At 37.1% G+C, this 72,089-nt stretch overlaps 1 protein-coding gene across 1 annotated transcript; it reads right to left on the bottom strand.

Moving 5' to 3' along the window:
• Positions 1–37,428: 37,428 nt before the first annotated feature.
• On the bottom strand, positions 37,429–67,541 carry LOC129732152 (homeotic protein caudal). The gene is made up of 2 exons (XM_055692714.1): positions 66,657–67,541; positions 37,429–39,754 (listed from the first exon to the last, which is right to left on the bottom strand). The coding sequence occupies exons 1-2, from the start codon at positions 67,165–67,167 to the stop codon at positions 39,264–39,266; spliced, it is 1,002 nt and encodes a 333-aa protein (XP_055548689.1). The 5' UTR covers positions 67,168–67,541; the 3' UTR covers positions 37,429–39,263.
• Positions 67,542–72,089: the final 4,548 nt, after the last annotated feature.

The raw sequence follows: 72,089 nt of genomic DNA, 5'->3' as shown, positions 1-72,089 counted from the left end.
TTTTCCGTTCATTAGAATTCTTTCGAGAATATCTATAAAGTACTGAAAGGGAGCGAAATAAAAAAAACAACGATGAAACAGTGTTCTGCAGCAGCGAGCGGAACTTTTTAGTTATCCCGTTTATGGCCCAATAAAACCGAAGCAGAGTGTCTAGTTTTTTACGTCGATATTTTCTCGTCTATTTTTCCCCATCTCTTCGCTTCGTTCCTTTTTAATCGGATTTTTTCCATTTAATTGGAATGATGAAAAGGAAATAATAAGAAACCAGTTCTGTCTACTTCTGTTCGATTTCCACTCACCAATCTCGCAGATACACTACAGCCAGTGTCCATTTTGTAGGTAACTCGAAAAGCAAATGTTCTTCCTGTGTATCGCCGTAGCTTGCACCCGAAGGGTATGCCATATTTGGGAAGGCTCTGTGGCATTTAGCCACAACTTGCTTGTTTCGTATGTTGTAGGGAAGAAGTGTTTTAGTTTTCAGTACATCTCTCTTCGATTACCATTCTTACTTTTTTAATTTAAAGTTATATAAAGAATTAATTTTCATAATGTACACTACATCTTAAACAAATAAATGTTCTATCCCTCAAGCGGCACCTACCCAAGTTTGATTACGATGGTAGCTTTCACTTACGTTGAATGGTACAAAATATAAACTAAAAGCTTGATTTCCGAACTGCATTCCGGTTATTTGTCCACCAATAGTGTTATTTACAGCTCCATTGTTTGCAATCCTATGGCAACGACTACATTCTTGCAACACAGCGGGATGCACGGTTGGACTGGTCATTTCTATAATATGTTGAAAAAGTAAAGAAAAGAAGAAAAACGAAACGTTTATCCGTGGGAATGATGTGACTCGAGAGATATCGAAACTTATTGTTGGATGCATGGTTTCTTTGGTCGGTTTCGATTTGTTCCTCATACTTCTCATACCAGCAGTAGGCGTTACTAAGGCAACCAATAGGCACACCGGTCGATGAGTTGCACCAGTAGGTGAAATTTTGATCATTTGTAGCACGTACGGTATGCTACAAGAGTTTTGGACTGCCAGTTTGTTGACTAGTTGACTTGTAGTTTCTTGTTATTGAATTGTATCTAAATTCTGTTTGACTTTCAGTACTGCAATATTGATCACGAAATCTTAAAATAATTTCATAGGTAATTTCATAACAACGTTCGATATTGAAATAAAATACGGCATTTGCTGATTGTCAGGCACAGTTACCGCCTGCTTACTTTGTAAACAAAGTCAGTTAGTTACTCATCTAGCTCGGTTTACAAGGGTTAAAATTTGTCAATTGTCTCATGCTACAGTGACATGCGTTTGTTTAGACGCACCCTTTTTCCATAGTTTTTTTTTTTTTTAAACAAATTTGGTTTTGAATGTCATCACTTATTTTTACTTGTTTTCATAAACTAAAACAAACAGCATCATTTCTTCAAAAAAAGTGCACTTGATAGAATAAAAGAATGCGAAAAATTAAAAATAAGGTGATGCATTCGTTTAGACGCACCTCAAGTCAACGTAGTAAAAGCTCAAATTTCTAAGTCAATCGGTTAGCTAATACTTTGTAGCTCCTCCCTTATTCTTAAAAACTTCAACTACTCTTCTGGGCATTGAATTGACAAGGTTATGGACATTATTTACAAAGATTTGTTGTCAGCGTGATTTTCTACAGCATCCAAATGGTGACAGTTTAAGTTGATTTTTTTCGATTGATGTTCATTCAAAGATTTTTCTGTGATGAACCGAACGGTATTTTATATACTCGTGAGACAGTTAGATAATCATAGCTCCCTCTTCCGTCATTGTAATTATCGATATTGATAAAAATTCAAGAGTTTGAGACTCGTTTTCATCGACTGATTAAAATAGGCGCTACTGATTAGGCTGTTCCTTGTCCTATCACAAGTAGTTTGCATTTCATGTACGACAAAACATGAGTTTTTGCCTTTCTCCTAGAAAGGTATAGCAATCACTTGCTAAACCGAAAGTATAAAAGTGCTCCAAAGGGCCGAATGGCATATATCACTCGACTCAGCTCGACGAACTGAGCATTTTCTGTATGTGTGTGTGTGTATGTGCAGATTTTTATTCTCACTCACTTTTCTCAGAGATGGCTGGACCGATTTTCATGAAATTAAGTTCAAATGAAAGGTCTTGTTGCCCCATAAGCCCCTATTGAATTTTATTGTAATCGGATTTTTAGTTTAGAGGTTATGTTTAAAAATGTGAAAATCATGAAACATCAATATCTCAGAAACTACACAACCGATTTGAACGAAATCGGTCTCAAAAGAACTGGCTACCTAGAAAACCTCGAAGTTTTGAATTTCATAAAGATTGAACTTGTGGTTCAAAAGTTATGAAAAGAAACGTGTTCTGAAGACTGTTTAATCTCACTCATGTTTCTCAGAGATCAGTGTTAAATGGAATTGATTTGTTTTGCAATCGGACTTGTTTTGCAATCGGACTATTACTTTGCCTCTTATGTTTAAAAATGTGAAATCCAGCTATGCAAAGGAACATATTCCGAAGACTACTTGGACTCACTCACTTTTCTCAGAGATGGCCGACCCAAATTCCACAAAATTAGTGTCAAATAAATGGTCTAGCTGCCTCAGAAGACCCTATTGAAGTTTACTGTAAACGAACTGTAACTTCATTTGTAACGTGCCGACTTGTGAAAATCACGAAATTTCATTATCTCAGAAACTACACAACCGATTTGATTATTATTAACAGATGAGCGTGCTAGTTAAGCGTTAACTGATGAATTATGATTGAACACGTGGTTTCAAAGTTTGGCTGCCCTACACGTTCCCATTTCATTTGATTATAATCGAACTTAAGCAACCGTTTTGTATTAAATTGTTAATAAAACAACGAAAGTCTATTATCTCAAAGATTACATGACTTATTTGAACATAACTAGTGTCATACGAACGAGTCATCTCTCAAACTGACAAATAACAAACTTCATAACAATTTGATATGTGGCTCAAAAGTTATGGAAAGAAGAGAAATTCGAAGACTATTTAAAACTATACCTGCTTTGATCGATATATGTGGCCTCAACATAATTTAAATGTGGTGTCGTACTATTTGAACGTTCTAAGTTCATTGATTCCTTGCGGTTTGTTCGAAGCCTGCAAATGCACGACGAATCGGCCATAGGATATGATCAAAGTCAAATAACAAATCGTTTGAAATGATTGGTTTTATCGAAATGACAACATCCTCGTCTTTTGGCTTCTGTACATCGCCTTAATTCTGAATATATTCATATTGAGTGGTATTCTGTCATTATCAGCAGACTTTCTGGCATCAATCTGACATCGGAAATACTCACATTGGGAGGTATTTTCGGTTGTTTTCCAGAAACTAAAAGTGGTCGTCTTCAAATTCAAAATAGTGTCCAGGGTCAATGTTTGGTTTCTATGCATCATCACGTTTACGGAAATATCCATATTGAGTATTATTCGGTCATTTCCGACTGTTGCCTATAAGTTGCCATTTAGCAATTCAAAATGGTGCCTAAGGTCAATTGTTAGCTCCTTGCATCATTCTGGTTCCAGAGACACTCATATTGGCCATCTTGGATTTCAAAATGGTATTTAGGATACTGGTTAGAGAAAAACTCATATTGGGTGATATTTGGTCACTTTGGACTGTTTTTCAGTAGCCGAAAGTCGTCATTTTGGACTTTAAAATTGCCTGTGAAATCAATTTCTGTCATCTGGGCGTAAATCTGGTTCTGAAAACATTCATATTGAATGGTATTCGGTCATTTCCGGCTGTTTGTCAGACACCGGAAGTCACCATATTAAAACTCAAGATTGTGTCATTGATCAATTTTTAGCTTCTGTGCATCTTTCTGGTTCCAGAAATACTAATATTTAATAGGAATCGTCCATTTCAGGCTGTTTTCCAGAAACCGGAAGTTGCCATCTTACAATTAAAAATGTTGTCTGAAGTCGATTTGTGGCTCCAGTGCATAATTACGGTTCCGGAAATACCCATATTGGGTGGTATTTGGTCATTTGCCGCTGTTTTTCCGACACCGGAAGTCGCCATTTTGGATTTCCTAATGGCATTTGGAGACAATTTCTCGATTTTGAACGGCATACTGGTTTTTTTTTTTTTTTATTTTCGCAAATTTACCGTCGGTCTAGTCCCGCCACTGTTGTTGTGCCAATCACCGACGCCCGGGGAGGCGACTCCACCCAGGACCCTAACTCACGACCCGTTGATCAACGGACCGGAACCAACGGCTTTACTTCCTCATGCGATGGAATGCGTGATCCCAGAGATTTTTCGCCTCAGAAAATCTCCCGGTGTCGGCTAGGATTGAATCTAGACCAGTAGTTAGAACCTAAAGAGTGAATTTACATTTATTGGATTGAAGCGTTCATGTAAATTTATTTTAACAAATAAAAAAATGAATGAGAAAGGCTGGGTCTGACCGCTAGGTGGATTAATTTAGGTTTTTTGAATGAAACTTGAAAGACACATGAGTTTTTCGCAGATATTTGGACCATTTTGACTTAAACAATATAATGTAAAAGCGTTAAGAAGCGCTAAAAAACGAAATCATCGAAAAATTGTATCTAAAAAACTTGGACGACTTGTGGCAAATTATTTTAAATTACAATGTAGGCAAATGAAAAAAAAAGTCAGGCAAAAAACAAAAATGGGATTGTTGATTGCTACGATTTTTTGTTGGAACTTGTTAATAATTTTGTTTAACATATCTTCTTATTTTTGCCAATTAATGAACCTCTGTAAGGGCTTCCATATTATTTTGAAAGTAAGATCCATATTATCGATTTGATTTAATCAGAGCTAAATAAGGCAAAACCATTCATTATGATAACGTAAGTATTGTTGGATTTGGTTTTTGAGGATATAGAGTTAATTCTGACTTTGACGCATTACGAGAAATTCTTGGTGCTTCTTCAACAAGCACGATATGCTTGTGCCTTGTCAAATACATGTTGTTTGCACAAAAATATACCACAAGCATAATATCGCCAAATATAAACGATATTCTTTCGAGTGTTGTTGAATATATTTCAGAAATTGATTTCCAGGGAAGGCTGAAAATAACCATACGTACAGTCGCTGAGAAAACACATTGATTCTGTTAGCAGATTCTGTATATTTTATAACAAAAAAAACCTAATTACAGTGTTTAGTCCCACGTCACCATTTCATACAACCCTAGGGCTATATACCGCGTAGTATTTGTAGGACAGAGCAAAAGATATTTAAATTTTCTGACAGAACAATTTGTTCTACATATTTTGTTCATTTTAAGACTGTGTTTGGTTGTGTTGTATACTGATTTTAAAAGGAGCTCTTATTAATAAACGGACTGTAACTTTGCATGTTATGTATCAAAATGTAAAAATTATCAAACTCCTTTATCTCAGAAACTACACAACCGATTTGAACAAAATAGGTACCAAATGAACGAGCTATCTTCAGAACGCCTAACTAACGAATTTTATGATGATTGAACATGTGGTTCAAAGGTTAAGAAAAGAAACATGTTCAGGAATCTTAGTACCGTAAACTGGGGTGACTTTGATCAGCAAACTGACTTTAACACTCTACCTCTCTTTCGAATTTGTGATGTAAAACTCTCGTAGAGCTTGAGATATATCGTAATCTTCACTGATGGTGATATTTATTGTCTAAATTGCCAATATTCATTCATTTCCTGCTATTTAAAGAGTGTTTTCCATGCTAAAATATGGATTGAAAACAAAGTGGATTTTGAGCGATTTTGATTGCATACAAACAATCGGTTCGAACAGATACAAAACAACAAGCTGCGATACGTAAAGTTTGTGCAATTTGTTTCCAGATTAGTTCTTAAGATAAAAAAAAAATTCCTCAAAGGCAATGTTGAGTCTCAATAATCTTGACAGTGTATTATTTGGTTTCTTTTTAAAGACCACCAAAGACTTCAAGTTACACGCAACTTTGAACTATTGGATAAACCATTTTCCACGAGGATTAGTTTTTGGTGATTTTAGACCCCTTTCTCTTTCCATGGACAATCGTTCATACATATTCTAAAAAAATTGTATGAATCCTGGACATTCGTCAACAGAAACTGTTGACGTGGAATGTGAATAGCCCCCAAATTGCTTCTCGTATTTATAAACTCATTCAGGTCATGTTAGATTGTTAAAGTAGCAAAGTTTAACTCCAAATTCATCGAAACAGTAAAGTGATCACAGCCACCCCGGAATAATGATTGATGAAAATTTTTTAGAGCATATTTAAAAACAGCAGAATTGTTACTAAAATTTTAAAGTAGTGATTGAATCTTGCTCAATTCATGCCAGTACTCATTTTAAAAATATCAAATAATTTTGCATTCAGTATGCGATGCGGCACCAACTTTGAAACCCCATATCTTTTGAACAAAAAATATCACCAACTCGAAAACTTCAAGACAGATTCGAAATGTTGTCAAAAATAATCGTGGTTTTTTTTCAGATTTTTTAGTGTTCAAGAACATTGTTTTTCAACATATAGTTACTATTGAAAAAAATATTTTTTTGTCAATTTTTTTTTTTCATAAACTATAACTCAGAATGCATTTACTCAAAAAAAATATTGGCCTAAATTTCAGATGACAATTGACTTTGATTCTTAAAGATATGTTTATTTAAAAAAAAATATTGGCCTAAACTTCAGATGACAATGACTTGAAAACTTACCCAAATTCAGTAAAAATTGGAAAATCAACTTCCCGAGCGAAACTCTTGAAGCTTTTAATATTTATTTGAGAAAATTAGTCATCGCGATTTTTAGTGATCCGTTTCACGAATTCTGATCCATATATTCAAAAAAGTGATCAAAGTCACCCCAGTTTATGGTACCCATTTCATTTGAATATGATACTGGTCGGCGAAATCGAACCTCAAAAAGTTCAAAATAGTTGCTCTAGATAGATTATAGCTTTTTAAGCATTTTTCTGAAATTTGGTAGGGGAACTGCTCTATTATTCAGCTCAGCCCATATATTCATCTCATACAACATGAAAACATAATTAAAAACAGGAAAAACGCATATTTTCTAACTAAATCAATCTGTTAATCCATGGAATGGATTCTTTTTAATTCACTTTAGATTTCTCATAATGTAGAATCCTCAAACACTCACTTAAAAGCTCTAAATTGTATATAATAGTCAGGCATCTGCACTCAAAAACTCATTTATTTCAATCACCTACCTCAGAAAACAAAATCTGCGCATCGTTCTATACGGCTACAACGGGACTCATTCAGCAACCAACCAAAGTTTTTCTAATCACAAGCGAACCATTTTTTATTTTAATCACTAAACAAAATCACTCACTACACTAAGAATACTTTAATTTTTGAAATGTTTACCTCAAATTTCCAAAAACAAGCTTGAATTAGCAGAAATATGAGATGAATTTTTACAATTCCTGAATTTCAACTGTATGTATTTCCATCTGTTTTCACTGCCTTTAAGAAAATCTAAAGTTGCCAAATCGGTTCCTGTTAATACGAACAAATCATACTGAAAATGTTGAATTATTCCGACATAATTGACATAAATAGACAGCACTGCAGTGGTTACCTAGGTTACCATATTTGCACGTAAACAACTACATCGGATATCTAGGTAACCTACTACGACGGACTGCGGCTACGTTCATTCATGATAATGTGATTCATTCATGATTAACAGTGTGATGAATATGGGGGCGTCGTGAGATGAATAATTGAGCAATAATTTAAGTTTTGAGATGGATATGGAAGCGTTGTGAATAATGATTTGTTTTACAAAATTCAGGATAAATCTAGCTAAGTTTACTAAATATACAATGCTGAACGATTCTATAAGAGCACGTAAACGTATTTTGTTTGTTTTGTTCAATGATTTCATGAAAATTTAATGTTCCGTGCATTTTGCGTGAATATCGGCTTAATGAGATGAATAATGGAGCAGTTTCCCTACCTCTTGCCATTGTCAAAACACGTCAATTGACATACGCAGGGCTAGTAGCGAGTTACTTTTTAGTGACTTTGTCACTATTTTGAGCCTAGTCACTAAAAAGTCACTATTTACGCTAAAAAGTCACTAAAGTCACTATTTTACGACAAAATGGTCACTAAAGTTACTTTTTTAGCTTTAAATGTATAAATTAACTATTGTTGTATTGCAACATACTTTGGAAAGCTTGCTTCTCATTTACAGAATATTTGGACAGTTCGGTTTGTAAGGCATTTTTGTTAACTTTTCCATCATAGAAGTTTCATGCCAGGCAATGTTTTCAAATTTCTTATCGAAGTGAACAGTGCAGAATAGTAACGAACGAATTGTCTAAGAGCTGCAAAGGAATGTAAAGGTTTATTCCACAAGCTACTCGCGTCTTAAAACAGTGTTGTGGGTGAAATTACGTTTGTAGTTTGATTTGCTTGTCTCAAATCAACTGTTCCTCCTGGTTGAAGTGGATTCAAACATTTCGAGCTTAATTCAAGCTCAATTCGTAGGATTTTGCTTTCAATCATCCGAACCTACCGGTGTTTACCAGATACCGTTTCGAAATTCCATGATGATAACCCGTTCTACACATATTTGTCCCATGCTCCAGATCAAACATACGAGTGTTTAGTGGGACGAATTTGATTAGAAAATGTCAAGTGGGTTAAATATGCGTGGAAAATCATTGATGGGACAAACAAGCTTAGTATTGTTTTTGTAGATTTTCGGAACGAACAATGCTATTTTTAGTATATTTTGAAAAACCCCTCCCTTAGTTAGCTTAACCAACTTCAAACGCTTTTCGAAGCTGTCACAGGCGGCACGGATTCCCAGATTTTCTGGATGACCGCTTTAACCGCTTTACAAGTTGGAGATTTTGTAAAAAAAAGTTTATTGAGTTGAGATCAGGTGAACTTAACGGCAATTTATTTCTATTCAAAAAGTCCCTCGAATTGTCCCTATACCAACCTTGAGTCAAGTTCGCAGTATGCACTGATGCACCGTCTTTCTAGAACATATAGTAATTAGCTCTGAAGAGTTTTCGAAGACACGGGGTAACGTTTTTTTCCAAAACTACCGTTTTATAATAAACAGCATTAAATTTGGCGTCTTTGTAAATGAAAATCAGAGGAAGTTTACTCGCTTGCAAATTGCTCCCGAGACCATCACTAAAGCTGTATTCTGCAATCGAGGAACACTCCTTTAGAACTGTTTTGTGTAACCAGTCACACCACAGGCCAAATAGTTTCTCATCAGAAACAATGAAAAACCCTCTTCTGTATACTTTTGGTCACTATTTGATCACTATTTAGTCTCTATTTGGTCACTATTTTAATGAAAAAAGTCACTAAAGTCACTATTATTTTGCTCCAAGTTCGCTACTAGCCCTGCATACGTCAAAATGTCGCATAGTAATTGCTCGCCGGGGTCGTTCCTTCAACGTTATGTGTACAAGAATACTCATTTAAGTCTCTACAAAAATTTAGGAGGCTACTCACAGGAATAGTTAAAAAGCTGTATTCTCTCATTTTTCCCAGTTTGGCCTTCAGGCCACACCTGTGTTCACCCGTGTAATCGGACTTTTATTTTAACCATTATGTATTCAATTGTAAAAATAATGAAAGTCTATTCTCTCAAAGATTACACGACTTATTTGAACAAAACAAGTGTCATACGAACAGGTTGTTCCTAAAACTTACAAAAAAGAAAAAACGAAACCCAAAGGCCGTTTCAAGCTAGCTGCTTTGATCAAAGTTTGAAGTTGAGAGTCATTATGATAGAGAGACTATTTATTTAGTAAAAATATTACGTTAAATTTCATATATTATGCTATATACACAGTAAAAAAAATTTACATTACTTTAAATGCACATAAATGGAGCATTGGAAACCACGTAATATTCCGTGTGTCATTATATTCACATGCAAAGTAAATGAATATATTGTGAATTTGCATGCATATTTATATTCGAAGCTTTAAGTTTATATCAATTAACGTACAAATTTACATGGCGAAAACGATTCTGTATTGTACATTATTAACGGTGTGAAAATGTATATGTTTTTCACTTTATGTGCTAGAAATCGTTATGTGCTTTCATTTGTATTAGTTGTAAATTTCATATTTTGGTACTGTGTACGCTTTATGTGAGTATAGTGATGTTTCGATTATACCACGATCAAAAAAAATCGCGTCATTTATTTGAAACATATTTATTTAATGATATTTGCATGTGTATGTGTTAATGTATGTTCATATGTGTGTAAATGTTATGTTTTAAATGTTCGGTATAGTTGTGCTTTTGGCTACCAAAAATTTGTTATTTAGAATAAATAATATTTTCAGCAGGAATTATCAAGGTGTATTTTCTTGAAGTGTTCGAGTAAATTTATTTTAACAATTAATAAGCTCGAATGAGAAAAGCTGGGTCTCACCCTATACCGATCGATAATAGTGTTGTTTTGCAAAAAACTTAAAGTTTGATATATTGCAACAAGGTTTCGCTACCGTTTTTAATGTAGCCTGTGTCTCTGGAAGGGTTCTTACCCCACGGTTCCCCACGATAAATCCGGAACAACGACAAATTTCGAAATGTCCCCTACTGTCCCAAAAACTATGGAAAATTTGCGATCTTTTGAAAAAGGTTCGACCAATTTCGGTTTAGATCTTGCGGAATGGCAGGTAAAAGAATTTTAATTTTTTCGGCTCAGAAGGGGTCAGGTATGCAATTGTTAACCGTGCTATGTGCTCGACCAAAAACATCCTTACGTGCCTGACGAGGTAAATTGTGTAACTTTTGCAGTTTTCATCCGGTTTCAATAGCTTTAGCATCAAAAGATTAAGTAACTATCTGCTTTGAAATCAGCAAAGAATCTTCTCATTTCCGGAAATCCAGTTTTTCGAGAATATGATACGAAACTGAAGAAATTTATGATTATTCGGACAGAATCTTACAACTATAGGTTCAAAGTTCGTAAAATTACTTTCATAGGCTATTTTTATGGTTTTGGAAGTTTTGGTGATGTGCCCTCAGAAAGGTCCTTTCGAAACAGATTTCACCGGGACTTCTAATGACCATAAAAACAATTAAATAAAACAAGGTTCAATAACATACAAATTCTATTGCTCTTTTGTTTATTTTTGTTCATATATATTTTTTTTTTGATTCTCACTTTCTTTGTTGTGAAGAATCAACTTGCTCATATTAAAAAATAGACATAATTGAACGAAACCATTAACAAAATAATAAGAAATCGTGAAAAAGAAAATCAACTTGACAATGATACCTAAACCAATCTACAAACATAACCGTAATTAGGCTGCTCTACAGCATGCTGTGCCACTCAACATCAACTTACAAATAAGCATGTTGTGACATCTTTCCGTTTTGGCAATTTAATTTCGCCTGCTTCTGTGTTTATTTTTCAATCAACCCAATAAGCGGTTGGTGTGAACACTTTCTATGTAGACATACACCCCGCAGCGCTATTTTCTCCGATCCGCCCCTGCAACCACGAATCGACAGAACGACAGTTTCGGGAATTGCACTGTAACCCAACTTTACGACTCTCTGGGCTGTCGGCAAATCATCAAATGACTCATATATTTAGAATGGTTTATATAGAAAAGACGATAACTGATATGAGGCTAGTGTCAGTCCAAACGCCCATTCAGTGCTAAATTTTATAGCATCGAAGGGGAAAAGTGAAATTTGATATCTACGCATGGTCAGTCCGTAATGTCCCAATAAGTTCCCCCGCCTTCACGTGAAGTTTATTTGCACGGGACTAAACGAGGCGCAAGTAAATGCGTATATATTTTTATAATAGAATATGGCCGAAAAGGTGATAAAAATCCGAATCGCTTTACAATGGGGTTCTTTCAATTATTGCCATTACCATAATGATCATAGCCATAGGCTGGTATTATAGATGCAATAGTGTTTAGCGGAGGCTAGCGTTTACGACTGCCGAACACATATATTGTTCTACCGCCGAAAAAGAAGAAACCAACAAAATGGTCCATTGAGAAAAAACTGCCTATGGGTTCAGTTTCTTAAAGACTAGACGCAAGCGTTTTATGTTTCCCTTATGGTTAGGTATTGAAACAGTTCAAAACCATGATTCTTCAAATTGTAGTATATTCACGTGAAATTAAAATAAAACGTTTTTGTGCCACTGAAGAAATTTATCTCGTTGCAACAATAAGTGTTACGAACCATAATGTTTATAACATTTTATTGTCGATACTTAAGAAATCATCTAGGCGCACATCGTTTGGAATTTATTGCTCAATTTAAAGACAATATTCAATTAGTAATTGAAGGTCGAAGCAAGCCATGACCGAAATCGGACGCAAAAAATTTTTCGCTCGCATGTTATATAGGAAGAAAAATTGTTTAATTTAGTTGTGCATGTTCGTTATAGATGTTATCGCGGAGTGAGTTTATTTTCTAAATTTAAAATTGTTTTTTCTTGGAAAAGTTCGCGGATGGTTGTGCGAGGCCGTGATCAAGATTGGCCAGCTGGTTCCTGCTTTGAAATCATCACATTGTTTGGTGATTTTCGGTTATTTTACACCTAAAGAATTGTTAAACATATATACAGGTGTTCTATTGAAATGTGCTGAGTGCGAAAAGTGTGAAGTTCCACAGAAAAAAGTGAGTTTAATTGTGAAAATTGAATATTATCGCGTTGCTTTTTAGATTCACCAAAGTGCTTATTTTTTCTTGTTTTTTTTCTATCGCTGTCTTGGCGACGGTTTGGAAGTGTGGAGTTTGTGGTGTTATTACATACAATAAGGAGAGTGTTTTTCGAGCAGCTGCTCCACATAGTTTTATAGTGATTGAATGCTCATTAGGGATTTATTCATTGGCATAGTGCAAATTATATTTGGCTCGTATCTAATTAAACTTGAAGTGAAAATTTGCCAATAAGATCAAAACCATGCATCGCCCCGTTTACAGTGTTTATGTGCTATCTCTTTTCAACGAATAAAATGTTGTATGGATTAAACGAGTGTGTGAAGGCATACATGCATGTTGCCACTGTACTTCCATTTAAAGAAAAGTCCAAAAACGATGAAAACAACTGGAAAATGAAGAGATGAAAGCCAAGTATACGTTTTGTCTTGTCTGTATTGTAAAGTGATATTTTGATGCTTGTTTCTAGTTTTACTTTATGTGAGAAAACAGATACCGAGAGATTTTGATTTCATCGTTGAAATTGTGTGCGCGGTTTTTTTTTTCGCAGGGTTTCAGTAACAAGTTTTAATTTTTGTCCACAAAGTGTTAGTGTGGTTTGTGGAGTTTGGAGTATGTGTTTCTCAGGAATCATATGCTTTGATTTTTTGATTGTTCTAGCTTTTGACCAGTTGTTTTAAATAATTTGTTATATTTATGACTAGTTCGGCACTTTGTCAATAAATTTAAAAATATATTTAGGCTTATATGTATATTTGCTTTTATTAAATTGTTGAGGCTTTGGATGCATGGAACATTGCCAATTTTCATATTTATTAGGCGTATTAGGCGTACATTGTTAAGAGATAATCGACGTAAACGCCGAGTTCCTGCGCGTATGTGTCGCAATAGTTTTAGGTATAAAGAGCATCACCTTACGAGGAGATATACGGTAATTTTAAGTTGTCTCGGTTTAGTCAAAAATCCTGTATCCTCGCGTACGTTTTATTGTTGCGGTGTTACATTGTCAAACTAAATAAGTTCGAATCACATTATGAATATCGTGGCGGATGTAATAAACTTGTAGACGCGGCACTTGTTCTGAAGAACCCGACATTAGCGCATCGTTTACCAAAACGAACCCTGCTGTATACCTTCCCCTTTATCCAACATTCCAGTGATTTCTCGTGAAAGTGCAGAGGTGTCCTCGGCTTCCAATAAAGCGAGTATCACGTCAACATATTCCTATACAAACTCCTTCTTTGACCTGCATTCGGATGCGGCCGGCGCTGGTATTGCCTAATATAAAGATTTAGGTCACCTGTTTTTACACATTGAGGATGCATGTTGGTCCCAAACATCATCTGTTGGTTCTTTGTGTAATTACAGCTGATCTGGCAATAACGGAGTAGCAACCGCGGGCGGTCAATCATGCTCTTGCTCATGCTCAATATTCAATTAGTAATTATCATCGCTGTTTGACTAACTTTCTTGTTTAATATACTCTTTATGATTTGGAATATACTGACGAACTTTTTTTTTTTTTTTTCTTCACATAACATTTATTTGACACGGCACAAATACAATTTAATGTTTAACGGCGCCAATTATATCTGATGACTTAAAAACTAAAGCAAATTTTTTATCCTCGCTGCCGACTACGAGCTGAAATTAAGTCTAACTTAAAACTAGCATGGGATTTCCAATCAGTGTTTTGTTGTTCAATGGTCGTCTGATAATCGTCGAATGGCATGTATGGATTCGTTCTGCTGAGCCACGATGTCGTGAGTTGGGACAGAGGCTCGTAGTCCTTGGGTCCTGGTTCTATTGTGCGGGGTCTGGTTGCTGGTTTTGTGCTTAAGGTTCAAACGTGTTCTTGTCGTTTTGTTGGGTGTAGACGGAGGGGAACGGGACTAGACTGGGGCATGGATGGATTTCAGGAAAACGTATATAAGGGACATGTAGGATAGGTCACGGCTCGCCAAGACATCACGAACAGGAACAGCCGGCTGTCTACCCTCGGCCTGCAGGGAAGCTATCAATTTAGACCTGGCGTCACGGTGTACAGGGCATGACCAAACCACATGCTCTATGTCGTGATAACCTTCACCACAGGCACAGATACCACTTTCCCCGAGCCCAACACGACGGAGGAGCGCGTCAAATCTATAGTGATTGGACATAAGCCGGGACATCACGCAAATGAAATCCCGACCTACATCCAACCCCTTGAACCACGGGTTCGTCGATACTTTGGGGATTATGGAATGTAACCACCTTCCCAATTCCCCTCTGGTCCAAGCATTTTGCCAACTGATGATCGTATTCTGACGTACAAGTGCGAAAAATTCATTAAAGGCAATTGGTCTTTCATAAATATCACCGTTTGTTGCGCCCACCTTAGCCAAAGAGTTCGCTTTCTCATTACCCGGTATCGAGCAGTGAGAAGGGACCCACGCTAAGGTAATCTGAGTAGATTTTTCGGATAAAGCACTCAGATGTTCCCGTATTTTCCCCAGGAAATACGGAGAGTGCTTAACATCTTTCATCGATCGGAGAGCCTCAATGGAACTGAGACTGTCCGTAAAGATGAAATAATGGTCCGTGGGCATTTTTTCGATAATCCCTAGGGTGTACTGAATTGCAGCTAATTCTGCGACGTAAACAGAAGCAGGATTATCGAGCTTATGGGATACTGACGAACTTACATACAATGTTATAATGATACAAAACAACCATTGTCTCGTCTAAGTGCGTCTTGCAATAATGTTGCAATTCAAAGTTTTAAATTTGCTCTATCGCTAAATCTATAATAAAAGTTCATTTAAAAAAATGCTGGAACTGACGAGTGAAGCTGGATATTACTAAAGGTTTACTAAGAAAATAATACTCTTTACGAGCCTAGTTATCAAAGTTTTTTTTTCTCGAAGATGGAACATCAAAAGAAGTTTGTATGTGTTACATCAAAAGAAGCTTTTTTGGAAAAATGACATGCAATAATTTCTATCATGTTTTGTTAAACATATTTTTTTCCGGAATTTTTTTAATACCTTTAACTATACGCATAAGCGAAAGTTAAAGAACTGCAATTATCTAATTATTTCTGCAATTATCCATATTATTATATTCTTGGATTAAAATTTCTTGACCCAATATTTAGTTTTTCAATTTAAAATTTCATGCAGCAAAAAAGATTTTGCTCGAGTTGTTAATCAGAAAATTATACATCAGATTGTACCTATTTGATTAATTTGAGACTTCAACTAACACACAAACAGAAGCAAAATCTTGCGAGGTAAACTATTTTTAGCCGAAAAAAAAACATCATTTTTTTCACTTTTATTGTAAGGTTACCGACACCAAACCTATTAGACGTTTTAGCTGCGGTTTCCTGCTGCGGAATGTAAATGATAAATTAAACATCGCTTCGATAGGTATTTTTTTCTCCCGTATGTTATTACACGTCTTTAGGATTTCATGTTTTATTTTAGCATAGTACAACGAACATTTGAATATTGCTAATTACTGTATCAACAATTTGCATAGCAACAGCTAGGATAGTTGTTCAGCAGTAGTATCCTCGTCGGTATCAGAACACAACACAAACAGGTAGGTTGAAGTGATTAGCGATGACACGATGGTTCTTTTTTTTATTTATTTCTTCAAATTACCAGCAATAATAGTAAAGTAATGGTACAAAGCACCGCAACGACCCTGAGGCTGTATATTGCACGACGAGCATAACGTCATTATCCAATTTCTAGATGGTGAAACTAATGCCGCCCGTTTTCTTGCCTGTGGCAAAATAAGAATTGCTATTCGATGAACTTTATATCATTTATACCACTGACGGCGCCGGTTTTTTTCGTTTTGTCTTACTCGGAGACCGAGAAACGCAGTCTACACTGATGTACCTGTTCAGATTGCTTCCTTTAGTCAATCTATGGGCCACAATCGGTACTTATTTTCCACCAGCAACATTTTCCATCACCTTGTTCTCCTTATTTAAATATTCAAATTGCCTGTTTTGTTACGCGACAAAGAGCTGTACTGGTCAGAATTGCACATTTCTGCTACTTCAATATTGGTATAGAATCAAAAAGTATAACATTGACATTCGCGTTATTAGTAATTTGAAATAGTTATGCCGCACCTACAAAACAAATCCTTCCATACTGACCGCTGGCTGTATATAATTGCTATACAATATAATAAATCATCTGCCAAATACGAATCGGCACTGGTTTCACATCTAATATTTTATATCTCAGGCTTTAAGGTTCCAAGGCTTTTTTTTTCATGCAAACCAACCATCAACATCCGCAGACTAACCACTCATGATGAATAGATGCACACTGCCCAGTTCCCCTCGTACCGCAGGGACTTGAAAGGTTTATGGCTCCCCTGAGAGGTGGCATCACTTTCAAACTTGCCGAGAGAATCGGAATGCTATAGTGATGTTATAAGGGGAAGGGTGCACTGATAATAAAGTAGATTTTCACGACCGCTGCTTTATCCTGGTTTAGACGGTTGAAGATTCTAGCAGAAATTTACACTTTGCTCTAGTTTATTATTAAAGTGCTGTATATTATTTTCGCCTTTGAAGGGAGGACCCTACTCTGGAAAATTGAAAAATTATGAATTTTCGAGATATTTTTTTTTTTTTTCGGATGTTTATAGAAAGGTGAAATACTCGAGTATTTTGGCTATTGATTGAGGTATATTTGCAGATGTATTTTGCAGGTCGTGGACCATATTTAAGTGAATATTACGCTATTTACAGCGTTTTTTACAAAACCATGTTTTATTCAACTGGTGGTACGTTTTTCTCAGCATCTGCTGAACCGGTTTGACTGAAAAATTTTTTAGCATGTAAAAATATATTATTTAACTTGTTACATAGCCGTTTTTCGATATCTGAATTTTTCAATGTTTTACGAATTTTTGAATAGTGATTTTTTCTGAATTTTTTTTTCCTAAATTGGTCGCTGTTTTGGCAGTTTTTGCAATTTTCAAAAACGGCAACAACAAGTTAAATAATCTATTCTTACAAGCCAAAAAAAATTCCACCGAAATCGGTTCGATAGATACTGAGAAAAACGTACCACCAGTTGCAAAACATGGTTTCGAGGGAAACGCTACCAACAGCGTAATACTCACTATATTTGTATCCAAGACATGCAAAATATATCTCTAAATATACCGCAATCAATCGCCAAAATACTCGAACATATCTGGATGCAACCTGATTTCACTTCGCCATGCAAGTCTATTTACCATACCTACCATGTAAAGAATATTTCACATGTGAAATGTTGACTATCAATTGGAATAAAATATTATTCGAGGTGTGATGCTACACTTTCTTCAAAATGGGTAATTACGTGGTTAACAACTGTGCTCTGGTGGCATATTTTTCTATAAACAAATTTTACCAACGTACAAATTTGGCCGAAAATATTTATCTTTTCTTAAAGTTTACTTGAAGCAAATTTTTCCATTCTATCTTATAAAAACAATATAGGCCAATTGGCAGCCTATTTTTTACTATGTGTAAATTTTGTAAACTGCACAAAATGCAAAGAAATGTTGAAAACTATTTTCAATTTATTTTTTTCAATCAACAATCTTGCGTAGATTTGTTTTTCTTAGACGAAAAATGGAGTTCTATGAACCTAACGAATCAGCGAATGTTTTTAAATAGCATCGGTTATTAGTTTTTGGTAACTTTTGTTATAAATAGACATGGTAACTTTTGTTATAAATAGGCATGACTTGGATTTGTTGTGACAGAAAAATTTTTCGCTCGCATGTTATATCGGAAGAAAAATTGTTTAATTTAGTTGTGCATGTTCGTTATAGATGTTATCGCGGAGTGAGTTTATTTTCTAAATTTAAAATTGTTTTTTCTTGAAAAAGTTCGCGGATGGTTGTGCGAGGCCGTGATCAAGATTGGCCAGCTGGTTCCTGCTTTGAAATCATCACATTGTTTGGTGATTTTCGGTTATTTTACACCTAAAGAATTGTTAAACATATATACAGGTGTTCTATTGAAATGTGCTGAGTGCGAAAAGTGTGAAGTTCCACAGAAAAAAGTGAATTTAAATGTGAAAATTGAATATTATTGCGTTGCTTTTTAGATTCACCAAAGTGTTTATTTTTTCTTGTTTTTTTTTTTTTCTATCGCTTCTTGGCGACGGTTTGAAAGTGTGGAGTGTGTGGTGCTATTACATACAATAAGGAGCGTGTTTTTCGAGCAGCTGCTCCACATAGTTTTATAGTGATTGAATGCTCATTAGGGATTTATTCATTGGCATAGTGCAAATTATATTTGGCTTGTATCTAATTAAACTTGAAGTGAAAATTTGCCAATAAGATCAAAACCATGCATCGCCGTTTACAGTGTTTATGTGCTATCTCTTTTCAACGAATGAAATGATGTATGGATTAAACGAGTGTGTGAAGGCATACATGCATGTTGCCACTGTACTTCCATTTAAAGAAAAGTCCAAAAACGATGAAAACAACTGGAAAATGAAGAGATGAAAGCTGAGTATACGTTTTGTCTTGTCTGTATTGTAAAGTGATATTTTGATGCTTGTTTCTAGTTTTACTTTATGTGAGAAAACAGATACAGAGAGATTTTGATTCCATCGTTAAAATTGTGTGCGCGGTATTTTTTGCCGCAGGGTTTCAGTAACAAGTTTTATTTTTGTTCACAAAGTGTTAGTGTGGTTTGTGGAGTTTGGAGTATGTGTTTCTCAGGAATCATATGCTTTGATTTTTTTATTGTTCTAGCTTTTGACCAGTTTTTTTTTTTTGTTCTCGCTTATTTTCCGTCGGTCTAGTTCCGCCACTGTTGTGGCCAATCACCGACGCCCAGGGAGGCGACTCCACACCCAGGACCCTAACTCACGACTCGTTCATTAACGGACCGGCGCCAACGGCTTTACTTCCTCATGCGATGGAAGGCGTGATCCCAGACATTTTTCGCCTCAGAAAATCTCCCGGTGTCGGCTAGGATTGAATCTAGACCAGTTGGGTTGGTTGTGAGTGGATCACGCCACCTCACAACCATCGACACCTATGTCGGCGGTGGGATTCGAACCCAGGCGTCGAGCGTGGTTGGCGGAGACGTTACCAACCACACTAGGCCCCCGCTCTAGCTTTTGACCAGTTGTTTTACATAATTTGTTATATTTATGACTAGTTCGGCACTTTGTCAATAAATTTAAAAATATATTCAGGCTTATATGTAAATTTGCTTTTATTAAATTGTTGAGGCTTTGGATGCATGGAACATTGCCAATTTTCATATTTATTAGGCGTATTAGGCGTACATTGTTAAGAGATAATCGACGTAAACGCCGAGTTCCTGCGCGTATGTGTCGGCCGGAGGGATTAAAGCGGTTGTTCGTAACGCTTCGGTGTAAACGCGTATTCAGCCCGGGCGAGTTTTGCTGATATATGGACTTCCGGCGTGTGGTGATTTCGCGAAGTGAACCCAGATATTTCATCATATCTTCCTCATCTTCATCAACGTTAAGTCGGAGACTGCTCGCGCGTTGCATCTAAATTATTACATCGGAAATCGAAGTCGATTTCGTTCAGTCGATAAATATCATTTCAACCCCCGCGTCGGTACCTTCCATGAGGTCGTATTATCTACGGATGGATCAACAACGCGCAATAGTTTTAGGTATAAAGAGCATCACCTTACGAGGAGATATACGGTAATTTTAAGTTGTCTCGGTTTAGTCAAAAATCCTGGATCCTCGCGTACGTTTTATTGTTGCGGTGTTACATTGTCAAACTAAATAAGTTCGAATCACATTATGAATATCGTGGCGGATGTAATAAACTTGTAGACGCGGCACTTGTTCTGAAGAACCCGACATTAGCGCATCGTTTACCAAAACGAACCCTGCTGTATCCCCTTTATCCAACATCCCAGTGATTTCTCGTGGAAGTGCAGAGGTGTTCTCGGCTTCCAATAAAGCGAGTATCACGTCAACATATTCCTATACAAACTCCTTCTTTGACCTGCCTTCGGATGCGGCCGGCGCTGGTATTGCCTAATATAAAGATTTAGGTCACCTGTTTTTACACATTGAGGATGCATGTTAGTCCCAAACATCATCTGTTGGTTCATTGTGTAATTACAGCTGATCTGGCAATAACGGAGTAGCAACCGCGGGCCGTCAATCATGCTCATGCTCATGCTCATGCATGACTTGGATTTGTTGTGACAGTCGTCGTATTTTCAGACATTTACTTGGGAACATAATCGTTTATCTTAAAATTATGTCGCTATGAAAAGCAAGACTTGAATAAAGAAGTTATGAAACGCATCAGGGTTTCGACGGTTTGTTTGCGGTTATTCTCTATTATAAAAATTTCTCGTTTAGTGCTTCTGAGAAAAAAACCGTTACCGTAAACTAGGGTTACTTTGGTCGGCTGGGCGACTTTCATTACTCTACCTCTTTTTTAAAATTGTAATAAAAAAGCGCTCGTAGTGCTTGAGACTTGTCGTATTCTCCACTGATTGTGTTTATGTATGTCTACATTGCTACTATTCATGCATTTTTTTTTCCTCATCTATAGTTTATTTGACACGGCACAATAATTCATGCATTTGCTGCTATTTGAAGAGTGCTTATCATGTTGAAATATTAATTGAAAAAAATGTATTTTTGTCGACTTTTATTGCATAAAAACAATTGGTTCAAGAAGATTCTAAACAACAAGCTACAATATGAAAAGTTTTTTTTATTTGGATCTCAGATTAGTTCTTAAGGGATAATATCTACCAGATGCTTAAAAAAAAGCCTTTTTCGTAAATTTTTTTACAGGACATTTGAGATGTAAGGTATATAAATATAAAATCTGCAAAGAGAAAAAATATTTCCTCTCCTAAGCTTCCCAGGAAAGGCCCCAAGGTTTCTCAAGATGGAATTAATAATACGAACAAATCTAAAAGTGCTGCGGAAAAGCCGAAGCAAACTCCTCCTGGACTTGCAAATTTAAAGTCTCAGAAGGAGTTCCCAGCACTTCCTGGAACATCTAAAACCCCAGTTGTTCCTCTTGCACATCCAGTTGATAAATCAAATGCTGGACTGGTCAATTTTTCTGACATTGCACAATGGTCTAGAAACCAAATTTAGGGGGAAATTTGGGTCTAGAGCCCTATAGCAACATTTTAGAGAAAAACTTTCTTGTACAAAGTTGTTACATATAATAAAGCGCTTAGTGAAAAATTATCAAAAATTAGGGTGACCAACATTTTCGATGCAATCAAGTATCTAACTTTTTTATCTTTGTAGATAGAAGAAAAATTTGTTCTACAATGATATAGCTCCAATAATTTTAAGTAACTTTGAAAAAAAAAAAGGTTTTTCTCTATCTTTGAAAACAACCGATTTATATTGAAAAAACACATTTTGCGCTCTAACTTTTTTATTTCAAGTTTTATTTCAAAACTGTTCATGAACGACTTTTAGAGCTTTTTGAGAGAAACAATTTGCAATGCTGACATCATAAATATCTCAATTTTACTCAAAGTTATTAATATTTTTCATGAAAAAATATGCGTTTTTCATTTGTATGTCATTCTTTTTTGGGCAAACATAAAAAATATCTCCTGGTCTCATTTTGAAGGGCATACTTGACTCTATAAATAGAAAATTTTTTAAGAATGTGTTATTTTTTAAATTAGAGTAAATTCAATTTAAAAACAAGACGATAATTTCAATAATATTATACAGTATGCATATAAAAGCACCAAGATTTATTTTTTGGTATTTTTTCTTATAACTAGGAATAATTACGTTGAATTTGATCCAAAAAGATTGAAAATCGATCAACTGGTTCAAAAGCTATGAATTTTTTTAAATTAAATACATCGAATATTGCCGTTTTTTATGGTCACCCTATTTCGGAGATAGTCCCCCTAACATCGCAACGAAACAATACGGGTTTGATTATTTTCAACATAGATCCATCCCTGCGATTTTGAGCACAATTGAAGCACTTTGCGTGACCAACTTCGAAATAGGGTGACCATAAAAAACGACTGTGTTCAATGTATTTAATTTAAAAAAAATCATAACTTTTGAACCAGTTGATCGATTTTCAATCTTTTTGGATCAAATTCAACGTAATTAATCCTAGTTATAAGAAAAAATACCAGAAAATAAATCTGGGTGTTTTTATATGCATAATATATAAAATTATTGAAATTTTTGTCTTGTTTTAAAATTGAATTTACTCTAATTAAAAAAATAACATTTTTTTTAAATTCCTCTTTTTATAGAGTCAAGTATGCCCTTCAAAATGAGACCAAGAGATATTTTTTATGTTTGCCCCAAAAAGAATGAAATACAATTGAAAAACGCATATTTTTTGATGAAAAATATTAACAACTTTGAGTAAAATTGAGATATTTATGATGTCAGCATTGCAAATTGTTTCTCTCAAAAAGCTCACAAAGTCGTTCAAAGACAGTTTTGAGATGAAACTTGAAACAAAAAAGTTAGAGCGCAAAATGTGTTTTTTTTTTCAATATAAATCAGTTGTTTTCAAAGTTTGAGAAAAACTTTTATTTACAAAGTTTCATAAAATTAATGGAGCTATAACATTGTAGAACAAATTTTTCTTCTATCTACAAAGATAAAAAAGTTATATACTTGATTGCATCGAAAATGTTGGTCACCCTAATTTTTGATAATTTTTCAATAAGCGCTTTATCATATGTAACAACTTTGTAGAAGAAAGTTTTTCTCTAAAATGTTGCTATAGACCTCTAGACCCAAATTTCCCCCTAAATTTGGTTTCTGGACCATTGTGCATTGTGGACTGGATTTTTGAAACTTTCAATGTACCCGATCCAATTAAAATTTTTCTCACAGCATTTCTCCCAACAGTTAGAACATTTTTGAAGCAGTTGACTGCCCAATGGCCCCTCCTTGCAGCGATTGTATCCTTCGATGCCTAATTCAACTGCGTATATGAAGGATTCTATCTCTGTTTTACAGTGGAATTGTAGAAGTGTTTTACCAAAAATGGATTCATTTAAAGTTATGATAAATAAAAACAAATGCGATGCATTTTCCCTTTGTGAAACTTGGCTTACTTCAAATATTGATCTCAACTTCCATGATTTTAATATTATTCGCCTTGATCGAGACACCCCATATGGAGGAGTACTTTTAGGGATTAAAAAGTGCTATTCTTTCTATCGTATTAACCTCCCCTCGATTCCAGGCATCGAAGTTGTCGCATGTCAAATGACAATACAAGGCAAAGAGCTTTGTATTGCCTCAATATATATTCCTCCCAGAGCACAGGTTGGGCAACGGCTGCTCTTTGATTTAATATAACTTCTTCCCTCGCCACGTTTGATTTTGGGAGACTTCAACTCTCATGGTGTGGCTTGGGGTTCCCCTTACAATGATAACCGCTTCTCTTTAATCTATAACCTTTGCGATGACTTCGACATGACTATTTTGAACAACGGTGAAATGACACGTATCCCGAAACCTCCAGCGCGCCCAAGCGCTTTGGATCTATCCTCATGTTCGACGTCGCTACGGTTGGATTGCACATGGAAGGTAATCCTCGATCCTCACGGTAGCGACCATTTGCCTATTCTTATTTCAATTACTAACGGGTCAACTCGCATGCGACCAATTGACATTCCGTATGACCTCACACGGAATGTCGATTGGAAGTTATACGAGGAAATGATTTCAAAAGCGGTCGAGTCGATTCAACATCATCCACCACTTGAAGAATACAACCTCCTCGCGGGCTTGATTCTCGACGCCGCGTTGCAAGCCCAAACGAAGAAATATCCCGGCGTAACGATCAAAGAACGGCCTCCCACTCCGTGGTGAGACCAAGAGTGCTCCGATGTCTACACGCAAAGATCCGACGCGTTTTTGGCCTCCCAGAAGGGAGGTATACCTGGCGACTATATACGGTATTCGGAGCTTGATACTAAGCTTAAAAGCTTGGCTAAAGCAAAGAAACGCGGATATTGGCGTCGGTTCGTAAACGAGACGTCGAGGGAGACATTGATGAACACTCTTTGGAACACAGCCCGAAGAATGCGGAATCGCGTAACGGTCAACGAAAGCGAGGAGTTTTCAAGTCGGTGGCTATTTGATTTTGCCAGGAAAGTATGTCCGGACTCTGTTCCTGAGCAAAACATTGTTCGCGATGCGTCTCCGGGCCACGACGCGATAGAATCACCTTTCACGATGGCAGAATTTTCAGTTGCCCTCCTGTCCTGTAACAATAACGCGCCTGGGTTAGATAGAATCAAATTCAACTTGTTGAAGAATCTACCCGGAAATGCCAAGAGGCGCTTGTTGAACTTGTTCAATAAGTTCCTGTAGCAAAACATTGTACCGCAGGATTGGAGGCAAGTGAAGGTGATCGCCATCCAAAAACCAGGGAAACCAGCTTCTGATCACAACTCTTATAGGCCGATTGCAATGCTATCCTGTATCCGGAAATTGATGGAATCAAATCGAATCGAATCGAATCAAATGGTCTGCTATCAGATACTCAATTTGGCTTCCGTCGTGCCAAAGGGACGAATGATTGTCTTGCGTTGCTTTCAACAGATATTCAGCTGGCGTATGCTCGCAAAGAGCAAATGGCGTCTGCGCTCTTGGACATTAAGGGGGCTTTTGATTCCGTTTCTATTGACATTCTTTCGGGTAAACTTCACCGACAAGGATTTTCGCCAATTTTGAACAATTTTTTGCACAATTTGTTGTCCGAAAAGCACATGCATTTTACGCACGGCGATTTGGCAACTTTTCGAATTAGCTACATGGGTCTTCCCCAGGGCTAATCTTTAAGCCCTCTTCTTTACATTTTTTATGTAAATGACATCGACGAATGTCTGGCAAATTCATGCACGATAAGACAACTTGCAGACGACAGCGTGGTCTCTGTTACAGGAGCCAAAGCTGCCGATTTGCAAGGACCATTGCAAGATACCTTGGACAATTTGTCTGCTTGGGCTTTACAGCTAGGTATCGAATTCTCTCCGGAGAAGACTGAGATAGTAGTTTTTTCTAGGAAGCATGAACCTGCTCAGCTTCAAACACAATTAATGGGTAAAACGATTTCTCAGGTTTTGGTACACAAATATCTTGGTGTCTGGTTTTACTCTAAAGGCACCTGGGGTTGTCACGTGAGGTATCTGATGAAAAAATGTCAACAAAGAGTGAATTTTCTTCGTATAATAACCGGACAATGGTGGGGAGCCCATCCAGGAGACCTTATAAGGCTTTACCAAACAACGATATTGTCTGTTATTGAGTACGGGTGTTTCTGCTTCCGCTCCGCAGCAAACACATATTTGATCAAACTGGAGCGAATACAATATCGTTGTTTGCGTATCGCCTTGGGTTGCATGCAATCGACCCATACGATGAGTTTGGAGGTCTTAGCTGGAGTTCTACCATTGAAAAACCGCTTCTGTGATTGAAAATTTTGAGAGGTTAATCGAACTTAATTCTCAAACCCGTTTTATGACATTGTATTTCAATCACATGTCCCAAAATATTAACCCTTCATCGAATATTCCAATTCGTGTCAACTTATCAAATACTTCTGATTCTACTGTGTTTTTCGAAACATCCATGATAGAAGAAACTCGTGGAATCCCGGATCATTTACGCGTGCAGCAGATCCCCAAAATATTTTCCAATAAATATCGAAACATCAACTGCGACAATATGTTCTACACTGACGGATCACTTCTGGATGGGTCCACTGGCTTCGGTATCTTCAATAACAATTTAACCGTCTCCCATAAGCTCGATAATCCTGCTTCTGTTTACGTCGCAGAATTAGCTGCAAAGCAGTATACCCTAGGGATTATCGAAAAACTGCCCATGGACCATTATTTCATCTTTACGGACAGTCTCAGTTCCATTGAGGCTCTCCGATCGATGAAAGATGTTAAGCACTCTCCGTATTTCCTGGGGAAAATACGGGAACATCTGAGTGCTTTATCCGAAAAATCTTTTCAGATTACCTTAGTGTGAGTCCCTTCTCACTGCTCGATACCGGGCAATGAGAAAGCGGACTCTTTGGCTAAAATGGGTGCAACAAACGGTGACATTTATGAAAGACCAATTGCCTATAATGAATTTTTCTCATTTGTACGTCAGAATACGATCATCGGTTGGCAAAATGCTTGGACCAGAGGGGAACTGGGAAGGTGGTTACATTCCATAATCCCCAAGGTGTCGACGAACCCGTGGTTCAAGGGGTTGGATGTAGGTCGAGATTTCATTTGCGTGATGTCTCGACTTATGTCCAATCACTATAGATTTGATGCGCATCTCCGTCGTATTGGGCTCGGGGAAAGTGGTATCTGTGCCTGTGGTGAAGGTTATCACGACATAGAGCACGTTGTTTGGTCATGCCCTGTACACCGTGATGCCAGCTGTTCCTGTTCGTGATGTCTTGGCGAGTCGTGACCTACCCTACATGTCCCTTGTATACATTTTCCTGAAATCCATCCACGCCCCAGTCTAGTCCCATTCTTTTCCATCCACATTCAACAAAACGGCAAGAACACGTCATAGACCGCGATTTTGGAATCAGCAACTGAACCCCACACGAATCCGCTAGGACCTGAGAACCCGAGGCCTTTCGCGATATTTTGGCTTGAACAACAGCGAACAACAACAACGAACCATAACCAGCAACTGAACCCCGCACAATACTTCCAGGACCCGAGGATTACATGCCCCTGTCCCAGCTCATGACATCATGGCTTAGCAGAACAAATCCATACATGCTGCATATCCATGGCCATTCGACGGTCATCAGACGACCATTCAACTACAAAACATTGATTGAAAATTATATGCTAGTTTTAAGATAGACTTAATTTCAGCTCGTAGTCGGCAGCGAGGATAAAAAATTTGCTTAAAGATTTTAAGTCATCAGTTATAATTGGCGCCGTTAAACATTAAATTGTATTTGTGCCGTGTCAAATAAACGATAGGTGAAGAAAAAAAAAACTCTAAAACATTGATATGAGGAAAAAAAACTCTACAACGTCTCTAAAAGGTAGAAATGAAGCATGCTCATGCTCTGACATATCCCTAAAATCCAGGAGAAGTCGAAATTAAAAAAATAATCGTGAACATGATGTAAAGTAACACACTAAATGCGTTTTTATTTTTCTCCTTGATGTGTTTTTACATAAGAGCGTTTCCATGCTGAATGATTTGGAAATTCGCAAAAATTTGATCAACCATTTTTAATTTGAATGGAATTTTGCACGCGTGTTTGGCAAACTGAGCATTTTTAACAAATGGAGAAATTTTTCAGACTCAGACCAATTTCCTTAAGGGGTTATATACCTTCTCAGTTTTCAAAAAACCGAGAAAAATTTTATTGCATTATCTTCAAATACAACATCTTGAGAATATTTTCACAAATTTTCATAAAGATCTGAGCAATAGGAAGAAAGTTAGAGCGATTTGCAGCGCGCCTCGCCACGGCCGCATAAGCTAAACTTGAAACTTTACACGCTATTATTTCGGAATAGTATTTTCCGAAAAATGACTTTGCCGTGATCCTGATTGCGAGAAAACTTCTGAACCGATTTTCTTCATCTTTTTTTTTTGAATTTTCGTTATTAAATTCACCGGTCCTTGAACGATCGCTTTTTGAAACATACAGCTACATTTTGCCGCAAAAAATTTTTTAATGCAATTTTTGGCGCTCAAAACGTGCATTTTTTGGGAAAAACGTTCTCGTTTGCACTGAAAACAAAATACTCATAAAAGCGATCGTTCAAGGACCCGGCACACTTCTAAACTAATGAAATAATATGAGTTTTTTGATTTCGGTTGACCCGCTGAGTCTCTATCAGGATCACCGCAAGCCTCTGCAAAAAAAAAAGCGTTTCGGGGAAACGGCCATTACTCCAGTAATAATTGGTATATCTCAAAATCAATTGCGTGGGTAGAAGGTGACTTAAACAAAACCTTTTCTCTTGCCTTTTGAACGTCCTATTCATTGTTTTATTGCTCACCACGCTAGTGTCAACATCGCAGCTGCTACGAAAAATAAAATACCGATGCGAGCAAGTGTTTTTATATAGGTATTGCTTTGATTTAGGTTTCGTTATCCGTCATTTTTTACCTACACAATTGTGTGAGCTCTGTCGGAAAGGGATAATACATTCAATCAAAAAGGGTTAAATTGTCCTCTTAATTTAATTCTTTATTGAAACTTGACATTATTCCCAAAATTTTGTTAATAAGTTCTGGATGGTGAAATATAAGACGATTTTTTATTTTAAAGTTAAGTATGATTTTAATGGTATTTCTAAATCATAGAGCTCTTGGCGACTAACTTTCTAAATGCATCCGTTTTTGAGATACTTAAATATTAGGTTAGAAAAATTTCAGTTTCAAAAATGTTGTTATTATTTAAAATTACTATTAAAATCATATCGCACCATTGGGATACGATTATTCTCAAAAGTGTTGAAATTAAAAAAATATTTGAAAGTTACCTTCTAGGTAAAAAATCGTTTTACATTTCTTCATCCAGAACTTTTTATCAAAAGTTTGAGTTGAAAATTTATTTAGTGTAAAATTGTGTAAATTAGGGTTTGTTTTTTAACTTTTTCAAATTAAACTCAAAATATCTTGAAAACGGATACATTCACGAAGTTAATGATTAGGGTGATTGATCGTGGTTCGCACTATGCATAAACTGATCCTGGTTCGTGCTATTAACTGAATCATCAATAAACAAGTGAAGTCAGAGATTTTAAATTAAAATAATTTTCAAAGCTGCTGCTATTTTTGAACAATACATACCTTTGATATTTTTTAAAGAGAACTACTTTACCTAGCCTTGATAAAAGACGTAAACTCGGCTGCCGATATCTTCACCGAAGCAGTATGTTCAATCTTACCAGTATTGAACTTTTATTATAGAAAAAAGTCTCCGATTGTGAATTATTTTCATAATACAATATTAGTTTTGCCTTCCTCCTAGAAAGGTATAGCAATCACTTGCAAAACCGAAAGTATAAAAGTGCTTCAAAGTGCCGAATGGCATATATCACTCGACTCAGCTCGACGAGCTGAGCATTTTCTGTATGTGTGTGTGTGTGTGTGTGTGTGTGTGTATCTGCAGATTTTTATTCTCACTCACTTTTCTCAGAGATGGCTGGACCGATTTTCATGAAATTAATTGCAAATGAAAGGTCTTGTTGCCCTATTGAATTTAATTGTAATCGGATTTTTAGTTTAGAGGTTATGTTTAAAAATGTGAAAATCATGAAACATCAATATCTCAGAAACTACACAACCGATTGAACAAAATTGGTCTCAAAAGAACGGGCTACCTAGAAAACCCTCAAGTTTTGAATTTCATAAAGATTGAACTTGTGGTTCAAAAGTTATGAAAAGAAACGTGTTCTGAAGACTGTTTAATCTCACTCATGTTTCTCAGAGATGGCTATACCGATTCTCATAAAATCAGTGTCAAATGGAAGGTCTAATTGCCCCATAAGGCCCTATTGATTTGTTTTGCAGTCGGACTATTACTTTGCCTGTTATGTTTAAAAATGTGAAATCCAGCTTTGCAAAGGAACATATTCCGAAGACTACTTGGACTCACTCACTTTTCTCAGAGATGGCCGACCCGATTTCCACAAAATTAGTGTCAAATGAATGGTCTAGCTGTCTCAGAAGACCCTGTTGAATTTTCCTGTAAGCGAACTGTAACTTCATTTGTAATGTGCCGACTTGTGAAAATCACGAAACTTCATTATCTCAGGAACTACAAAACCGATTTGATTATTATTATCAGATGAGCGGGCTAGTTTAGGGTTAACTGATGAATTATGATTGAACACGTGGTTTCGAAGTTTGGCTGCCCTACACGTTCCCATTTCATTTGACTATAATCGAACTTAAGCAACCGTTATGTATTAAATTGTTAATAAAACAACGAAAGTCTATTATCTCAAAGATTACATGACTTGTTTGAACATAACTAGTGTCATACGAACGAATCATCTCTCAAACTTACAAATAACAAACTTCATAACAATTTGATATGTGGCTCAAAAGTTATGGAAAGAAGAGAAATTCAAAGACTATTTAAAACTATACCTGCTTTGATCGATATATGTGGCCTCAACATAATTTAAATGTGGTGTCGTACTATTTGAACGTTCCAAGTTCATTGATTTCTTGCGGTTTGTTTGAAGTCTGCAAATGCACGACGAATCGGCCATAGGATATGATCAAAGTCAAATAACAAATCGTTTGAAATGATTGGTTTTATCGAAATGACAACATCCTCGTCTTTTGGCTTCTGTACATCGCCTTAATTCTGAATATATATTCATATTGGGTGGTATTCTGTCATTATCAGTAGGCTTTCTGGCATCAATCTGACACCGGAAATACCCATATTGGGAGGTAATTTTGGTTGTTTTCCAGAAACTAAAAGTGGTCGTTTTCAAATTCAAAATAGTGTCCAGGGTCAATGTTTGGTTTCTATGCATCATCACGTTTACGGAAATATCCATATTGAGTGTTATTATAAGTTGCCATTTAGCAATTCAAAATGGTGCCTGAGGTCAATTGTTAGCTCCTTGCATCATTCTGGTTCCAGGGATACTCATATTGGATAGTATTTGTTTATTTTAGGCTGTTTTTCACAAACCGGTAGTCGCCATCTTGGATTTCAAAATGGTATTTAGGATACTGGTTAAAGAAAAACTCATATTGGGTGATATTTGGTCACTTTGGACTGTTTTTCAGTAGCCGAAAGTCGTCATTTTGGACTTTAAAATTGCATGTGAAATCAATTTTGTCATCTGGGCGTAATTCTGGTTCCGAAAACATTCATATTGAATGGTATTTGGTCATTTACGGCTGTTTGCCAGACACCGGAAGTTGCCATCTTACAATTCAAAATGCTGTCTGAAGTCGATTTGTGGCTCCAGTGCATCATTACGGTTCCGGAAATACCCATATTGGGTGGTATTTGGTCATTTTCCGCTGTTTTTCCGACACCGGAAGTCGCCATTTTGGATTTCATAATGGCATTTGGAGACAATTTCTGGATTTTGAACGGCATACTGGTTAAAGAAAAACTCATATTGGGTGGTATTTGGTCATTTTCTGCTGTTTTCAGAAACCGGAAGTCGCCATCTTAGAATTTAAAACGCTATCTGTGGTCGATTTTAGCTCCTGTGTATTATTATAGATCCGGATATTATTATATTTGGTGGAAATCGGCCATTTTCGGCTGTTTTCCAGAAACCGGAAGTTGCCATCTTACAATCCAAAATGTTGTCTGAGGTCGATTATGGAACATATTTGTTACCACTAAAAACATTCACCTGCCAATATGGTTCCATTTAGTTGATTAGTTCGCGAGATGTGCAAAAATTTGTGAAGAAACATGTACTTCCAGAAGAGGGAGGTGCGTCAAACCATTATGGACATATTTTTTACCTCTAAAAACATTCACATACCAAATTTGGTTGTATTTTCTTGATTGGTTCTTGAGCTGTGCGAAATTTGTGTTTAATTTTCATGGGATCCCTCCCTTATAGAAGAGGGAGTCGGGTTTCAAACCATTATGTACATATTTGTTACCACTAAAAACATTTACCTGTCAAATTTTGTTCCATTTGGTTGATTAGTTCTCGAGATGTGCACAAATTTGTGTTTCATCCAACTATTATGGACATATTAGTTACCCCTTAAAACATCCACATGCCAAATTCGGTTTCATTTGCTTGGTTTGTTCTTGAGTTGTGCAGAAATTTATGTTTCATTTGTATGGGACCCCTCCCTTCCAGAAGAGGGAGGGGTCTCAAACTATCATAGGAACCTTTATCGGCACCATAAACCCCTACATACAAATTTTCACGTCGATCGGTTCGGTAGTTTTCGGGCCTATATGGATCAGACAGACAGACAGACTTGACTGCATTTTTATATGTAAAGATTACAACATCAATATTTTAGAACCTAAAGAGTGATTATACATTTATTGGATTGAAGCGTTCATGTAAATCTATTTTTGCAAATAAAAAATTGAATGAGAAAGGCTGGGTCTGACCGCTAGGTGGATTAATTTAGGTTTTTTGTTATTCTGGTTGCACCGCAAATGATCGTGGTTCGACTTGACTGTTTTACCAAATTACCACCATTAATTATTTTTACCCTCAAAGTTTTAGCAAAATCGCCATGAAAAATTGAAACAAATCGTCGGTCTCTTTAAAACACAAAAACTAGATGAAAAAAAAACAATGAAACAATGGAAAAACGAAGTAAATTATTATAGATTTTCTGGTCATTGAAATTAATAAATCCCTATTACAGTTAAACTGGCCAGAAGGACACCCAACGAAACTTCTCTAGGGAATTAAAGATGGTGATATTTTGCAGGAGGAACAAGTCTCGGTATAGTAGAGCAGTAAGCAGTAAGGAAGGGTAAAATAATATTACACACAAGCAGGGATCTAAGAATAATAAGCATGCCACTTCTCAATAGCTGTATTGCTAATGATAGAAGTGCGGGATACAGCAGATACCCGGGCATATTTTACAATAGATCAATTCTAGTCGCAGTGAGGAAGTCCGTACAGAAAAAAGCGAAAACCCTTAAATTGAATTTCTTTTTCAAAAAAAAACTTCAATTTCAATACGGCAAGGCCTATCCTAACGGGACTGAAAATCATATATACCCATGTGAAAATATTTAGGCATGTATTTTATTATTTATTATTTTTTTTGTCTTTTCCACATTTGAAAAAAAAAATCTGACTAAATTTGTCTGAATTCTTATTGTTAGAAATGGGCTAAATACTCATTATGTACAAGTTTTTCTCACACTGCTAAATAGATATATTTAGAATATAACTGTATTTGACACAAAATTGCGTTTATATTACGTGTATTCCTTTAATTTACAATGCTCCACTTCTTTTTTTTTCGATGAAACGAACTGAGATCATAAATGACTCGAACCTCGATCAACATTGCACGAACCAGGATCCAAATTTTGCTTGCATTAAAACTCATATCATTAGTATTTATTTATTTATTCATTTATTTATTTATTTATTTATTTACTAGACATCAGGTGTTTTTCAAGCCAACAAATTTAATCATCTATAATTATTCTTTCTATTCAATATAAATTTTAGTTTAGCCCAGGACTAGTGGGGGGCCTCGTGTCGAGAGGCCCGGGACATTTGCCTCCTTTGCCCCCTCCCTCCATAAATCCGGGCCTGCATTCATTTCTAGGGTGCCTTAAAACAATGGAACAGGTGCGAACCAAGATCAATCACCCTAAAAGCTTTTCGATTTAAAATGACTCTTTTAGGGGAACTGCTCCATTATTCATCTCATTAAGCCGATATTCACGAAGAATGCACGAAATAAACACCAAATTTTCACGAATTCGTTGATCAAATAAACAAAATACGATTAGGTGCACTTATGAAATCGTTCTGTAGTGTTTATTTAGTGAACTTAGCTAGATATATCCTGAGTTTTGTAAAACAAACCATTTTTCACAACGCTTTCATATCCAACTTAAAACATGAACCACTGCTCAATTATTCATCTCATGACGCCCCCATATTCATCACACTGTTAATCATGAATGAATCCTACCTAGGGTAACCGCTCCTATATTCATCTCAGTACCTATATTCATCTCGCCACGCCTTTTTGACCAATTTTTCGTTAAATTTTACCATATTTTCAATGTAAAACTTTCAGCCACTTTAGAAAATCGAGAAGCAAAAAGATTTACTTTCAAAAATTTGAAGAAGTTTGACGGTAAATTGGACAAATGAGAGAAATAAGATGAATATAGGTGCATCAAGCTGTTGAGATGAATAATGGAGCGATTACCCTAGATATCCGCCGTAGTTGTTTACGTGCAAAATTGGTAACCTAGGTAACCACTGCAGTGCTATCGATTTATGTCAATTATGTCGGAATAATTTAACATTTTCAGTATGATTTTTTCGTATTAACAGAAACTGATTTGGTCACTTTTGATTTTCTTCAACGCAGTGGAAACAGATGAAAATACATACAGTTGAAATTTAGGAATTGTAGAAATTCATCTCATACATTTTTGCTAATTCAAGCTTGTTTTTGGAAATTTGATGTGAACATTTCAAAGATTAAAATATTCTTAGTGTAGTGAGTGATTTTGTTTAGTGATTAAAACAAAAAGTGTTCCGCTAGTGATGAAAAAAAAACTTTGATTGGCTGCTTAACGAGTCCTGTTGTAGCCGTATAGAACGATGCGCGGATTTTGTTTTCTGAGGTAGGTGATTGAAATAAATGAGTTTTCGAGTGCAAATGCCCGACTATATTATCAAATTTAGAACTTTTAAGTGAGTTTTTGAGGAATTTCCTTTATGAGAAATCTAAAGTGAACTAAGAAGAATCCATTCCATGGATGAGCAGATTAGTTTAGTTGGAAAGTATGCGTTTTTTCCTGTTTTCAATTGTGTTTGCATGTTGTATGAGCTAAATATATGTGCTGAGATGAATAATGGAGCAGCTCCCCTATTTGTTTGGAATCATTGGATTACAATAAATTTGGAAAATTGTTGTTAACCTTCTATGAAAAAAATGATTTCTCCTTTCTCGACTTTTCATCAGAAGTTGCGTTATAAGTTTCTTTAAGAAAAAAATTGAAGCTATTTTTTTCTGTAAATAAAAATTTAGTGTTTATTAAAATTTTTTGTTTCAAAAAAGCTTCACGATGTATATTTTTTGGTAAAGCACTATTAGTTCCCTACAATTCGTTCTCAGACAGTTTTTATGAAGGAAATTAGTCTTGAGTCTGAAAAATCTCTCCAGCCGTGGAGAGGCGTCGTACACAAAATACGTAACACCAAAAATCCACATGCTCCCCTCCTTCCTATGTAACGATAGGTAACGTTCTGTATGGTCTCCCCCTTTAAATTACGTAACGCTTAACCCCCCAAATTTCCGAATAATCTAAAATCTCACAAAAATATAGCTTGAAAGAATAAAAAAGAATGAATTTCAGACTAAGCCAACAATTTAAAACGCTTCAATTAGACGAAAAAAGGTCAAAACAAAATATGATCGAAATTTAACCGCGTAAAAGACCCCGTTAATCTGAAAATCCGCGTGAGAAAACACAATTTTAAAATTCGCGTAGAAAATCGTGGTAATTCAAAAGATCCGCGTTAAAGAAACCGCGGTAATTAGGAAATCCGCGTATACAACTCACCAAGGAAGGTTGTAGAGAAAAACCGATACGCTTTTCGGCACGTATTTATTACTATCCTTATCCTCTTTGACGGTCATTCCGAATCTTCCGAAGGCAGAGGGAGTGAGGTTTGACTTATTCTTTTACTCGATAAGCACTTAGATGCTTTTGGTTCCCAACCCGCGTTAATTCGAAAATATATGTAAAATTTGTTGCACGTTATACGGAAAACAACAAACAAACCGCACCATTTCAACACAAGCCATTTTAAAAAACTTAGTCTGTCATTAGCGCTTCAAAAAAAAAAGTAATTGCCGCAAACTGACTTCTTTGGTTTATAGGAACCTGTGTTCACAGGTTCAACAAATAAAAAATGGTCGACTGAAATCGTTACCCTATGTTGCTTGGAAATGCTTATGAGTCGTTCTATGCTACTTCGCACATCGGTCCTGATCGACCATTTTCAATTTCGCTGGAACTTTTCACAGTTGTTTCTTGTTGACAAAGAAGTCATTTTATGATATCAGTTCTTCATGTAGACTCGCGATTGCTGCTTCAAAAGGGCCTATTACAAATGGTGACTGATAGATAAAAAATTCTGCATCAGAAAAACGGCTTGTTTGGTTGAAATGGAGTCTTCAGCAAAGTTGTAGGTAATAAAATTGCGGTTCTAGAAAAAAAATATACACTGTAAAAAAGAATTTTTGTCTGTGCCAAATTTTCTCAAAATATTAAATATCTCAACAAGTACCTTTTTTTAGATTCAATATCTCAAAAAGTACCTTGTTTAAAAAAAGCTTCTCTTAATCTGGATTTTCTTGATATAAACACGCACTGTATAAATTGGTCACCTTATGTGTTCGTCTTATTTTTACAACCTTCTAATAAAAGGGTTTGCCGGTACGCATATTCAATTTACACAGGGCCAGTGTAAATACGTTCGATTATGGTACAAAAACTTCACGTTTGATTGGTATCATGTTCTTAATGATAAATTAGATAGAAAAAACGCACAAAAAAAATTTACAGTGTATACATTTTTTCTAGAACCGCAACTTTAATACCTACAACTTTGTTGAAGACCCCATTTCAATCAAACAGGTCGTTTTTCTAAAATAGAAATTTTTATCTATCAGTCACCATTCTGAATAGGCCATTTTGAAGCAGCAGTCGCGAGTCTACATAAAGAACTGATATCATAAAATGGCCTTTTTATCAAAAAGGAAAAACTGTAAAAAGTTTCAGCGAAATCGGAAATGACATGCCAAAAAAAAAATTTTTTTTAATCAATTTTCCATGGAATGCCTCTTACCTATATAGATAATGAAACAAAATCTATTTATAACGCAAACAAAAACAAAACCTCCGGAAACGGGAAAAAGTGTGTGATATTGTAAGAAATAACAAAAGTAATTTGAGATATTTTCCTTTATTTCCGCTTCACTGGTATTAGCTAAGTGGATTATCTATGTTTTAACAATTTCCGCAAAAAAGTCCTAACTATTTAAGTAGACGACAGAATTCACATCAGAATGCTGCGGAGAAGATAACACTCAGCATACCACGCTGAGTTTACCAAACATAAACAAAATGTAAGTAAAATATAGAGTTGAAAGAAACAATCTGATTGCAGCGTAATCTCGTTTTTAGCACTTGTTGCCCACAATCGTCGAACTTTGAGCCGACGCTTGATTATCGTGGGAAATCCAGGTGCTCATAAATTACTACTTATTCTGTTATGCCTGTTAACCAGCGCTGGAATAACTTCTGAAAATAAGCAGCAGGTTAATCTCACATCCTATATTTTCCAGCGAATTTTTTCAGGTTATCTCGTGTCTGGGGTTATAACGGCTGCGCTCTATGTGGTAGAATCTTAACTTCCTCCTCTGAAGGCAGTTGAAAAGACAAAAAAAAACAAAGCTGACAGAAGGATTTCTAGTTAAATCAGAGAAGAATAATATCTACATAGGGAAACGTGTTCAATTATAGTGGGCATTATGGAACTTTTTACAATTTGTAATCTTATATTTTTCAGTTATATCGATGCATTACCGTAAATTTTTGCATGAATATACAAATTAGACAATCAAATTAAAAAACTAGCCCTGACTGACAAAGTAAAATGTTGTTCTCCTCATTTGGTCAAGGCTAACCAGTGTTACTTTGACGGTTAAGGCAGTAACGAAGCTGTTGCTATTGTCCTCCAGAATCTTACCGGCGTGTCTAATCTGTACAGTATAGTTTATAACGCGACGAATAAAAATAAATATTCTCCTTGCTGGTATGTTTTTTGTGTTCCGGAGAGGCGGTATCGGATTCAGGCTCAATATTCTTACAGCATAAACTCGTTGCATTTTGGAACTAACAATTACTTACAGACTAAAACTAAGCTTACTAAAAGTATATCATTTTTACATTGCACTTTGTTGATTCTTACTACATCTACTACTGCTGCTATTACTATTGATACCAGTTTCATACCATTATAACTATAACGGTTGCCGACATGAATTTCGGTTCTTTAAAAAAAAAATCTCAACGCCTTAGTTGGAACAACGCAAAAATAAATGTTGTGAAATGTATGACCTCGAAATTGTGCTCCACCAATACCAATTTATTCTATAAAAAAAAACAAATGTCGCTATAGACAGTCATTTGACATCGATGGCAGAATTTATGAGAAGAGTAAATCGTTGTAGCTAATAAAAGTTAGCGCTCGAAACTCATTCGTGTCTCCGGGTGTGTTCCCCTTCTCCAAAAAGGATATCGAAAACAGTTCGCCAAATTTGAATAACACTCCACTAGACGGGACAAGAAACCAACCTGGGATGGAGGTTTTATGGTAGTTTATAAATTATTCATAACATAGGCGGTTCTCTGCGCATGGGTTTGAAATGGAACAGTGGGGGTAAAACATAGATGAGCTACTGTTTTCTGTTTCCCGTTACGGCGTGACCGGAATCTCTACCGCAATGTATTTATATGCTGCACGATGAAGGAATGAATGGTTGAATGGTTTCATCTCTAATAAGGCATTTTTTCGCTGAATTTTTATAGTAATATGTTGATCCAACCAGTTTACCGTACTTTCTCTATCGAACATTGTAATAAAATGGCCGACTCTAGCTACCATACATTTTAGATGACCTTCTTTCCGCTAACAACTAGTTTTCAAGTCCACTAGGGTCTTCACACTTGTTGGTTGTTTCGCGATTTAAGATGCTAAAGTTTTAAATCAAACCGCCACATCACATCACGCTTAACGAAGCCGGCGGACCTTGGGAGCCATGAGTCTGATTCAGGTGCTGCGAAGTTGGAACCCCGAGGTGCGGATGCAGCGGATGGTGCGCTGGGTGCAACCCCATTGAACCCATGCCCATACTCATCGCACTCATCTGGTGTAGGTGGGATAAATGTAGACCCGGTTCGAGCTTCGGCTTCGTATCCATCAGCAAGCTCGACATCGATTGGGACCCGTTGTGCTGCGAGTGGGCGACCATTAGCTGTTGACCGCTCAAGCTGACCGGACCGTTTTCGGCCTTCTTCTTCTGTTTGCGGTCTTTCGCGCGTCGATTTTGGAACCAGATTTTCACCTGCCTCTCGGACAGCTGCAGGGTCTGGGCGAGTTCCGATTTTCGTCGGATGGTGATGTATCGGGTGTAGTGGAACTCCTTCTCCAGCTCGAATCGCTGCTGATCGGTGTAGACAACCCGGTATTTGTCCTTTGTGCGAGTTTTGCCTGTAAAACGGGGAAAGAAATAAGAATATTTAGTACGCTAGAAGTTCTTTTTTATTACAACACCTTGAAAATAACCGCACAATAATTGAAATATCCTAATCCTAAAGAGCGCAAAAAATGTCACTTTTACTAGATCAAACATCCGGTTGAGACCATCGCCATTTTGTTTTATTAAAATAAAATGAAATGATTGATAGATATTTTTCTCCACACTGTTTGTATCTACGGAAACAAATTGAGCGAGAAGTAATATTTGCTGAGCGAGCAGAATAAAATAATCTCGCTCTCTCAATTCGTTTACACATTATTATTAATACAGGCTCTACACTTTCAGCATTACATCAGGTAAATTGATTAACATGCATCCAATTTTCAAAATAAAACTTTCGCATCATCCGCCATTAGCGAATCCATGACAATTTGCTGCGACAAAAAAAAACATTTGAACATAGTTTTCCAAATTTTTCAACACTGCCCTCTAAACGAAATAAGAAACCAATCCGGAATGGAGGTTTTATGACAGTTTATAAATTATTCATAACATAGGCGGCTCTCCGAGCGTGGGTTTGTGAGACAGCTATTACACAGTTTCTTTTTCTTATTGTGGCTCGATCCTAAGTCTCTTTTCTCCAAGAAGAAAAAAATATGGTTGGTGGACTTAGCCTCTAGTAAGGCGTTTGTTCGATGAATTGGTTGTTGGTTATCTGTTTGTTGTGCTTTCTCTATTAGACGTTGCAAGAAAATGGCCGATCAAGCTTCTCTGCACTTAAGATTGCTTATTAGTTAAAACTGCTGGGCTGAAAAAAAAACTCAAATTACGCTCAACGGAGCCGGTGGACCGTGCGAGCCTTCGGTCTGTGTTGCGCAGTTGTAAGTCCAAGATACAGATTTAAAGAATTAAATGCCGCATGCAACCCCATGCTCATCGCATTCATCGGATGTGAGTGAAGTCTCGATTCGAACCTGTCATGCTGGGAGTGAGCGATCGCTGGCTGTTGATTGCTCAAGCTGACCGGGTCATTTTCGGCCTTTTTCCTCTGCTTCCGGTCTTCGGCGTGGCAGTTTTGGAATCAAATTTTTACCTGTCGGTCAGACAAATGCAACACTTGAGGGAGTTCTGATATTTGGGGGAGTTTGATGTGTGGGTTGAAATGGAACTCCGTTTCCACCTCGAATCACTGCTGATCGGTGTAAACGACGCGGTACTTGTCCTCGGTACAAGTCTTCCCTATAAAACGAGGAAAAACAGTCCAGTATTCAGACACCTAAAACAAGCACTTCGTGAGCTACTGAGTATTGATTATCTTTACCGCTGTTTTTCTAACCAAGCGCAGAACCGAACTAAAGGGGCTGAAAATCTATCGCCTAAATTGTCGATTAATTCAAGATTGCTCCAGTTGTGATTGGAAGCATTCCTTAATTAGTAGGACGCCTAGCTAATAAACGCAGCAATTTGGGATGATTTTTACCAACTTCTGTAGAATATTTTATATTTTTACCGACTTCTAGATTTGTTGTTGCATTTTTTCATTGAAACACACTTTAACAAATTTTTTTATTACGATTTAGATTGACGGATGTGTTGATATAGATGCGTACTTAACCCTTTCAATTGAAGTAAGCACAATAAAACATTGGTATTTCACGAATCGCAAGTACACTGTGAAAAATCTGTGATCTGGAAATGATCTGGTTAATCTTTGACAGGATTTCGATAGAGACGAACGTGCATTGGATTATTGCAATGCCGTCTCAGTTAAACAATATTGGTAAATCTTATCTGAAAAACATCACATCTTATTCTCCGTCATACACGCCTGAGGTGCGGCCATAGAAAATCATAGCTGATAACGCTACATCGCTATAATCAAAACCGTCGCAACCGAAGAACAGTACTGTCAAAATAAAACATGTGTTCGCTAGATTATTTACCTTCGCAATACATTTACACGGCTAATATAAACAAATGACGAAAATGAGTGCAGATGTAAAGATTTGTAACACCCACTTCGAAGAGCACACTTATGAAATTCATTTCGAAAAAAAAAATCAACCAAATATTTATTTACATCATCATTCGTACATTTTCTCCTAGTTTCGTCCAAAGAGAACATCCATCGCCATCCCATGCAGCACAGTTGAAAACGACACCTCACGGTTTACGTTTTTTTTTTTTTCGTTGATAAGAAAGAACCTAGTTTTGTTTGTACAACACGAACTGATTACGGCCTTTTAGGGCATGCAGGCGAAGAAAACAAAACCCACCGTGCGGCCAGCCTAGAAATGCATTGGCGTAGTTAGTTACAAAAGCAGAAACAGGTGAGGGACTCAGAAAGGTCCGTGGTATAATGTTTAGCTTATATGGCAAACCAACATTGACAAAGGGCATCAAAAACCACCGCGAGCGAGTCAAAGGCAGTGACGGATACTCGCAGTTTTCGACAAGCAACGCGTCGCGTCGCGGACGGGAACTCAATTTTATAGCTCCTCCCTCGCCTACCCGAGAACCGCCGAGAGTAGTTAAATCTGCGGGTTATCTATCCCTGAACTTTGCAGCAGTTTACTCCGGAATGTTTCTACCAGTTAAATATTTACACTGGTGTTATGTCGTATATGTTTTTTTTTTATTTCGTTCGGAACCCGGCGAGACGGCTTTCAACTCTAGCAATTCAGTACAGAAGGGCCGCAACCAGGTACAAGAGAACACGGTGTAAACAAACGCGTTGAACACGATACTTAAGCGGGTTGCCTGCCGCGTCTTTACGTGTATGGATGGCTTGGTAGTCCACGTGATGCTCGGATCAACGAATTCGACCAGAAATGCAGGTTACACTTTCTGTCCAGACATTAAATCAAGCGCAGTATTCTGCGGATAACTTTCAATGCAATTTTCTTTGTTAGCCATAACGAATTGGCTTTTTGCGTTTTTGTTTCGTATCTGAGCAGAGAGCTTAAAGGTAGCAAGGTTTTTGACAGTGGCATACAAATGTCAACGTTTGAACCCCGCTCAAAAACTCGTATGTCAATCAATTTGAAGGGAAACGATAAGTGAAAGCATGATCCCAGGACAATCTATTACATAGAGCAAAAGTATAGCGACCGAAGCTGAACTCCCGTTTTTTTTCAGCCGTTCGAACGAACTTTGGGGCTAGCCTAGCAACCATCAAACGGTGCCGCCTCGAGGCCGTTAATCCAGATATGTGTGTTATAACCCTTTTTATTTGATTTTTCATTTCACTTCGCCGAACTGAGCCTCATACATACAGTGCATACATACACATCCCAGACCGTAACCGGTAACCGACTAGATAAACTTTATCAGTTGGGTAATGGTCGTCTATAACGATATATTCGTACCTATATTGTTGCGATTGTATCGTGTGTTGTTACCCGACAGTAACTATACCACTGTTGCGGCTCACTGGATGTCATATAGTTAGAAATCGATCATGGCCGGAGGCGCCATGTAATTAATTAACGCGGATGAACTTTACGGCTCAATTAGGTCGTAACCTCGCGAGCCAAGCAACGCCGAATTAATAAGGCATCGCTCAATGGCCGCCAATAAAACCGATTTTTATTGGCAGCTCCAAATTTATGACTTGCGCATCGCATTCCAAACGACTATTCGCTGATCTGATCACATTAGTGTTTGATAATTTTTTCCCTGTTGGTGCAATTCAACAGCATTAAACGAAGCCCTCATCTCGGTCGTAGATAAGCTAGCGCGCTATCTTTCGACACTCGGTTTTTATTTGCCCGAAACACTCCTTTCGTCGTGGGATGATAAGGGATTATCACATTTGGAACGATCTTCACGGCTGTCACTCAAGCAGAAACTCTCGTCCAGCAATACCGTTTGTATTGCGTTTCTGGCCCCAAACAACGGGGATACGGCCATATGATGGTCCCGATTGGTGTGGCTTTCATGCGCACTGCCACACACACATACACCAACATTCATCGGTGGAGCTTGACGGAAACAAATCTGCGCAGCACCGGGATTATGGGGATTACTTTTTTAATTACCGGGCGATTATTGCTTGACTTATGACATCATAATTCATACAAGTACTACTTGTAATGAATGGCCGAACTGAATGAACTGCAGCACGTAGTTGCATCTAGGTATGCATTGGGAATGCCGAATTTTGGTTTAGGTGTGTTTATCGGGGACGGGACACGAGGCATATGGACGCTAGGCATATGGATGTTAGGCATAGTCTGCTAGGCATACAGACGCGAGGCATAATGGATGTGAGGCATAATGGATACGAGGCATACTGCCAAAAGGCATACCGGACGCGAGGCCGAATGGACACAAGGCCAAATGGACGCGAGGCCGAATTGACGCGAGGCCGAATGGGAGCGAGGCCGAATGGACGCGAGGCCGAATGGACGCAAGGCCGAATGCGATGTTGTACGATCGCATGAGACCCAATTATGTAGTTCAGGTGTTATTATATTCCTAAACAGTTTAAGTTGGGTATAATACTTTTCTTGAAATCATGCGGCGAAGACGCAAAATCGAGGGCAAGGAAACGAGGCGGCACTAAGCCGCCGTGGTTTCCGCAGTCCGAGCCGGCCGCCGACCCGCCGTCGGAAGTGGCGGCCTCTCGCACCCAAACGACTGATCTACTGGTTTGCTAGGTCTACTCAAACAGAGTTTTCTTCCCTTAGTTAAGTCCGAACGAGCGGTAGCGAGTAAGGACAGCATTCGCTCGAACAGCGAGTCGGCCGAAGGCCGCGAGTGTATTGCTTTCCAAATGACACTTTGAAACGAAATACATGTTATTAAATGCTGTGATGATGATGACGATAATAACATATTCCGCATCAATTCCCCTTGGCCTTGTGTCCTTTCGGCCTTGTATCCATTCGGCCTCGCGACCATTCGGCCTCGCGTTCATTCGGCCTCGCGTCCATTCGGCCTCGCGTCCATTCGGCCTCGCGTCCATTCGGCCTTGCGTCCATTCGGCCTCGCGTCCATTCGGCCTCGCGTCCATTCGGCCTCGGGTCCATTCGGCCTCGCGTCCATATGCCTCGTGTCCGTATGCTTAACGGGGTGTCATCGTGTTTATCTTTTACAGTGCAGAATGGAAATTACTGGATTTTTCAATTGCAGGTCACTTAAGAGAGATTTGAACTCTGATAGATTTAGTTTTCACATTGTTAGTTTTATAAACTTAAGGATTCATTCGATTGACTAGATCATTCCGTGTCAACACTTTGTAAACAACGTTTTGTGGATAATTGATTTTAAATAAATCGATGTGGCAACTGTACTTATAAGGCCCCCCAGCTGGTTTCGAAATACGAAGATGACTTAACAAGTTAGTCGTCGTATGTCCGGTTCCTAGCTCGAGAGACATCGTTAATATCTTTTGGTTCGAAGCTCTAGCCCCGAAATTGGGTTTCGAAGTTTATCAGCTAGAAGAGTGTCATTTTGTGAGCACAACGTGATTTTTAAAAAATGTTCATAAAAAGTGTTTTATTCTCCATTTAAAATCGAAGGACAACGATAAACATTTCTTATAAATCACGTTTTGGTCAGAAAACGCATCTTTTTAAAATGATATATAAAAACAGATATAGCTTTAGGGCTCAATTGTCCTGTACACTAGCTGTTGGCTGCAAAATATGTGTCCAGTAAACAAAAAGGTCAAGTTACGATGGCAGAATGCTTAACCCTCTAGTGCCCAATGCCGCCATTTGGCGGGCTTCAGTCAAACCTCTAAAAAGCTTCAAAAATACTTTAAAAGTGTTTATAATGATTCATAGTGATTTTACCGAAGCCCGTCTAGAAATTAATTTGGGCACTAGAAGGTTAACCTTAGCTTCGCTCAAACGGTAACTGTAAGACCTATGGACATCACCTTTTTTCACCTTAGATGCAAGGTGTGTATTGTGCACAGCATTCAAAATACCTCAAATGTTGATCATTCTGAATAATTCCTAATATATCTTCTTCTTTTCAATTTTATGTGGAACTAATGTTAAGAAAGTTTATTAAATTATTACGGCAAAGACGTGTTATTCAAAACATATTTTCGCTTCACCATGTAACGCCAAATATAACGTAATAGTTACTTAAAAATGATACACCCCAACGATAACTATCTAAATGGTAAATCAAATAGATTGCCTGTTAGAGCTGGTGTGCCTCAGGGGAGTATCTTGGGCCCAATCTTATATAACATTTTTACTTCTGATCTTCCTGATTTACCACCAGGATGTGAGAAATCTCTGTTTTGTGACGATACAAGTATTTTCGCAAAAAGAAAAAGCCTTCGTGTTATATGCAGTCGGCTACAAAAAAGTTTAGATATATTTTCTTCATACTTGCAGAAATGGAAGATTTCCCCTAATGCTTCTAAAACACAGTTAATAATTTTTCCTCATAAGCCAAGAGTTTCATTTCACAAACCCACCCATAACCACGTTATTAAGATGAACGGTGTGGTCTTAAATTGGTCTGATCAAGTTAAATACTTAGGGCTAATTCATGATAAGAATCTTACTTTCAACGAGCACATTGAAAATATCCAGTCAAAGTGCAATAAGTATATCAAATGTTTATATCCTCTTATCAACAGGAATTCTAGACTTTGTCTTAAGAATAAACAGTTAATTTACAAACAAATTTTTAGGCCAGCAATATTATATGCAGTTCCCATCTGGACAAGTTGTTGTGCAACCAGGAAAAAGACACTTCAAAGGATTCAGAATAAACTTTTGAAAATGATTTTGAAGTTTCCTCCCTGGTTTAGCGAACGAGCTACATAGGCTCACTAATGTAGAAACATTAGAAGATATGTCAAGCCAAACTCTCAACAAATTCCGACAAAAATCTTTGCAATCCTCAATTGCAACGATTAGCTCACTTTATAGTCAGTAAGATAATTTTAAGTTTATTTTAAGTTCCGTTTTATTTCTTTTTTTTCTCCTTGACAAGTAGGTTTAATTATTTTCCTACAATTACATTAACTTAACTGCGAAAGCTAATAACATTCAATAATATAAAAAAAGCGTACAAATATTGATATAATAGTGTTGAAATGTCACCATTTGTGGCAGAACACACAATATTAATTCTGAATAGATATTTTAGTACATAAATAAATCATTACAAACTTCCCCCTTATAAAAAAAATTATACACCCCAACGACTTTTTTTATAATATAGAAATTCTGGCTGAAACATTCTTCGAGGTCTTTCAAGAAAGAAATTTTTGTGTCTTGATGATTGAAATGAATACCTATATATAAGTATTTTTTCTCAGCTTTCCAATCGCGATGGGAAAATAAACACGAGTGGTTACGAACTTGCTGTAATAAACGTTTTTTTGATAAAATCCAAGTTGGCAGCGATATCTAAAATGGCAGCCAATTTTTTTCTACTTCAAATAAGAGCTCTATCATTTCTCTTTAAAACGACGTGCTGTTTGTAAAGGGTTTAATGACAAATTCAATATAAATAGATCAATAAAAAAAAACAAGAATTGCGTAAAATGCATTTTTTTTAAAAGCTTAGTGTTCGAGGGGTCCATCAATATGAACTAACCAAAGTTATGAAAATATGAGGTCGATTTTAGTGAGAATTGCGAAACTGATGGCAAATCTATTTCATATTTTAATATAATAACAGACAAACATATCAAAACTTAAAAAATGAGAAAAAAGTTCAGACTTCTTAAGAGTCTGAAACCGATTTTTTTATATGTACAGACGCGTTTGATAAGCTCTTGATCAATATTTGATTTGTGCAACAGTTTAAATTTTATTTCTTGCAAGCAATATAGCCTTGCAAGCTCTTTAAAGAGGCCGTCCATATTCTACGTGGACAGCTTAGGGAGAGGAGACAACATAAGGGAGCTTCTTGCTACATTGCACATTTATCCCATTTAGGTAACGCAATAGGTTTATTATCTTACCAGGAATTTCTCTCCAAATATTACAGGTTCTACGTGTCTTTTGCCGAAGATACGCAATCTGCGTTGTGTTAATACTCGGTATTCGCAGAGTAGGTGTTCCGAGGTTTCGCTTTCGGTACCGTTCTGTTTTTCCCATCCATCGAGTTTAGCTTTCAAAGCACTCGATGATACTCCATTTCATTTTCTTTGATTCCACAGTGACCAGGAACTTAGTATAAATTGACCCGGTTTTTCTTAGCCATCTGTCGGAGCATTACCACACTAGTTTAGAGTGGCAAGAAGGAAAATTCCGGGTTTCACGCACTGCCGGAAGATTGCAGAAATGCGAATATTTCTGCTTGGAATACTGTTGGCCAGTTTCCAATGGAGGAAACATATGAATTTCTATGAATCCCGTTCCCGCGGGATCATTCATTTTGGAACCTTCTTTGTATAAACAAAGTGAGCCTTCTCGAATTCTGGGCCCATCTTGTTCCCAACTTTCTCTTTTTGTCTTTAATATTCTGTAGTGAATTTCGATGTTTAGTTTCATTCCTGTGAAATCTTTCAGTTGTTTTAGATGTTTTGTGAAATCTCCTTTTTTTAGATAAGCTTGAATATTTAGCCTGAGGACACTTTTTTCCGCTTCTATGTGAACCACTTGATGAACTGGAAGAAGGTGAAGTATTGAATCTAATGCTTTCGATGAAGTACTTCTCAAAGCTCCACAAACCGATGCAAAGACCAATTTTTGGAATCTACCATACTTAGCTTGTGTAGATGACTCAGTCGTTTTGGTCCACCAATCTAACGAGGGTTAGGTTATTCTTGATATTATAATTCTTTCCAATAGCTCTACTGCACACCCACAGAGCGGTAGCCTTAATTTGTTCGTTCGATATAAGTCTTCCAGTTTAGTTTCTGGTCAAGTATTATTCCCGAATATTTGGTTCCAGTGGCTAGTTTTATTTCGGTGACTTTCCAATATTTAATTACCTTATATTTACCTTATATTATATTTAATTACCCTTACCCTACCTAGCAGGTTAGAGCCAGGGTGGCTCGTGCTGTAACAAAAAGTCGTCTCCATTTCACTCGGGCTGTCAATCTGATCAAGATATCTTGTACGCTGTGCTCCTCTGTTGCTGGTGCCGGAAGGGTTACTGAAAAGAATCGTTTTGAACGGGTTTTCGTCTGGCATCCTTGCGACGTGTCCGGCCCATCGCAATCTGTTAATTTTAACCAGATGGGCAATGGGAGTCTCTCCTGGCAGCGCGTGCAGCTCATGGTTCATGCGTCTACACGATTCTCCGTCTTCAGTGTGTACTCCACCGTAGAGGGTTCGAAAACTCCAAGGGTGCTGAGATGCTCTTAAAGCAGTGTTGTCGTCTCTAGCCCGTAGAGGACCAACGGTTTAACTAGTGTTTTGTACTCGATTGGATTCCAGTGTCTTACGAAATGCAGAGTAAGCACGATTTCCCGCTTGAATGCGTCTCCGGATCTCCTGTTGGTGCTGTTGTCACCAACGATCCTAAGTACACTTTCCAATATTTAGGCTCATTATTTTTAAATGATATAAAAGGTATGTTTGCAACCGTTTTAGAGTTATTCTAAATATACAAAATGAAGTTAAATTGCGTAAAATATAATAAAATATTGATTTTATCTGAAACATTATTTTAAATTTCTCTGCTTTTTTTTAATAATTTTCAAAAATTTGTTAAGGAGTGTGCTATAATCAAATTATTAACCAGTTATGAAAAAACTACTCTATAAATAAAGAATCATCGGCGGCAGAAAATGCAATCTGTATGACGGCCAAAATATTAGTAGAGTTCCATTTATATCTGGACGAAGGTGTTGTCTCTACCTTTTATGCTAGAAATGCTTGTAATTAGCAGAAGATTGAAATAACTTGAAAACTACTACACCAAAAAAATGGCATATTGAACCTCCTTCGAGCTTAGCATATTAATTTCCTATGTCATGCGAAGTATCAATATCTACTTCAGTTGTTGAATTTTGTAGTGAAGAATATTTCTGAAACACAAAATGTCCGGTCATACCTCACAAATTTCAGTTTGCCGAATAAATCTATATTTCCAACTTATTCATGTCGCCTCTCACTAGCAGCGTCAGCTAAGCCGAAATGTCCGTGCGAGTTCAGGTCTAACTTACTATCAAAGGAAAATTTCCCCCAAATCTCCCCCCGGGGATTAGCCAAGGCTCGTGAATAACAACCGGCTTCTATGTGCACCGTATAGCCGCACACGCTCACCGGGGACAAGTTGATTCAGCCGACAAAGCCCATCCAGGAATAGTCACAGAAAGCAGAATTACGCCGCCAAATGTTCCGAAACGCTTCGATTAAGTGATCCAATTGACAAATGGATTAGCGCGGCAAAGACCTTCCGACAAACGAACGGGACGATCCGTTTGATCCCCAGCTCCCGGGGCCGGGAGCGTGTGGACTACCAGCGACCAAGCTGCGCGTGCTTATCTCAATCCAACATCAAACGAATTCACAATCCCCGAAATCACAATCCGGACGTCAGCGTACGTAGCCACCAACCGCGCATTCGTCAGTATTCAAACGTGTTCACTACAAACAGGAAGCGAAGCAATGTGAGTACCTTTGAAAAATTTGGCGAATGAAAATAAGAACTTCCAGTCAACGTTATAAAACCTTTATAATGATTTGAATTAATCGTACGCTATCTTCTCTCGGACATCTTCAACCGAATGTGCGAGCATGTATTGGTTCTATCATTTACTACTATATCTGTACAGTGTACACCACACTCTTACTCTCTCTTTCTCTCTCTCTCTCTTTCACATGGCTTGCAGCAGAAGTACGCATCATAAATAATTTGCCGTAATCTAACGCCGTAAAAGGATTAATACTTTTATGATAATATCAATATAATTATGGTATTGATTTTTATTTTGGTCGTATATATTCTGTCGCCCACTCAGACGTACCTACTTGCTGTTGAGTGCGAAACTGTGTATCATTGCGAATTCCATGCGTTCACCCCCGCCGAAATATGGCAGACCGTGCGGCGCTTTCTGACACACTGTCACCTTAATAAAAGTATCAACGTTGGAACATAAGTGTCAAATTTATGCATGTAAAACTGACAGGAAACAATTTACCATAGCCTCCCGTTGGTTTCTTATCATCACAACAACCCACATCCCATAATGAAGTTCAAATTTTGTCATGCACTCCCTAGAGGCCGCTTAAGGCTCCGCTCTCCGGTCTCCAGCCGGGAACAAATATCCCTCCCCGGAACAGTTCGTTTTGTCACTTAATAAATATTCATCGTTGATTGTTCTGAGATTTGAGCTTTCATCTGTGCGCTTACCCTACTCTCCAGGCATCGGTTCTCCGTCGAGCAGAATGACAAGCAGAAAAGATAAAGTGACCTTGTTTTTATCGACCGTGCGAAAACATTCTCGAGCCTCCAGGTATGCCTAGACGATTACCCCATTCCGGCTTCCAGTAGCGATAGGCCGAAGGACGAAAATATTTTGACTTTCAGGGGTTGCGCGTTGGTTTCGGTTACGGTTTCGGCTATGCGGTGAACATTCACAAAGCCTTCGGAATAGATGCCGTAGCAGGGAAGTCTTGCACGGTTGGCTGAACGGGCCGGCATGGTAAAAATTTGGTAACTTCATCGCAAGTTGCGTAACAGTTGGGCTGATTGTTGACTCGATGTACACCGCCGGAATGGAACTAAATAATGTGGCGAAAGATTTATGACCCTCGTTGCCGTGGGTTTTTGTTGGACGGTGGTAATGGTTGCTTTTCTCTATTTTTTTTTCAGATGTTTTATGTGCTCTGCTTCAGCGGAGTGTAAATTTAAAGAAAAAATCGAAGTGTTCGTAACAAGTAACGAATAGAATGGGAAGCAATTTTTTGCGACAAGGTTTTCTGTTGCTACTACCTGAGTGGTTCATTAATTAGACTGTAAGTATGGATCACTATTACATAAATATGATGTATTATGTATCGCAAATGAAGCTTCCACGTTTGGAGGCTTTTTTTTACAAAGTGGGAAGCAAACTTTAACTGTACTATTATAACATAAATTTATGTTAACGTTAATGTATCTAAGAGATTTCAGTCGTGCGTACTTTAGATGCCATTCTATCGGTTTTTCTCTGTTCAGCAAAAAAACATGAGGAGGTTTATCACCAGACAAACATATTTGTAACGTTGCCAACATAACTGGGACTGGTATTCGTAAAATGTTCAGTTTATCATTGACTCAAGTAGATTCAAGTGAAGCACCCTAATGTTGACTGTACTTATTGATAGCATTCCAGATAATTTTAATCAATTCCTTGAAAAATTTGCGTATTTTTTGATATTATAAGCAATATTTAGTATAAGTACTTGTTTTATCCTAAAATAAAGTGAAGCAAGTTGTGACATCAGAAAAAATTCGGGTACAAAAATAAAGTTAAACCAATTTGGTCGAAACATGATCTGAAAAAGTATTGCACTTGTGCTGTGTTGGGATTACGATTACTTTTATAACAACACTTTTGTCCCTCTCATTCTCTTTCAACTGAATAAATATCAAAATAGCCACTAAATTTAGTGGAGCTACATAAGTATGACCAATTTCGGTGAAATGAAGAGAAAATGATGCAAAAAGATATTCTTTGATACGTTTCCGAATTATCAGTGATTTGACATAAGCGATTGCTTTCTTGTATATGAGTAGTTTATTGCTTGAAATTATAAATACTCAGAGGGAGAGATCAACGGTTAGAATGTTTTGAGACAAACAAATTGTCAGAATCTGAGCCAAGCGAACCAGAAAGGTAACATCCCATTGATTGGTATTAAAATCAGGTAAGGGAACATTCATAAATGACGTAGCATTTGAGGGGGGAGGAGGGGGTTTGCAGTTTTGTGACGAAATGCGACGAGGGGGAGGGTACGGGGTCAAGCCAAGCTACGTAGCAAATGTGAATCTTAGGAAAAAAGGTTTTTTTTTCTAATTGTTCTATTTTATCACTGTTTTGTCTGTTTAGGGTTATTTTTGACGTAGAACTACGTTTTTCTTTAGCCTACCACATAGGGATGTAAATAGGAAAACTATTAACGAAAAGGGGATGAAAAATGTCCCTTTTTAAATGCCTATAAATCGGTTTGTTTTCAACCGATATCCTTGATTCTTGCAGCAATTGATTGAAAAATGATACACACATCCACCCAAATGTAGAAAAGTGTTGATTGATTATGCGAACTATTGTACTATTCCAAGAAAACACGATCTGTTGCGGCCGTCTTATCTACTAAATGCGAGAACAGATTTTACAGATTTTGAAAAGCAAAATGTCTTTCTCAAGGCAAATTAACAAGTAATTGGGGGTTATAATTTTTTTGGCAATAACACAAGCATTCGGTGCTGGATCCTAGCAATCAAATTCTCGCGATCGAAAAATTTAATTCATTTATTTACCTTATGCCGCCCACTATTGGGGCAGCACAAAAGCTGCGATCAACATAACCGATTTTGAACAACAAACTGTCCCGTTCTGTTAGAACGCCTTAACAAAGGTGATTAATTCGATTTTAAAGGAATAAATTGAAGTCGATTCAATCAATCAGAATGAACAGAATTTCGTCGTCTCCCAACTGCTCAGTAGCAACATGTTGCAACACGCAAAAGCGAGCAAACGAAATCGTTTGATGTTACAAACCGCAACACGATACGGGTTAAAATCGTTGCGTGTGTGAGAGCACCATCGGTGTTTATTCGCTGGATACAAAAATCAAATGCGAATTGTGGAATAATTCGTCTAAAGAACATTAGAGAATGGTAAAACTGAACAAAAAGGCGTGGCCTATTCCGTAGCAACCTTCGGCTATAAAAGAGTGTTACTGGTAAAACCAGCTACATTCATTAGTCGGAAGGTGAGCTGGCTAGACCGTCCACAACGTTGACAGCAGTAGCAGCAGATATCAGCACTCAGCAGTAACAGCGGATTTCAGCGAAATGCCGCGGGTTGCGCCTGTGACTGCCTTTAAATCAAACAAATCACTTGCCCTGTGGTTGGTCACCATGTCTCAGGAGCAGTTCTTCTCACTTCTCAGCGTGTGTTGTCAGATTTTGAGCAGCAAAATGCCTTTCTCAAGGCAAATAAACAAGTATTTGAAGGTTAATCATTTTTTGACAACTCAAGCAAGCAATCTGTGCTGGATACTAGCAATTCAAATCTGTAGCGGCCGTCTAATTTACTGAATGTGAGACAGCTTTTACAGCTCCTGTTTTCAGTGTCTTTATACCCCCACTGTTGAGGCAGCACAAAGCAAGCGTTTGGAGACTTTATGGCTCGTTAATGAAACACTTACAACAATGCATTTGTTAATAGTGTGCGTAATTCTACGTCAGTTATCTGGTCGTGTCTTGGATACAACCTCCTACTTTTATTACTTTCATGTTTTTTCTTGTTCATTTTTGTGTTTTTGGTAATGAAAACAGGTTTTTGGTAATAAAAACAGGCAGAAAGGGGGGGGGGTGTTTATAATGCTACGTAATTATTTAGAGGGGGTCTTGACTTTGTGACGAAATGCTACGATGGGGGAGGGGGGAGTCAAAAAAACCTAAAAAAAAGCTACGTCATTTATGGATGTTCCCTAGTTGGATTAATTTGGATTTTTCTCATCAATTCAATTTATACTCTCTTTATGCATCTTGTAGTACTAAAAGCGGTTTACAAATTTATATAAAAATGCTTGAGACTACTGGAAAAAACTTCATGTATACTTCCCAGGTCAATCATTTTGTTGAAACATACGAAACTGAATATTTTGCGACTGACCACCGTACGTCTCCATAGTTTTATTTTCAAAATATCTCCCTATGAGTAACGATGTGCAAAACGGGACCCAAAATTCTGAAAAGAACAATGAATTTCCAATGGATTGTTGGTTATCCGATCGTTCCGAACTGTGTCACAAGATTGTACGGTAGAAATGAAATTAGAAATACATGTTTTTTTGGCTTCCCTGCAAAATGTTTTACCTCGATTGAGAAATTGGTGGTTTTTTTTTGACAAATCTTGAAAATCTACCAAAAAGTACATAAATTTCTCTTCAAAATGAAACTTGTTGAATCAAAATCGGATCAAAACTGAGAGAGTTACAGGTGTTTAAAGTTAAGCTAAAAATTGTGATTTCAAACACGAAAATCATAGAAATTGCCTGATATAGCAACATTCAAAGTGCGATTAAAATTCGATATCTCAACCGATTGTCATAAAACTTTGGAAACAGTTTGGGAATCTTTGGAAAAATGCAAAACATCAAAAATATTGACATGAAAAATCGAGGTTTTTCCGGCCTCCGACCACTGTGAAACGGCCGACTTGGAGTCACCACTTCGAATTTTCAGAAGCACGAGCCTCGGAAATATATAATGCGTTCAAGATAGCAGAGAAATAGAAATTTATTCAAGATGGTCGGCATACAATGTAATAAGTATCAAAGAAAGCACGAATAGCACGAGGTGCACTGAAAACTTTTATTTAGTATTTCGGCCAGAGTTTTGGATGGAATACTCCTATGTGGAGCAGTCTGAATCAAATATGGTTAGAGTGCTAAAATGCCAAAATTAACAGTATGCGGTGTTCTGAAGGGTTATGAGAAGAGCCAAGGAGCTAGGGACGGAGAGTTGAGAAGAATGATATTATGTTGCCTCAAATCCAATCCTGGCATATGGAATCCGAAATATGGCTATAAGGTACAATACCAACTGTCAAATCACGCGAAATATTCTCGCTTAAAAAGGCGAAAGGCCTTACAGTGCCAATACAGTGTCATCCAAATCGGACCTTTAAGCCGAATTTGGCAGCCACGAAGTGTGTTAGGCGTAGGTTTTGATGAAAAATCTTACATTAAATTTGATTGCCAAAAACAACGAGCAAATGTACGAGCAAGTTTTAACGAAAAATTTTCCATTGCAACTGGGCCTGGCAGTAATGTGGCAGGTAAGGGTAAATTTGGGTTTGCTAATGAATTCCCCCTTGATCTGACAAGGAATGTGAAGTTGTAGACTGAAGACTAAGGGCTTGCACACTTCGTCAACAATGTGTGTCAAGTGTATGTATGCTCATCGATTTCATGTCGATTTCAGACATTATTTGAAAAATCCCGTGTTTTGCTCAGAAAAACGTGATATTATTTTTAAAATGTTTATCGTTTCTTCGATTTTTAAAAGAAGCGTAAAAAACTGCTCGGAATGTCTTAAATAACATTTTGTCCATGTACATGAGATAACTGTCAATTAAGGCATCTCGAGCAGTTTTCTATTTTTGATTTAAAAATTGGAGGACAACGATTAACATTTTTTTTAAATCACGTTTTTCTTAGAAAATTTCGGCTGATACATAAAAATCAGAAAACCGTGTAAAACTTTAGGACCTAATTATCAAACAATGACTTCAATGAAGCGGTGTTCAACAGTACTAAAGAAATTTTTTTCAAAGTGAAACAAACATGCTGTTCAGATGCATCTTCAACTGTGCAGGGTTTATTGAGCTCTATTAAGAAAAAAGTTCGAGGTTTTGCCTGACCCGGCGGAATGTGAAGATGTAATATTCTAGAATGGAACGTAAAGTTGAATAAAAATACTGCAGTCCTGTTGAATTAGAGGCTATTCTATGTGTCCAGATGATCTTTTAAGGCGAAACGGGATTGTGGCTTGTTTCTACACAATTTTATATTAGGTTTTCTTTTACTTTACGATTGAAAGCGAAAAATCTTGTCTTCCTCTAAATAAATAGCGCTAAAAGTTCTACTTTAGGCATGCGCCAGCGCGCAGTGCAAACAAAGTTTTATGCACGTAATATTTATAATTCAAGCGAAAATTAGATTGCAAAATTCGAGGTGATTGCGACCACGTCCCGTTTCACTTTAGAACTCGCAAAAACGAATATAATTATTAAATTTAAACGTGATTTATTTCGAATAACAATTTTGAATGCATAAAAACTATTTTTGCAATGTAATTTTATTGCCTAAAAATAAACCATACTCGTTATGTAATAATATGTAGGTATAGTTTTCGTTGTCACAAAATGGAAACCTTTGGTTTTTGTTTAAAAACTACCCACCCCGCCCACTTTGGTGCCAAGTAGCAATCAATCAAAAAAGGCAGGCAGGAAATGACGAGCCCAACAGCAGTGGGTTCCATCGTAGAACAAAAATCTCCGGGGCCTCGTCAGTCATCGTGCCAAAAAGTGGCGAAGTTTACCAAACCGTTTATCGATTAATCTACTTCTGGTGCCAATTCTCACTACTGGTTGATTTTTTTCCTCTTACTGCTTAGGTAGATCCATTGCGAACTTTATCAACACACATTCAACGGAACTGCCAATGTCAACGGATTGATTAATTGCGTTCGCTGCCACAGTAATCAATCATACGAAAAAATCGCTTCGGAGCCTATACACTGGTACTTATCCACCAAAGCTTGCTTCCATCGTCTGTAGTAGATGGACAGCCTTCGACGAAAATAATGTTCAAACATCAGTGCGTCTTGAACTGTCCTACAGGTCAGACGTTTTTTCGGTTGCTTGTGGACTGGTCTTTGACTGCCTATAGCTTCAAAGTTTGTGTTTTGTCAGTGTGTCTTTTAAAGACTACCTGAAAGTTATTTCCCATCAGTCTTTCTCAAGACTTCCTACTTTTGAATTTAACATTTGTTTTAACTTTTTTCGTATCACCTGAAATGGCTGGACGGAAAAAGAAACCTCGCATCGCTGCGGGGAGGAAAAGAGAGGCATCTCTTTCTGACACATCGAGTGTCTGTAGTGACAATCCTTTTGATATTTTGCCTGAGCAAGAAGCTGGTGAAATGGAAGTTATTAATAATGAAACTATACAAAATATAAAATCTTTAAAAAAGGAGAAAGTTCCACCTATTGTGGTAACTATTTCTTCTGAATTTAATATATTCAAAAAGGAACTTTCAACGTTTGTTTCTGACGTTAAAGTTACCTATCAAATTGGCCGTAGAGGTGAATGCCGCTTATTAGCCGACTCAGTAAAGGGTCGTGATCGTCTTGTCCAGTATTTAACTGACAAGATGTACAAATTTTTTACATATGACACCAAGAACGCCAAGCCGTTCAAGGTTGTCTTGAAAGGTCTCACCAACGATCAAACCGTTGATGAGATCAAACTTACTTTAACAGAATTACTTGGCATAGCCCCTACCCAAGTAATTCTAATGAAACAAAAATCACGAGGCGAAAACAGTCAGAGAACTGGAATTTCCCTTGTTAATTATTTAATTCATTTTAACCGCAATGAGGTTAACAACTTAAAATTTTTTGAAAAAGCACATGCTTTGTATAATGTGCGTGTAAAGTGGGAAATTTATAGGAAGTATGGCGGAGGTGAAAAGCATATCACCCAATGCCGTACTTGCCAACGTTATGGCCATGGTTCCAAATTCTGTAACATGGACCAAAAATGTCTTAATTGTGGAGACTCTTCTCACAAAAAGGACACATGTCCTGTGAAAGAGAGTAAAAATTTTCGTAACGGCAACCATATGTCAAATTTTTATCAATGCCCAGTCCGGTTAGCAATTGTTAAGGCAAGGCAAGGTAAACAAAATTCAATTTCTCAATTAAAACCAACTTCAAAACAAAATTCTCCAAGCGTACCAGTGACGCATAGTTTACCTACTCCTTTGCATACCCGTTTAACTTATGCACAGGTTACAGGTAGTTCGAACATTATACCGCCTAGTGTTGGTAGTTCGAAAATGACCGTTAATATGGGTAAGCAAAACACGCTAGAAAATAATTGTACACCTATCACTCCAGCTAATATTGCTACCGAAAATATTTTTTCTAATGTCAACTGCCTGGGGCCTATTACGGCAGGTAAACTTTCTTTTTTGCAACAGGCAATGTTCGATCTTATGAACGCCATGTTGCAGGCAAAATCAATGTTTGAAGCCATTCAAATAGGCACAAATTTTACTATTAAAATTGTTTCTAATTTAAAATTTAGCAATGATTTTAAATAAAACAATTAAAATATTAAATTGGAATGCTCGCTCATTGAAGGCCAATGAGAATGAGCTTTTTAATTTTTTAACAGTAAATAATGTGCATATTGCAATTATTACTGAAACATTTTTGAAACCTAACATAAAATTAAAATATGATCCCAATTACGTGGTTCATAGATATGATAGGATTCAGGGTTCCGGCGGTGGAGTTGCAATTGTTATTCATCGCCGAATCAAACATCGTGCTCTTCCCCATCTTGAGACGAAAGTTATTGAAACTTTGGGAATTGAAGTTCAAACTGAACTTGGTATTTTATTCATTGCCGCAGCATATTTACCATTTCAATGCACATGCGAGCTCAAAAATTATTTTAAAGGTGATTTACAAAAACTCACCAGAAATCGTTCGAAATTTTTCATAATCGGCGATTTTAACGCTAAACATCGTTCATGGAATAATTCTCAAAGTAATTCCAATGGAAAAATTTTATTCAATGATTGTTCTTCAGGATACTATTCTATTTTGTCTCCGAATAGTCCTACATGCTTTTCTTCTGTAAGAAACCCTTCAACAATTGATTTGGTGCTAACAGATCAAAGTCATGTGTGTAGTGATTTGATCACACATGCTGACTTTGATTCTGACCATCTTCCAATAACTTTTTCTTTATCACATGAATCAGTTTTAAACCCTATGAGCTCTGTTTTTAATTATAACAAGGCTAATTGGGAAAGATACAAAACTCATATTGAGAGAAATTTTAATAATGAGCTTGATTTGCAAAACGAAGTGAATATTGATTCCGCTTTGGAAGCATTAAAATGTGCAATTGTTGATGCCAGGAATTATTCTGTTCCAAAGGCTCAAGTGAAATTTGATTCATCAATAATTGACGAAAATCTTCAACTTCTAATTCGTTTGAAAAATGTCCGCAGACGTCAATATCAACGTTCTCGTGACCCTGTTTTTAAAACTATTTATAAAGATTTACAGAAAGAGATTAAACATAGATTTACTCTTCTGAGAAATCAAAATTTTGAGACTAAAGTTGAAAAATTAAAACCATATTCAAAACCATTTTGGAAGCTGTCGAAGATTCTTAAGAAACCTTCAAAGCCTATTCCAGTTTTAAAAGATGGTGAACGTTTTCTTGTATCCAATGAACAAAAGGCCCAAAGACTTGCTCAGCAGTTTGAGAGTGTTCATAACTCAAATTTGAATTTTGTGAGTCCAATTGAAAATGAAGTCACACGTCAATTTGATTTAATTTCTTCCCAGAATTTTCTACCTGCAGAAATAATTGAAACTAACTTGAATGAGATTAAATCAATTATTAAAAATTTCAAAAATATGAAAGCACCTGGTGACGATGGAATCTTTAATATACTAATCAAACATCTCCCTGAGAGCACAATGGAATTTTTAGTGAAAATTTTCAATTGCTGCTTCAAAATTGCATATTTTCCCAAATTATGGAAAAATGCAAAAATTACTCCAATTTTAAAGCCGGATAAGAATCCAGCTGAAGTTTCAAGTTACCGACCAATCAGTTTGCTTTCTTCAATAAGTAAACTGTTTGAGAGAATTATTCTTAACAGAATGATGTCACACATCAACGAAAATTCAATTTTTGCAAATGAACAGTTTGGATTTCGCCATGGGCATTCCACTACTCATCAATTGCTCAGAGTTACTAATATGATACGAGCTAACAAATCTGAAGGTTATTCCACTGGAGCTGCTCTTTTAGACATAGAAAAAGCATTCGACAGTGTTTGGCATAAAGGTTTGATTGCGAAATTGCAAACTTTTAATTTTCCGATTTTCCTTATCAAAATTTTAAAAAATTATCTTACTGATCGAACTCTGCAGGTTGTCTATCAGAATTCAAAATCTGATAGATTTCCTGTCAGAGCAGGTGTACCTCAAGGTTCAGTCATGGGGCCAGTCCTGTACAACATATTCACTTCAGATCTTCCTGATTTGCCTCCAGGATGCACAAAGTCATTGTTCTGCGATGACACAAGCATTTCCGTAAAAGGAAAAAGCCTTCGTGTCATATGCAGTCGATTGCAGAAAAGTTTAGATATTTTTTCTTCCTACTTGCAAAAGTGGAAAATCTCTCCCAATGCTTCTAAAACTCAAATGATAATTTTTCCGCATAAGCCTAGGGCGTCTTTCCTCAAGCCAAACAATAATCACGTTGTCAAGATGAATGGGGTTATTTTAAGTTGGTCCGACAAGGTTAAGTACTTGGGACTAATTTATGATAAAAAACTTATTTTCAAAGAGCACATTGAGAGTATACAAGCCAAGTGCATCAAATATACGAGATGTTTATATCCTCTCATTAACAGGAATTCTAAACTTTGTTTAAAGAACAAACTTTTGATTTACAAACAAATTTTTAGACCAGCAATGCTTTATGCTGTACCGATCTGGTCAAGTTGCTGTTCAACAAGGAAGAAAACGCTCCAAAGGATTCAGAATAAAATTCTGAAAATGATTTTGAAGCGTCCTCCTTGGTTTGGTACACTCGAATTACATAGACTTACTGGTGTTGAACCATTAGAAGCTATGTCAAATAAAATTATTAACAATTTTCGACAAAAATCGTTGCAATCCTCAATTGCTACGATAAGCTCTCTTTATAGCCAATAAGTTAGCAATTAAGTTAGTTGTAAGTTTACTTCCCCTTTTCTGACAAGTAGGTTTAAATCCCTACGAATGATAAGTCCTTATTGCGAAAGCAAACAAATCCTAACAATTAAAATTTCAAATTTCTAACAGTGTTGAGAAGTCACCATTTGTGATTGGACACACATACTCATTATTTACTAATATTTATCATAAATACTTAAGCTACTAACAAATCCCCCCTTTAAAAAAAAAAAAAAAAAAATGTTCAAACATGTTGCGGCATGAAACACGAACCGGTAGATAGCCTATTTTGACCAGCAAAAAAGGCACAGAGAAATGCAAATAGAGTGTCAGTTTTTATTACACTTTGAACACTCGGAACCGAACTCGACAAGGTTCGGTAAACAGAATTTTTTACAGAAAAATCAATACTTTATTGCTTAATTGGTACGCTCCGGATGCCGCTTCCGACTCCGAGCATCGTACAACGAGACCGACCAAGGATTCGTATATCTGACCTTCGCAAATGCGGCAAATTCAAAGGGTCGACAACGCCATTGGCAGTTCGTTTACGGTGCATGTTTATTGGACCCGTACGTAATTCGCACATTTTCAAAAGGACATCTTAATTTTGGGAAAATGATGAAAGGTCGAACACCTAGGTGCTAAGTTCGAGCGCTTGACACGATTATCCGAACTCTTGGAGATTATCCAATTAGTTTACTTTCTACTTGTAGACAATTTGGGTTTGTCTGGCTCATCCTTCAATGCTACGATTATGAGACAAGACCAAAAAAAAAATAGACCGAGTGTGGAAAATTGCACCTAAATTTGCTAGTACAAACCAAAGTTGTCTCCAGGGTAATATTTCGAAAATTAGCACTTGCCTTGCCGCATCAGGAGTGTGATCCCGCATATGTTGGCACGTTTGGCAGCAAGCAACGCATAACACGCGGTTATGATTATTATAATTCTTTGGGGGAAACGAAAGATAAATGAATGTCGTTTTGTGTCGGAAAATGAGAGCGCGAGTGCTGCAAACCGGGAGGGGTGGGTTTATAGGCAGTTGTAGTATGATTAAAGAGTTTCTTGAGGAAATAGTTGGGCTGTGATACAATTAAAAAAAACTTCTTAAACCATTTGGCTGGTTTCGTTTGTTTCTAACAATAAGACAATAAAATATTGTCTTCATACTTCGGCCGCATAACCTTCTTTCAAAGACGACAACCATTGTTATAGAGAATTGTTCGGGCAATTTATTTTCTGTCTCCGCACTTCATATCGTTGTTTTACTTCAACAATCAACTTTCCCATCCAGTTACTCCAGTTACCAACGCAATTGCCATCACTGCTGCTGCAGCAGACTCATCTCGATGGCAACGGCATGCCGCTATAGCATTCGCTACAGCAAGTCATTTCCCTTTTCCGTTACCATGGAGGCTTTGGTGGCCGGAGCTTTTCTAATAGATTTGGCGACTTAAGTTTTATTCTTTTATGGCAGCACATAGACACGAAACATTCGAGGTTCCATCTCCTCGATCTCGCTTACTTGCTCGCTTGGTCTATGGTTTCTCTGGTAAGAGTAATAAACATTAAACGCAGCACAGGATAAATGGGAGAGGTCCTTAGGAGCTAACCGCTCGTTTTTTTTCCGTAGCCATTTCGAGCAACCGGCGGCGTTGTCTGTAAGCCGAAAAGGACATTTTTATCTCTCCCTTTTCATGGCATTTCTGCATGTTTCCAAAAATGGACAATGTTGGTGCAAGCAAACCAGTGGGATCGCAGATAATAGGAAAATAAAGCACATAAACAATTCCCCCTTTACGATTGTTCCGTGAGTCATTTCAGTTCACGTATTCGACTTCGAGCTCTTGAACTGCTGTGCCTCGCTGGGTTAGTTTATCGGCGTTTTATAGTTTGTTTTATAGTAAATAAAACAACTAAATATATCGAGTGTAAACTCCAATGGCCGACCTTTGTGTATCCATCCCTTTTTCCAGCGGAGGTGGCCGGGAAGTACTTACGCAGTAAACGACGGGGCCCGGAGTATGTGCTGTGTGGCCTATCAGACGAAACGAGCAGAATGTGGTTGTCGGTTGGGCGATCTCAGGTCTGATTTATGTTTGAGGTTGGAATTGATTTTCATTGTGAACCAACGCGATAGAAGGCTAATGTTTCTTGGGTTTGTATTGTTAAACAACTTAATATGCGTGCAGCTGTAACTGGGGGGAAGGGGTTTGTGGAGGTTCAGAATAAAAAAAATATTGATGAAACGTGTAACAGATTGAAAACAACTGTCAAGCTTGTGATGGGAGCATCTCAACTATACACTGCAAACTGGAGTTTTATGGTCTTTTCAGCAATTTAGAGAAAATACATGGTTTCTTTTTGTATATATTAATCATTCCGTGATATATGTTGTGTAAAGGTCTGTAGACATGATGCTGTATTGATATTTTTTATATTGTATACAGATCCAACACTACTTAGGTTTATTATTTGAACTAAAATTTATAAAAGGACATGAAAATTCAAAAAACGCCCCCGTTTTGAACATACGATTTTCGGAAGCTAAGACCTTCTTAATAAACGAAGAAGTGCTAACAGCCTACGCCAACAGTAATCCACATCAGTTCGTGAGAGCTAATGCATTAACGATTAGCTAGATAGCTTCCGAAATACCTTTTAACACCACTTTAACTCATCAAACGATAAACACCGCAGTTTTGTTTGACTTGGCGATTGAATTGTCGCGGGTCTTTGAGAAAGGTTTGGGAACCGCTTCGGGTCGATAATTCAAAAACGCTTACGATTCCGTTAGGTGTTGTTTCTTGATATGATAATTGTCTCCAGAGATAACCCCAGAATTCTCATGGATTGTAACATAAATAATTAAAGAAATCACAACAATTTTACTATTAATATGAATAAAAAGTTTATGCTAATACGCTGCGAGGAAGCTTTTCGCCCCACTTTTATAAATTACGAGCTTCCGCGGCCACAATAACCTGCTCAAGAACGAAGCGCGATTGAGTTTGTTTGCGTCGCACCGTTCCGTGTCGATTTTTTAGTTCTTTTCACAATTGATTGCAACGGTCCTTCGGTTACCTAAGCCGCCAGCGAGAGATCGTAAATATCGAAAGTCGTAAAACTTAAGATCGCATAAATTAACCAAGCCGCGGTTTTCGAAGTCGCTGTTCAGCTAGAAACACGCACACAGCTATCCACTCACACACAATAGGTCGATTTCATGAATATTCAAAAGGAAGCAAAAAGAAACCAACAACCACCCGGAACAATGCGGTTGGTTCAACCCAAAACGCTGCATAGCATGAGGAATGGCATTCGTCACTATGGGCAACGAATGGTAGCTACACAACTTTAACTTTGTGTTTCTGCCCGAAGAAAAAATGTGAAAAACCCACAATGATAATAGTGCTCAAAAAATGGTTCGAACTGAAATCACAAAGAATTCGAACTTTATGAAACTTTGAGAAATATATCATGCTTCTTTCTATTGGATTAAAAATGATCATTCGATTTCACAACTATTCGAATTGATTTACAATCAAGAATGTTTGTTACGCTTAAAAGTAAATTTGTCATCTCGCAAGGTCTAGTCGAAAATAAACTGAGGAGCTGGCCACACTTCAAAAATCTGACAGCCAAACAAGTTCACCTATCAACGCGTAGGACTCGTAATGGCAATTAGTCTATGAACTAACAGTTTCGAAATTAAAGTTGACATGCAGATAAACAAATATTTATATACAAGTATTCAATAGCATACCACCGGATTCCACGGAGGTGAAATCTTGCAGAGACGGCGCCGAACAGATGTTGATCAGGCCTACATGAGAGGAAGGCAAATTGATACAGTTAATAAGCATGTGAAAAATACCAGTGTTTCTTCGGCAATAAAGCCAAAAATGGCACTCAACATACAGGACAGAGTCTAGCGCAAAATCGAACTAGTTCAAGTACTTGGTATGAAAATATCAGCTATCTTTACGCATGCCTGGCGCATACTTTCCATGAGCCATCTGTTTATACTTACCCGTATCGTATCGCCAATTTACACCTCCCCAAGATACTAAAACAGCAGTAAAAAAGCGATCAAAACAAAGCACGAACAAATGAAAACCAGACACCGAACACATAAACACGCCGTTTGTTGACACTGGCAATTAAATTCTCTAATTTGAATAGTAAAGGTTGCGCCGGCCGCATCCATGGTATGGGAAAATCGTCCATTAATTAAATTGCCAATTAACAGTTCTGATAGAATGAGATTTCAATCTGCTGAGTAGCATAATGATGCCTAAAATTTTGAGCCTTACTGTGATGTTTGTATGTGTGTGTGTACAATACTACTGTGTAAGGAATCAAAACTACCACAGATATAAAATAATACAGGTAGCTCAGAAGAAAAACCCGTTATGCTATAGGTATACTCCCGAATCAATCGAAACAGACATTAAATTTAGGAAATTACACAATCGTAAAACTACAAAGCAACCAATCAGCTTTCCTTTTAACTTTATATTCAAAAGGCAGTTATATTTGAAGGCGTGTCGCCATGGTTACAGTGACCCTCGCTATACACGTTGGCATTATGCTCTACAAGAGATTGTGATCCTTTTAAGACGTCCCTTTTTAATTTCCTGCGTCTATAAAGATTCCTATCGGCAGATGCTGACTCAGCTCAATAGGTTTTAAAATAGTCGAACAAAATGGTGTCAAAGTTACCGATATAAATCATTTTGACAATGTTTTATATGTTGCAGCAGATCTTCTGAAATAGAGTACTTCTTACCGGACTTTTTATGGTCGATTTCAGAAAATCCTGTTTCATGAATTTTATGCCTCTTCAGAATAACTGCCGCTGCTATTCTGAAGGCAACTCGTAAGCTAAACATTCTTCCATCTAATCGAAACGATTTTATCGCTCGAGGTAGAAGTATAAAAACATAAACTTACCTTCAAACTGATTTATATCGGTTGCTCATAACGCTAAAGTTAAGAAGCTTTTGTAGGTGTAAGAGTAGATCAAATTGGAGATTATCAAAATATTATACGTAGTTTTGCATGCTCACACAAAAAGGCACTCTTTTAATCGTTCAGTTGAGGACTTCTTGAATACTGAACAAAAATGACAGCCGTCCTTTTCAACAACACATTCATAAGCATATTAATATATGTTGAATAAAAACTTGCATTCAGATGGTTTAAATACAACCATTTATCAAAATGTTTAAACGCCATGCACTGAGAACAAACATTGCCAAAATAAAACTAACCTGGATTAGGCTGCGTCTGGTAGGACTGCTTCTTGATCCACTCGTATGGGCTCTTGACAGGCGTAGGTCGAGAGGTAATTTGCGGCGACGATAATCCGTTGGGTGCCCCCGGGCTGGACATATCGCTGCCGGACACGGTTATCGGTGGAGAGGGCATACAATGTGGTCCTTCACCAATGTGGTCGCCTCCATGGTTATGGTTAGTGTTACTTGCCACCGATCCCTGACTGCCGAGATGCAGGCCGCCGGGACTTGGTCCGTGCGGAATCAACGTTGTCTGAGGCGGCGTTGGAAAGCTCTCATGGCCACTCCAGTCCGGGCTGGCCTGATGGAATGCATGTGGGTGGGTGTAGAACATGGGCTGTGGAGATGATTCACCGTCCCCGATGAATTGGGGATGCGGTGGCTGATGCTGGTAGTTTCCCGTATACCAACCGGATGCCGTGGAATAGGGTAGATTGCCCCCGTGGTTCTTCGGGTACATCGCGAAATGATTATAATAAGACACCATTTTTGCACCTGGAGCGTTCGGCGCTCTATCTTGTTACACAATATGTCACTTATCCAAATAATTTCAGAATTGCTACGGTTTCAAATAATTTTATACCACTTTAGATTTTTCCTCAACCATCATTGTACAAGATTCAGTTATCTTCCAGATTCACCATAAATCACAATCATCAATAGAGTGTAATCCTCTAATAACACCGCTTCAATCAAATTGGCCTCGTAAGTACACTTTAGTGTCAATCAAATTATGAAACGTATACAATTAGGCAATAAATAAAATTTCACTTTTAATCCTGGATGCTTTAAGCTCGACGCCTTCACAGCTGAAGCATCTCAACTGGAGCAAGAGACGAACCACAACTTTACTCAGCGAAACTCGACCACAGACTGATGAGTGAGACGTGTTTCATGTTTACCTTCCGGTCGAGCTGTTTGGGGCGTCACCAGACATACTCGACAGCCAATCCAGTCGCTCGGGCAGACATTGCTGTACCTGCGAACCAATCGCATGCGCGCGTTTGCTTTTTTTCGCTTCTACGTCAATGGTGCGAGAGCAAGGCGTAGAAGCAACAAATTTATCATCGGACAAAAGCGTGTGGTCTTTTTCTAACGTTTGCACTTACCACCGTCTTTTCTACGCCATTTCTGATAACACGCAAACCGCAACCAAACGGCGGTTTTTGTCTTCCAACTGGGTTAAGGCATACGGTGGGCCGTGTGGTGCTGCGAACTATTTGCCTGCGGTATTCTATTTTTTGTCCGTCGCGGATGTCTGCGAAAACCGGCACTTGTGCTCTAGCCAAGTTAAGGGAAAGAGCAGATACGCGCGATAATGACGCTTGATTAATGTCATAAAAGCCTTATTTATTTTATTCTGTTCTACCATCGCACGTAACTTGAAGACTGCGCTAAAAAGCTGGAGCCCCCAACTTCGGGAGGGGTATTTTTTAGTGCCACTAATAAATTTGCCCGCATCGGAAGGTGATCCCCTTCGGGAAATCATCGGTACTAGTACTAATAAGTCATAAACCGTCACTCAATTTCATTACTAATTTTGAAGCCATCACTCTTAAAATTCACTACCAGAAACAAACGAAACTTTTGCTCACGCGAATGCTAGCGCGCACTGTTAAGGGATCAAACTTTTTTTGTAATAAATATTTCGATTTTAATGGCAATTGAGCTTAATAGGCTTAACCAAAGCCGCGAAGGTTGGAATTTTGAGAATCACTATGTACATGCTGCAAGCTGTTAAATAAGAGTGAAGTTGAATAATGTTAAGTAACGAATGTATGCTTATAGCAGACTGTTTTTATAATATAAGAAATATGAATTTAAAATTCGATCTAGTCTTTCACATTTTGAATGGAGAATCGATATAGAGCTTTTTAAAAAATAACACAGATAAATTTAATTATTTGCAATACAAAAACCACTTGTTACATTAATAAGATGTTTTTACTAAGCTTTACTACATTACGCATCTGAAAATACAAATATGTACGTTAGTAAAAAATATTTAATAGAAATTAGGAAATCGTCAGAAATTCGAATAATTATGATTATGTTCTTCATTCCTTCTGCATAGGAAGAAATTCCTATCAAAGACGAAGAACGGAGCAAAGTTCAACCGAAATCGAAAGTGACAAATTTGAAAACAATAATAAATTTTTATCCTCCGTCTGGCACATTGTCGCTTAGTTGGTACAGAACCACATGGGTCTAGTCATACTCACGTACATTTTTATATTTTTTACTATTTTTCTCCTAGAAAAACACTAAAATCACTATAAAAGAGATATTTGGCTAGTTTCAATTGATTAAGTGTGAATGAAAGGATGGATTCTTTTCTCCACGACCTTACTAAGCTATGCAACTTTGCATACTTAATTTTTCCAGCCGAACATTTGAAAAGGGCTGAAACTTTGAAAGCCGATACATTAGCCAGCAGATTGTTAGTTGGAGAACTATGTTGAGTTACCTATTCTAGCGTCGATGTTTAGCCAATAATGGTGAAAAGGGCCGACGGAGACTTAGGACCATAAACAATTTACATTTAAACTACTTGGTTTTGAAATTTGAAAACGGTTTTAAATTTTCTAGTTCGCCTTTTGCCCTGATAACACAAAAAGCTAGTTTATTCTCATTTTCTATCACGTTCTCAAATTTGGCTTTTAATGTGTCCTCTATTCCTCGTCGATATTATCTACGATGTATGAAAAAGTATGCAGGGTAAAGGACCAATTTTAATCAGATTATGCAGCCTGTGTTGAGACGAAATATTCGAAATGTGTAAGGTAAAATACAGACACAAACATATCAATTTGTTCAGAATCTTTTCTTCGTCAGCACTCATCTTAAGATTATAAAATTGATTTGGCAAACATTTACAATAATTAATTAAGGTTCCAAATCGACGGAGACTATTTCAATCCCGTATGATACAACATTTGGGAGTTTGAAGCATGAAAATAGTGGGCCCTCAATTAATCCTGTTCATACGCCATAAGGGACCATCCAATCAATGATTTCACGCTTTGAGGGGGAGGGGTACTATTATTGTGACATTTTGTAACATATAGGAAAAGGGGGGTTAGCTTGAGTGTGACATCACATTTCAACTCAAAACTATACATGATACTTGCCTCATTTATCTACGGTAACCTTTTCTGCTGACGGTAACCTTTTCTGCTTGAGATTTAATTAAGATAAAATAAATAATAATTTTTATGTTGTAATTTTTAAAAAGCATAATGTCAATTCTATACATTTTAAGTCTCCCAATCCTACAAAAATTATGACAAAACGTGAATAAGAATGCTTGGCTATTGTAACATGTGGAGCAGATTTGGATTGCGAATGGATTGGAGAACAGGAATTAGATATAAATGGGCCTTCAGAAATCAGCAATGATGCTGCAGTTACTGCCTCGGCATTCTATGTCGTCAATATGCGACTCCATCAACAAAATCCTTGGACTAATGATTAAACACCTTTTCTAATTACCTTTCATAACCCTTTTTTCTTTCAGTAAAATCGTTCTGATTTAAAAAAAATGCATTTTTCACAAATTTTCTTAATCATTAGTTATTCATAACCGAAAAAGGGGAGGTAGGGTAAAAAACGTGACGTAATTTATGGACGGGGGGTTGTAACAGTTTATGACAAGGTGGAAGGGGGGGGGGAGTTAATATTTTCCAAATTTTGCGTGACATTAATGGATGGCCCCTAACCTTTATTATCTTCATTGTGCTGAGTTTATTCATCCAGTTCATTTTTTTCTGTTATGTTATGTTTAAACCTTGGCTAGTAGTCTCTCTATTAGCCAATGAACGGAAATGTTTTATTGAGAAACTGTTTTGAATTTAAGGTTGAACAATTTCATCACGTTTATTTATAACCTATAAGCAATAAATAAGACACGAACAATTAACAAAAAAATTGTTTTTCAATTTTTTACCTAATCCGTCTTTTCATGGTATATTTTGATATCTTTTTAATTATTTCTGTCGTTCTACTTAGTTTTTTTTTTGACACTGAGTGAATATTTCACCACGAATCCGTTTGAATCCTGAAACTAGTTAGTTCAAAATTCCAGCTCAAGTGTGCACAAAAAAAGTACAAACGTTTCAGATTTGGCTCAAACTTTGGGACATGGTACATGCAAGGTCATTATGTAAAAAAAATCCAATTTTGGTTTTGGATTGGACCTCGCTCCATAGGACCATCCTCTTTTTTTATAAAAATGACATTTTTCGTCGAAAAAATGTATTTTCTTCTACTTAAGACTACAAATGCATAATGTCAAGAACATCACATCAAGAAAACTGAGAACTCTGCCTGAAGTCAAGTGACAGCTTTGGCAGCGCAGTCTTTTGAATAAAGGTGGAACTGGCGCATGCATGTGTATGCAGGATCATCACATACGCACACAATGTATTCGTAGCGATGTAATTACAACTCTTGTATAACAAGCTTTTCCCCTCAGGAGATAGAGTGCGCTGTTCAGTTTGACGCTGGTCATTTGTACACACTTAATTGGTTTTGGCAAACTTCCCAACAGCTGATCGAGCTCGGCGAAGTTTTTAATAACTACGAACATTCAGCAAATATATCGATCTACCGTAAACCAGCATGCATTGACATTTTTTTTACGGAAGTTCTTGAAAATTCTGCCGTAAACTTGTAGAACATTTCGCTGAATTTATCAGCTGTTGAGTTCTCGGCAATAAAATCTAAGTGTGTATGAGATCGATTTGGAGATGTCAGTCTTTTTTATATGGTGTTTTTGATAATGTCTAAAAATAAAATAATTCATTATTTTTGGAGAAAGCTAGTCAAGAAATTTTATAACAATATCAATTTAAGGTGGCAGTGTTGCTAGATATGTTTTTTTGGCATTTGAAAAGTTAAATTGCATTTTTCGGCAAATGAGTATCGTTTTGATTCAAATTTCGAACAGTCTCCAAATTCGACCACTTTGAATAAAACTCACATTATTATAGATAGAGTAATCAAAAGTATGATTACTATATACGATTTCGTTCCTCGGAATGTCCTTTACCCAGTGTTGTATAGCTCTATAGGGTTAGACTCGATAGATTTGCTGAAAATTCGGATTATTACTCTAGTTAAATAATGGCAAGGTGAAAAATAAATTTACATGACGAAAGAAAATATTTTTTTTTTTTGAGAGAGTGTTGGCCAAAAAATCATGTTGCTCTGATTGTATCTATAAAAATAAACAATCATTTAAAACAATCATGACTTCGAACACTAATGCTTGCCAATTTACACTTACGATGTTCTTCAATGTTCATCAAAGCACCATCGGCATTAATAACTGTAAGGTTTGAAAATCGTTTTCTAGGGAAAATTACATCAATAAAAACCCTTTTTATTGCGATGTTTTAGTTAGTACTT

Source organism: Wyeomyia smithii, chromosome 3 (assembly GCF_029784165.1).
Source record: "Wyeomyia smithii strain HCP4-BCI-WySm-NY-G18 chromosome 3, ASM2978416v1, whole genome shotgun sequence".
Lineage (NCBI taxonomy): Eukaryota > Metazoa > Arthropoda > Insecta > Diptera > Culicidae > Wyeomyia > Wyeomyia smithii.
The sequence above is the reverse complement of the archived record's forward strand: the minus strand, read 5'-3'. Positions and strand labels throughout refer to the sequence as shown.

What these genes read in the sequence shown, in the direction of transcription:
- LOC129732152 (XM_055692714.1), bottom strand. Translation starts at nt 67,167, where the DNA reads ATGGTGTCTTATTATAATCATTTCGCGATGTACCCGAAGAACCACGGG. An exon ending in CCAGACGCAGCCTAATCCAG is followed by an intron (nt 39,755 to 66,656) that starts GTTAGTTTTATT and finishes CCCGTTTTACAG; the next exon opens with GCAAAACTCGCACAAAGGAC.